Below are 71771 nucleotides of genomic sequence, written 5' to 3'. Positions count from 1 at the left end.
AAGTGTGTGGGTACCCAAGGCTATAACTAACACTGTAGGACCCAATTCAATTTGGGTACCTAAAAGCATAGCCTAAACTTGTTTTGCAGGTCTACTCCTCTGGTGGGTCAAGTTGGGTGCTTGACAGTGGATGTACAAATCACATGACCGGGGAGGAAGACATATTTCATTCATTGCAACTAACTCAAGAAGCACAAGAAATTGTGTTTGGAGATAGTGGCAAGAGTAAGGTGATTGGTATTGGTAAAATTCCTATCTCTGACCAACAATCACTTTCAAATGTTTTATTGGTAGATTCTTTAAGCTACAATTTGTTGTTCATTTCACAACTTTGTGGAATGGGTTATAATTGTTTATTTTCTGATGTGGATGTGAAGATCCTTAGAAGCGAGGACTCCTCAGTTGCCTTTACGGGTCGCTTGAAGGGCAAGCTTTATCTTGTTGATTTCACAACAAGTAAAGTGACGCCTGAGACTTGTTTAGTGGCAAAGTCTGACAAGGGTTGGCTATGGCATCGCCAGCTAGCCCATGTCGGTATGAGGAATTTGGCCAAACTTCAAAAGGATAATCACATCATTGGACTAACAAATGTTGTATTTGAGAAAGATAGGGTTTGTGGCGCTTGCCAAGCAAGAAAGCAACATGGAGTCCCACATCAATCAAAGAATGTGGTCACAACAAAGAGGCCATTGGAGCTTCTTCACATGGACCTCTTCGGACATGTGGCTTACATTAGCATTGGTGGTAGTAAGTATGATTTAGTCATTGTTGATGATTTTTCTCGATTCACCTGGGTTTTCTTTTTGAGTGATAAAGGTGAAACTCAAGAAATATTGAAGAAATTCATGAGAAGAGCTCAAAATGAGTTTGAGCTCAAAATCAAGAAAGTGAGAAGTGATAATGGTACAGAATTCAAGAACACAGGTGCCGAAGAATTTTTAGGCGAAGAAGGAATCAAACATGAGTTCTCGGTTCCTTACACTCCACAACAAAATGGTGTTGTGGAAAGAAAGAACCAAACTTTAATTGAAGCAGCTAGAACCATGTTGGATGAGTACAAGACACCTGACAACTTTTGGGCAGAGGCGGTCAACACCGCCTGTCATGCAATCAACCGTCTCTATCTTCACAAGATCTACAAAAAGACTACTTATGAGCTTCTCACTGGTAACAAACCTAAAGTTGATTATTTTAGAGTTTTTGGTTGTAAGTGTTTTATTCTTAACAAGAAAGTCAAGAGCTCAAAGTTTGCTCCTAGAGTGGACGAGGGTTTCTTGCTTGGTTATGCATCAAATGCGCATGGATATCGCGTTTTCAACAATACCACCGGTCTTGTTGAAATGCGATAGACGTGACATTTGATGAATCTAATGGCTCGCAAGGGCATGTTTCTAATGGCACTGCAGGAAATGAAGAACTACCTTGTGAGGCCATAAAGAAACTTGCAATAGGTGAAGTGAGACCTCAAGAAAAGGATGATGAGGAAGGAACTTTGTGGATGACCAATGAGGTTGTTGATGTGGGTGCAAAGGTGGTGGGTGACAAATCCTCCACCCAAGCAAACCCATCAACCTCAAGTCATCCAAGTCTTGAAGAAAATCATCAATTCCAAAGGATGCCAACTGTGGTAGAAAATGAACACGAAAGTGTTAATGGTGAAGTGCCTTTTGATCAAGTGAATGATGAGGAGGAGCAAATACAAAGACAACCATCAGTGCCTCATCCTAGAGTCCATCATACCATTCAAAGGGACCATCCGGTGGACAACATCCTGGGTAGCATCAGGAGAGGGGTAACAACTCGATCTCGTTTAGCTAATTTTTGTGAATTTTACTCGTTTGTTTCCTCTCTTGAGCCACTTAAGGTTGAAGAAGCATTGGGTGATCCGGATTGGATAATTGCCATGCAAGAGGAGTTGAACAACTTCTCCCGGAATGAAGTTTGGTCCTTAGTCCAAAGACCCAAACAAAATGTGATTGGGACAAAATGGGTCTTTAGGAACAAACAACATGAACATGGCGTGGTTACAAGAAACAAAGCACGGTTGGTTGCCCAAGGCTACACTCAAGTGGAAGGACTTGATTTTGGTGAAACATATGCGCCGGTAGCAAGGTTAGAGTCAATTAGAATATTAATTGCCTATGCTACTAACCATGATTTCAAGCTATATCAAATGGATGTCAAGAGCGCATTTCTAAATGGACCACTACAAGAGAGGGTCTATGTGGAGCAACCACCGGGATTTGAAGATCCAAAGAAGCCAAATCATGTTTACCTATTTCACAAGGCACTCTACGGGCTTAAACAAGCCCCTAGAGCTTGGTATGATTGCCTTAAGGATTTCTTGCTTAACAATGGTTTTGAAATAGGAAAAGTAGACTCTACTTTATTCACTCGCAAAGTTGACAATCAATTATTTGTTTGTCAAATATATGTCGATGACATTATATTTGGCAGTACTGATGAAACTTTTTGTGAGGAATTTAGTAGGGTTATGACAAATAGGTTTGAGATGTCCATGATGGGTGAGCTCAAGTACTTCCTGGGTTTTCAAGTTAAACAACTCAAGGAAGGAACCTTTCTGTGCCAAACCAAGTACACACAAGACAAGCTCAAAAAGTTTAGCATGGAAAAGGCAAAGCACGCCAAGACACCAATGGCTTCAAGTGGTCATCTCGACTTAAATGAAGAAGGTAAAACTGTAGATCAAAAGCTTTATAGATCAATGATAGGATCTCTACTATATTTGTGTGCATCTAGGCCAGATATCATGCTTAGTGTGTGCATGTGTGCCCGTTTTCAAGCTAACCCAAAAGAGTGTCACTTAGTGGCCGTTCAGAGAATTTTGAGATATCTAGTTCACACCCAAAATCTAGGTCTCTGGTATCCTAAGGGCTCCTTTTTCGATTTATTTGGCTACTCTGATTCAGACTATGCCGGTTGTAAAGTAGATCAAAAGAGCACCTCGGGGACTTGCCAATTCCTTGGGCGATCCCTGGTGTCTTGGAGCTCTAAGAAGCAAAACTGTGGTGCACTTTCCACTGCCGAGGCCGAATACATAGCTGCTGGTGCTTGTTGTGCTCAGTTGCTATGGATGAAGCAAACCTTGAGAGATTTTGGCTGTGAATTTAAAAGAATCCCACTACTATGTGACAATGAGAGCGCCATTAAACTAGCCAACAATCCTGTGCAACACTCTAGAACCAAACACATAGATATAAGACACCATTTTCTGAGGGACCACGAAGCAAAAGGAGATATCGAATTATGTCATGTAAACACAGAAAATCAACTAGCCGATATCTTCACAAAACCCCTCGATGAGACTAGATTTTGCTTTCTTAGGAGTGAATTAAATATCTTGGATTCTCGTAACTTAACTTGAAAACGGACACACAGATTGTTTGATTCACTATTTTTGTTTGATAGTTTTAAAGCTTTGTGATGATCTTTCAAAACTTGGTGGAAATGTTAAAACTCAAATGAATTTTAGTGCGAAAACCTTTTAAATTTTTCACTCGAAGCACAACTGGCTTGGCTAGCTGAACTTTCTAGTTCAGCTGGAGGAGGCCAGCTGAACTTCGCAGCTGAATTTTAGCTCAGCTGTTTTTAACCAGAATTAACCAGGACTATCCTGGCCAAAACCGGTTGAACCGGTATTGAGGACCGGTTGAACCGGTCTAGCTCTGACCGGTCAGCTGCAGGTCTGTCCGCGTAGATTCTTTTGCAGCCGTGTCAGCACCTTTTCAGCCGCGCAGCAGTGTCAGGTCGCGCAACAGTTCTTTTTTCAGCCGCGCAGCAGTTTTTTTTGCCGCGCAGCAGCTTTTTCCAGCCGTCCGGTCACATCTAGGCAACACCTTTTGACTTTTGTGGCGCTTGAAATCTCTGCAGCTTTAATTAATGCCATGTCAGGTCGCGTCAGTCACTTTTTGGAATACCTTTTCAGAAACCTGTGCAGTACTTTTTTAGCTTTTACTGTTTGAAGAATCTGCTTTTTACTACGCAGTCGCGTCAGAAATTTAAATTTTTTGGCATTTTCCCTCTGACCGTTTCTGGCCCTCTGACCACGCTGCTCAATAGCGGTTGAACCGGCCCTGTTGGGCGGTTGAACCGGTCCTGAGTGACCAGCTCAACTGCCTATTTATATGTCGCCCCCCCTTCTCTTCCCTCACTCCAACCATTCTCGACTTAGTCTCTCCGCATTGTTTAGAGCCTCCTCACTCACTCACCTCAACCGGTTCATAGTTCCAAAACCTCTCCAATCATGGTGCGTCGTCGCAACCCTTCCGTGATTGAGTTTAGCAGCGACTCGGATGAGATTCAAGAGGAATCTCCCGTCCCCTCTCCTCCGCCTCGTCGCTCCCTCTCTAAGAGAGGACGCGGCTCTGGTAGGATGGAAGGAGAGGGTTCTTCCATGCCCTCGCAGCCGGCTCGCGGGAGGCGCCAAAAGGTTGGCGCCACTCGACCTCGTCGCAACACTTCTTCCTCTGGATATGCTCCATGCCAGGAGGAGGATGGGGCTTTCGACGACTTCATCGACCTTCCAGTGCCAGATGCACTCTACGTCACCGGTTTGCACATGCATCCGGCGAACGTTACCCGCAGACCAAATGAACCTCCCGTCGACTTCTCTCTGAAGGGAGTGGACACCCTTCAGCGCCTGAGGTTCACCAATCCTTCTCTCACTCCTCGTCATCCTGGTGTCCAGGACCCTCGGTTCTGGAATCTTTTCCAGGCTGATTTCTACAACTCTGTCATTTTATCCAAGAAACACCCAGTCGTCAGGCATAGGTTTATAGACTGGGAGGGGTGTGAGAACATGGGAGATGCTGACATGACGTCAGCTCTCCGCAACTTAGAGAGAAAGGGATTAAAGAATATTATGACCATGGAATACCCCTGGAACGACGAGGTGGTAGCTCAGTTTTATGCCACCCTCTGGATCAAGAAAGTAGATAAGGAAGCCGATAGGTATGATTACCCTGTCATGTATTTCTTCATCCAGGGTAACTGGCACAAAGTCAGTTACCGTCGTTTTGCCCATATTCTGGGCTTCTCTGATGTTGATATTCAGGGCAGCAACATGCGAGTGCATGGCATTAGGCTGCCCATGCGGGAAGAGACTGAATTTATTCATGTCCCTATGGATCGGGAGTTCTGGACGACCGCTAACATGCATAGGTACTACAGGTACCTTAACTCTTTGTCCAGGATGACCGTTCTCCCAAAGGGCGGGAATCAAATGAACGTCCTTGGGGAGAGTCAGGTCTTCCTTCTCCTCCTTGCTCCAAACAGTCTCGCCCGCATTAATGTGTTTGACATGATCTGGGAAGAGATCATCCGTGCTTCCTGGTCTCCTCTCAAAGGGTGTCTTCATGCACCCTTTATCATGAAGATGATCGAAGTGGTCACTCAGACTCACTTCGAAAAACCTGTCAAACACTCCCGCTACGTACCCTACTGGGTTGATTCCTCCAACATAGCTGCTCGTACGAAGCGGGCTCCCTCTGGGTCTGGAGGCCCTGCCTCCTCTGATGAGCCACCTCCCCAGCCTCCTCTTCACCCATCCTCCTCTCGCGCCGCCGCTGCCTCGCGTCCCTCTCCTGGTCGCGGATCTCCCATGCCACGTGGTCGTGGTCGTGGTTGAAGTCGTGGCTGAGGGATTGGTGCCCGCTTGGCCCATGGGTTTGCGGCATTCTTCTCTATGTGCCGAAACATTTCTGCTGATGTACATGAGCTGGCAAGGCGTCAGTGGGAGACTGATGACAATCTTCGTCATCAAGCTTCCACTCTGGGTATGCCCTTTGCCCCTCGCTCGCCTGACATGCCTCTCCATCCTCCTCCCCTGGAGATCAATGAGTGGCACTAGCAGGCCTACGGGGTGCCATTTATGTCAGCAGACGACGAAGAAGAAGAAGAAGCCTACGTTGATGATCGCGAGCAGTTTGCCCCGCCTCCCTACCATGGGGATCCGGGTCAATCATCCTCTCACCCTCCGCCTCCCTACCCGGGTCCGGGACCCATTCCTGGTGACCCGCGGCCATCTGGCTCTGGTTACCATCACCACCCCCCTCCTCCACCGCCTCCTCATCATCGTCCATCTTCGGCATCCGCCTTTTCTGCTGGTGATGAGCCCCCTAGGGACTCCTCACTCGAGGAAGACATGATGAGGACTTTCTTCCCTGACTACACATCATACCCTCCATCATATCCTCCATCCTATCCTCCTCCTGGAGGATATTGATTCATGTGTCCTCTTCTCTCTCTCTCTCTTCGTTTTTGGTACTTGTTGCCAAAAAGGGGGAGAAAATCCAAAATTTCTAGTCATTTTGTTTGTGGTTCTTTCGGTTATGTATTTCTTTTGGATTATTTTTTGTTTTGGCCACTGTTGTGGCTTGTATCCTCTTATCATTGTATGAAATAAAACTGCTGGGTTTTTATTCAAAGTGATATGATGGTCTTCTGGCCATCATCTTTTGTCCCATCAGTTTGTAATGATTGCTTTGCTATGAAGTAAAAATGATGTGTATTTAGAGATAGTCATATGCATCACAACTCCTGTTATGACACTCTTGCACCCCTCAGATGGTTGTATTCAGTATGGTTTTTGTCACTATCTCTAAATGTGTTGCTCACATGACATATTATGTCAAATCATTGGATTCACAATCGTGCACACATTTAGGGGGAGCCATCTACATACAATCATTCAAAAGAAATTTTCTATTGCAAATGTTTATCTTTTTTACCTTAATTGTTTTGGCATCAATCACCAAAAAGGGGGAGATTGTAAGTGCAATCAACCCCAAATGAGGGTTTTGGTGATTTAATGACAAAACAAATAAGGGTACTAACAGTTTTTGTTCTCAATGTATGATTAGAAAGAAACAGGAACTTAAGGAAGCACCAAGGACTTCATGCAACAGACGTATAAAATTTTATGTAAAATCTTGTGTTGCATGATGTAATTCTTCCTTATTCCTTTCCGCACAGGTATAGGTGTTTGCTATAAGCTCAAGTCCCCAAATTCAAAAGCTATTTTTGAAAACCAAAAAAATCGCTTTAACATTATTTGGTTGACCATGGTTAGGGTTGAGAAACCTAGAGTGTTCTTGCTGAAAAGCAGCTGAACTTCTTCAACTGCAGCTGAGCTTTCTAGCTGAACTTAACTTCAGCTGTGTTGAGCTTCTTCAGCTGCAGCTGAGCTTTTCAGCAGAGCTGGACTTCAGCTGAGTTGAGCTTTCAACTCCAGCTGAACTTCAACTTCAATTGTGGACCTCTTTGACCATACACCAGCTGAACTTGCCCCCGGGCAGCTAGGCTGGGGTTTTCTCTCCAAAACTCTCTGGTCTAGACTAGCTGAACTAGTCCTGGGGGGCAGCTCAACTGGTCTCTGACCCCTCTGACTTCTGATCTGCAGTCTGCCAGTCAGACTGGCAGTCAGGTCACCAGGGTTGTCAAGGGGCGGTTCAATCGCCCTAGGGGGCGGTTCAACCGGTCCTTACCTGTCTGACCCGCCTGCAGGTCAGTCGGCTAGTCAGTCTGGCAGTCAGACTGGCAGACAGTCTGCTGACCTGTCAGGGGGCGGTTCAACCGCCCTAGGGGGCGGCTCAACCGGTTTTCTGCGAGGTTTCTGGTCAAACGGCTAGTTTTTGAGCCGTGACTATAAATAGAACCCTCTCTCTCCCTTCTTCAATGCTGCTGTACACTTACACATTTATTGCTCACCTAACTTGAGACAAAGCACTCATTTCTCCCATCTCTCTCACACTTAAATCTTCCTCAAGATTCAACCTTGTTGGAGGATCTCTTGGGTGTGAGGTTTGTGCTTGTGCTCACGATTTGGCTTTCCTCTCCCATCTCTTTTTACAAAGACTTGAGCTTGTGCAAACCCCTCTTGTGCTTTCTTGGTGTTCTTGAAACCCTAGGTTTCAAGATCTTTTGAGGTTGCTTGGGAGTCTCCAAATTTGTGGACGACCCCAAGAAGTTTGTATCACCCGCTCTTTGAGCTGAGATAAGAAGAGATTGCCTTGACCTTTGTGGTCGGCTTTTGGAGGATTAGGGTTGAAAAAGACCCGGTCCTTTGTGGGCTCCTCAACGGGGAGTAGGACACCTCTGTGGTGTGGCCGAACCTCGGATTAAATCTTGTGCCTTGTGTTCTTGCTTGTCTTTAACTTAAGATATCTTTTCTTGCAAGATTGACATAAAGATTTTTCTGTAGAGTTTATCTAGAAGTGAAATAGCCTTTACATATTCATCTTTTCATTCTAACTTAGTTATACCTTACTTCTCACAAGAACTCGCAAATACTTTTTCAAGTAGATTTTAGTCTAAAAGTTTATAAAACAGTTGGATTGGTTCAGAGTGGTTCAACTTGCGCACGTAGCTGTTGAACCGGCCTGCACCAGTCGAACTGTGTATTTAACAATCTTTCGAAGTTTGTTGTGAAAATTTTCAGATTAGCCTATTCACCCCCCCCCCCTCTAGGCTACTTTCATCTACACTTATATATTTGCTTTGGTTTGTGTTGGCGTCAATCACCAAAAAGGGGGAGATTGAAAGGGAAATAGGGTCAAACTTTTTCCTAAATGATTTTGGTTGTTGAATTGCCTAACACAAATTATTGAACTAACTAGTTTGCTCTAGATTATGAGTTCTACAGGTGCCAAAGGTTCAACACAAACCAATAAAAAGTCCAAGAAAGGGTTCAAATAAAAAGAGCAAAAGACAACCGAAGGTTGTCCTGGTCTGGCGCACCGGACTGTCTGGTGCACCAGGGAGATCCTCTCTGATCTGCTCAGCTTCGGGAATTTGGGGAGCTACTCCACTATAATTCACTGGACTGTCCGGTGTAACACCAGACTGTCCGGTGTGCCAGCGGAGCAACGGCTAACTGCGCCAACGGTCGTCTGCAAAAGTCTATAGTGAACAGTGCAACTGCGCGCGCAGAAGTCAGAGCAGGCGCCAGAAGGCGCACCGGACAGTGAACAATGACTGTCCGGTGCCACCGGACTGTCCAGTGGCCCCACCTGTCAGAACTCCAACGGTCGAACCCTAACGGTTGGGTGACGTGGCTGGCGCACCGGACAGTGTCCGGTGCACCATACGACAGCAGCCCCTCCCAACGGCCACTTTAGTGGTTGGGGCTATAAATACCCCCCAACCACCACACATCAAGGCATCCAAGTTTTCAGCCATTGCATTCAATACAAGAGCTCTAGACTTCACTCCAAGACACAAACAAGAGATCAAATCCTCTCCCAAGTCCAAAGATCATTCCAATAAAATAGTGACTAGTGAGAGAGAGATATTTGTGTTCTTTTGAGCTCTTGCGCTTGGATCGCTTTTCTTCTTCCTTCTTTCTTGTTCCCAAGTTATTTGTAATCAAGGCAAGAGACACCAATTGTGTGGTGGTCCTTGTGGGGACTTAGTGTCCCAATTGATTGAGAAGAGAAGCTCACTCGGTCTAGGTGACTGTTTGAGAGAAGGAAAGGGTTGAAAGAGACCCGGTCTTTGTGACCACCTCAACAGGGAGTAGGTTTGCAAGAACCGAACCTCGGTAAAACAAATCACCGTGTCACACTCTTCATTTGCTTGTGATTTGTTTTTGCCCTCTCTTTCAGACTCGATTATGTTTCTAACGCTAACCCCGGCTTGTAGTTGTGCTTAAAGTTTATAAATTTCAGATTCCGCCTATTCACCCCCCTCTAGGCGACTTTCAATCCGCCATGCGGATTGCACTCTCATTATCACATAGGAGAGGGACTTTGCTAAATTTGTAGCCATATACCCTGAGGGTTTGTCTCATCCAAAGCAATTACACGCAACAATGGCCTGTGGCAATGTACTCGGCTTCGGCGGTAGAAAGAGCTACTGAGTTTTGTTTCTTTGAAGCCCAAGACACCAGGGATCTCCCTAGAAACTGACAAGTCCCTAATGTGCTCTTACTATCAATTTTACACCCTGCCCAATTAGCATCTGAATATCCTAATAAATCAAAAGGGATCCCTTGGGGTACCAAAGACTAAACTTAGGTGTATAAACTAAATATCTCAAGATTCACTTTACGGCCCTAAGGTGAACTTCCTTAGGATCGGCTTGGAACCTTGCACACATGCATACGGAAAGCATAATATCCGGTCGGGATGCACATAAGTAGAGTAAAGATCCTATCATCGACCGGTATACCTTTTGATCTACGGATTTACCTCCCGTGTCGAGGTCGAGATGCCCATTGGTTCCCATGGGTGTCTTGATGGGCTTGGCATCCTTCATTCCAAACTTGGTGAGTATGTCTTGAATGTACTTCGTTTGGCTGATGAAGGTGCCCTCTTGGAGTTGCTTGACTTGAAATCCTAGAAAATAGTTCAACTCCCCCATCATAGACATCTCGAATTTTTGTACCATGATCCTACTAAACTCTTCACAAGTAGATTTGTTAGTAGACCCAAATATGATATCATCAACATAAATTTGGCATACAAACAAATCATTTGTAATTGTTTTAGTAAAGAGAGTAGGATCGACCTTGCCGACTTTGAAGCCATTAGTGATAAGAAAATCTTGAAGGCATTCATACCATGCTCTTGGGGCTTGCTTGAGCCTATAAAGCGCCTTAGAGAGTTTATATACATGGTTAGAATACTCACTATCTTCAAAGCCAGGAGGTTGCTCAACATAGACCTCTTCCTTGATTGGTCCATTGAGGAAGGCACTCTTCACGTCCATTTGATAAAGCCTAAAGCCATGGTAAGTAGCATAGGCAAGTAATATACGAATTGACTCAAGCCTAGCTACGGGTGCATAGGTTTCACCAAAATCCAAACCTTCGACTTGTGAATAACCCTTGGACACAAGTCGTGCTTTGTTCCTTGTCACCACACCATGCTCATCTTACTTGTTGCGGAATACCCACTTGGTTCCTACAACATTTTGGTTAGGACATGGAACCAAATGTCATACCTCATTCCTCGTGAAGTTGTTGAGCTCCTCTTGCATCGCCAGCACCCAATTCGAATCTTTAAGCGCATCCTCTACCCTGTGTGGCTCAATAGAGGAAACAAAAGAGTAATGTTCACAAAAATGAGCGACTCGAGATCGAGTGGTTACCCCCTTATGAATATCGCCGAGGATGGTGTTCACGGGGTGATCTCTTTGAATCGCCTGGTGGACTCTTGGGTGTGGTGGTCTTTGACCCTGATCATCTTCCTTGTCTTGATCATTGGCATCTCCCCCTTGATCATTGTTCTCCTCTTGAGGTGGCTCATCTTCTTGATCTTCATTTTCATCATCTTGAGCTTGATCCTCATCTTGGGTTGGTGGAGATGCTTGTGTGGAAGATGGTTGATCTTGTGCCTGTGGAGGCTCTTCGGATTCCTTAGGACACACATCCCCAATGGACATGTTCCTTAGCGCGACGCATGGAGCCTCTTCATCATCTAGCTCATCAAGATCAACTTGCTCTACTTGAGAGCCGTTAGTCTCATCAAACACAATGTCACAAGAAACTTCAACTAGTCCAGTGGACTTGTTAAAGACTCTATATTCCCTTGTGTTTGAATCATAACCAAGTAAAAAGCCTTCTACAGCCTTAGGAGAAAATTTAGATTTTCTACCTCTTTTAACAAGAATAAAACATTTTCTACCAAAGACTCTAAAATATGAAACATTGGACTTTTTACCGGTGAGGAGTTCATATGATGTCTTCTTGAGGATTTGGTGTAGATATAATCGGTTGATGGAGTAGCAGGCGGTGTTAATTGCCTCGGCCCAAAACCGATCTGGTGTCTTGTACTCATCAAGCATGGTCCTCGCCATGTCAAGTGGAGTTCTATTCTTCCTCTCCACTACACCATTTTGTTGAGGTGTGTAGGGAGAAGAGAACTCATGCTTGATGCCCTCCTCCTCAAGGAAGCCTTCAATTTGAGAGTTCTTGAACTTCGTCCCATTTTGCTTCTTATCTTTTTGATCCTTAAGCCGAACTCATTTTGAGCCCGTCTCAAGAATCCCTTTAATGTCTCTTGGGTTTGAGATTTTTCCTGCAAAAAGAATACCCAAGTAAAGTGAGAATAGTCATCCATAATTACAAGACAATACTTACTCCCGCTGATGCTTATGTAAGCTATCGGGCCGAATAAATCCATGTGGAGTAGCTCAAGCGGCCTGTCGGTCGTCATGATGTTCTTGTGTGGATGGTGAGTACCAACTTGCTTTTCTGCTTGACATGCGCTACAAAACCTGTCTTTCTCAAAATGAACATTGGTTAGTCCCAAAATGTGCTCTCCCTTTAGAAGCTTGTGAAGATTCTTCAATCCAACATGGGCTAGTCGGCGATGCCAGAGCCAACCCATATTAGTCTTAGCAATTAAGCAAGTGTCGAGTTCAGCTCTATTGAAATCAACTAAGTATAGCTGACCCTCTAACACTCCCTTAAATGCTACTGAATCATCACTTCTAAAGACAGTAACACCTATATCCGTAAAAAGACAGTTGTAACCCATTTTGCATAATTGAGAAACTGAAAGCAAATTGTAATCTAATGAATCTACAAGAAAAACATTGAAAATAGAATGGTCAGGTGATATAGCAATTTTACCAAGTCCTTTGACCAAACCTTGATTTCCATCCCCGAATGTGATAGCTCTTTGGGGATCTTGGTTTTTCTCATAGGAGGAGAACATCCTTTTCTCCCCAGTCATGTGGTTTGTGCACCCGCTATCAATGATCCAACTTGAGCCCCCAGATGCATAAACCTACAAAACAGTTTTAGGCCTTGTTCTTAGGTACCCAAACGGTCTTGGGACCTTTCACATTAGAAACAAGCACCTTAGGTACCCAAACACAAGTCTTGGAGCCCTTGTGTTTGCCCCCAACATATTTGGCAACTAATTTGCCTGATTTGTTAGTAAGCACATAAGAAGCATCAAAAGTCTTAAATGAAATGTTATGATCATTTGATGCAATAGGAGTTTTCTTTTTAGGCATTTTAACATGGATAGAACGCCTAGAGCTAGAAGCCTCATTCTTATAAATAAAAGCATGGTGAGTGATAGAATGAGCCTTCTTAGCATGAATTCTCTTAATCTTATCCTCAGGATAACCAGCAGGATATAAAATATAGCTCTCGTTATCCTGTGGCATGGGAGCCTTGCCCTTAACAAAATTGGACAATCTTTTAGGGGAATTAAGCTTGACATTGCCTCCCTGTTGGAAGCCAATGCCAGGGCGTCTCCCACTATAAAGCATACTACGAGCAAATTTAAATTTCTCATTTTCTAATTCATGCTCGGCAATTTTAGCATCTAATTTTGCTATATGATCATTTTGTTGTTTAATCATAGCAATGTGATCATGGATAGCATCAACATTAATGTCTCTATATCTAGTACAAATAGAAACATGATTAATACTAGAAGTAGAGGGTTTGTAAACATTTAGTTCATCAATCTTAGCATGTAACATGGCATTTTCATTTCTAAGATTGGTGAAAGGGAAATGTGCCCTTGGGCCATTTCTAGGTATTTTGGTGATTTAGTGTCCAACACAAGTGCCTAAGTGTAGGATAAAGGTATGTTTCTCAGACTTAGTACATTGTTTTATGGACTAATGTATTGAGTCTAAGTGCTAGAAACAGGAAAAATCCAATTGGAAATGTCTTGGCTCGAGCAGCCAAGACTCTGCTCAGTCTGGGTGCACCGGACTGTCCGGTGGTGCACCGGACAGTGTCCGGTGCGCCAGGCTGGCTCTGGCGAGCAGGCTGCTCTCGGGATTTCGACGGCGGTGTACGGCTATAATTCACCGGACTGTCCGGTGGGCCGTTCACAGGCGAACTCGTCGCTCTCGGGAAACCATCAACGGCGTACGGCTAAAATTCTCCGGTCTGTCCGGTGGTGCACCGGACTGTCCGGTGAGCCATCGGTCGGCTGGTCCAACGGTCGGCCGCGCAATCTGCGCGGGACACGTGGCCGAGCCAACGGCTAGAAGGGGGCACCGGACATGTCCGGTGCGCCAACGGCTCTCAGGCTACCAACGGTCGACTGTGCCATTTTTGGAAGGAAATCGGGCACCGGACAATGACTGATGTGCACCGGACTGTCCGGTGCTCCAGTCGACAGAAGGCAAGATCAGCCTTCCTAGATTGCTCTCAACGGCTCCTAGCTGCCTTGGGGCTATAAAAGGGACCCCTAGGTGCATGGAGGAGCACACCAAGCATTCCTACAACATTCCTAAGCACCAAGACCTCGATTCCGCGCATTTGTTTCTTTGTGATAGCATATAGAGCTCTAGTGGAGTTGTGAACTCATTGGGTTGTGTTGCGAGCTCTTGTTGCGACTTGTGTGCGTGTTGACACTCTGATTCTTGTGTCTTGTGTGCGTTGCTAATCCTCCCTTACTCTGTGCTTCTTTGTGAACTTCAAGTGTAAGGGCGAGAGGCTCCAAGTTATGGAGATTCCTCGCGAACGGGATTAAGAAAAGTAAGCAAAACACCGTGGTATTCAAGTGGGTCTTTGGACCGCTTGAGAGGGGTTGATTGCAACCCTCGTCCGTTGGGACGCCACAACGTGGAGTAGGCAAGCGTTGGTCTTGGCCGAACCACGGGATAACCACTGTGCCATCTCTGTGATTGATCTCTTGTTGGTTATTGTGTTTTGTTGAAGATTCCTCTCTAGCCACTTGGCGGTTATTGCGCTAACACTTAACCAAGTTTTTGTGGCCTAAGTTTTGAGTGTTACAGGATCACCTATTCACCCCCCCCCCCCTCTAGGTGCTCTCAATTGGTATCAGAGCCGTTCTCTTCACAAAGGGACTAACCGCCCGAAGAGATGGATCCTAAGGGGAAGGGTATCGTGATCAACGATAAAGAGAAGGAATCTTTCGTCAACAAGCCGAAGGATGACAAGCCTACCGACTCGGGCTCGGGCCATAGACGGAAAGATGGGAAGAAGAAGAAGACAAGGCGCATCAAGGAGATTGTCTACTACGACGACAGCGACGAGTCATCTTCTTCCCAAAAGGACGACGACCACAACGACTACGAGAGAAGGAAACCGGTTAATTCGAACTTTTCTTTTGACTACTCTCGTATTTCGCAAAGTACAAATACTCATTTGCTCTCCATTCCACTTGGCAAACCTCCTCACTTTGATGGAGAGGACTACGGATTTTGGAGCCACAAAATGCGTAGTCACCTGTTCTCTCTCCATCCGAGCATATGGGAGATTGTGGAAAGTGGAATAAAGTTCGATAGCTCGGATAGTCCTATTTTCATTAATGAACAAATTCAAAGAAATGCACAAGCCACTACTGTGTTGTTAGCCTCCTTGTGCAGGGACGAGTACCATAAAGTGAGCGGCTTGGACAATGCCAAGCAGATCTGGGACACCCTCAAGATTTCTCATGAGGGGAACGACGTCACCTTGCTCACCAAGATGGAGTTGGTGGAGGGCGAGCTTGGACGATTCGTGATGATAAGGGGCGAGGAGCCAACCCAAACATACAACCGGCTCAAGACCCTTATCAACAAAATAAGGAGCTACGGAAGCACGCGATGGATGGACCACGACGTCGTCCGACTGATGCTAAGGTCCTTTACCATTCTTGATCCTCATTTGGTGAATAATATTCGTGAGAATCCCAGGTACACCAAAATGTCGCCCGAAGAAGTCCTTGGAAAATTCGTAAGCGGGCGAATGATGATCAAGGAGGCGAGGTACGTGGACGACGCGTTGAACGGTCCAATCCATGAGCCTCAACCCATTGCTCTTAAGGCAACAAGGAGCAAGGAGGCGTTACCTAGCAAGATAGCGCAAGTTGAGGCGGCAGGGCTAAATGATAAAGAAATGGCCCTCATCATCAAGCGCTTCAAGATGGCGCTTAAGGATCGCAAGGGACAGCCAAGCAAGACCAAAGCCAAGGGGAAGCGCTCATGCTTCAAATGCGGTAAGATTGGTCATTTTATTGCTAACTGTCCCGACAATGATAGTGATCAGGATCAAGGGAACAAGAGGGAGAAAAAGAAGAACTATAAGAAGGCAAAGGGCGAGGCACATCTTTGCAAGGAGTGGGATTCGGATTGCTCCTCGTCCGACTCCGACAATGAAGGACTTGTCGCCACCGCCTTCAACAAGTCATCCCTCTTCCCCAACGAGCGTCACACATGCCTTATGGCAAGGGAGAAGAAGGTATGTACTCGAAACTCTACTTATGCTTCTTCAAGTGAGGACGAATCTAGTGATGAGGATGAAATAGATTATTCATGTTTATTTAAGGGCCTAGATAGAACCAAGGTAGATAAAATTAATGAATTGATTGATGCCTTGAATGATAAGAATAGGCTTTTAGAAAAACAAGAGGACTTGTTGTATGAAGAACATGACAAATTTGTAGAAGCACAAAAATATCATGCCTTAGAAGTTAAGAGAAATGAAATGCTCTCTTGTGAATTATCTTCTTGCCATGAGACAATTTCTAGCTTAAAGATCATTAATGATGATTTGAATGCTAAGTTAGAAATAGCTAGTAAATCAACAACTTGTGTAGAAAATGTTGTTATTTGCAATAGATGTAAAGATTTTGATATTGATGCTTGTAGTGAACACATAGCTTCTATTGCAAAGTTAAATGATGAAATGGCTAGTCTTAATGCCCAACTTAAGGCTAGCAAAAGTGATTTTGATAAACTAAAATTTGCTAGGGATGCCTACACGGTTGGTAGACACCCCTCAATTAAGGATGGGCTTGGCTTCAAGAGGGAAGCCAAGAACTTAACAAGCCATAAGGCTCCCATCTCCGCCAAGGAGAAAGGGAAGGCCCCTATGGCAAGTAGTACTAAAAAGAACCATGCTTTTATGTACAATGATAGAAGACAGTCTCATAGGAGTTGTAATGCTTTTGATTCACATGCCTATGATTCTTATGCTATGTTTGCTTCCAGTTCTTCCTATATGCATGGTAGAGATATGCCTAGGAAAAATATTCATCATGTGCCTAGAAAGAATATTGTTCATGTTCTTAGAAAAGTTATGAATGGTCCCTCTACAATTTATCATGCTTTAAATGCTTCCTTTGCTATTTGTAGAAAGGATAGGAAGATAGTTGCTAGGAAATTAGGGGCAAAATGCAAGGGTGATAAAACTTGCATTTGGGTCCCTAAGACAATTGTGACTAACCTTGTAGGACCCAACAAGAGTTGGGTACCTAAGACCCAAGCCTAAATTTGCCTTGCAGGTTTATGCATCCGGGGGTTCAAGCTGGATTATCGACAGCGGATGCACAAACCATATGACGGGGGAGAAGAAGATGTTCACCTCCTACGTCAAGAATAAGGATTCCCAAGATTCAATCATATTCGGTGATGGGAACCAAGGCAAGGTGAAAGGCTTAGGCAAGATTGCAATATCAAATGAACACTCTATCTCTAATGTATTTTTAGTTGAGTCTCTTGGATATAATTTACTATATGTTAGTCAATTATGTAATATGGGATATAATTGTCTATTTACAAATATAGATGTGTCTGTCTTTAGAAGAAGTGATGGTTCATTAGCTTTTAAGGGTGTATTAGACGGCAAACTTTATTTAGTTGATTTTGCAAAAGAGGAGGCCGGTCTAGATGCATGCTTAATTGCTAAGACTAGCATGGGCTGGCTGTGGCATCGCCGCTTAGCACATGTGGGGATGAAGAACCTTCACAAGCTTCTAAAGGGAGAACACGTGATAGGTTTGACTAATGTGCAATTCGAAAAAGATAGACCTTGTGCAGCTTGTCAAGCAGGTAAACAAGTGGGAGGAGCACATCATAGCAAGAATGTGATGACCACTTCAAGACCTCTGGAGTTGCTGCATATGGACCTCTTCGGACCCGTCGCCTATCTGAGCATAGGAGGAAGTAAGTATGGTCTAGTTATTGTTGATGACTTTTCCCGCTTCACTTGGGTGTTCTTTTTGCAGGATAAGTCTGAAACCCAAGGGACCCTCAAGCGCTTCCTAAGGAGAGCTCAAAATGAGTTTGAGCTCAAGGTGAAGAAGATAAGGAGCGACAATGGGTCCGAGTTCAAGAACCTTCAAGTGGAGGAGTTCCTTGAGGAGGAGGGGATCAAGCACGAGTTCTCCGCTCCCTACACACCTCAGCAAAATGGTGTGGTAGAGAGGAAGAACAGGACGCTCATTGATATGGCGAGGACTATGCTTGGAGAGTTCAAGACCCCCGAGCGTTTTTGGTCGGAAGCCGTGAACACGGCTTGCCACGCCATCAACAGGGTCTACCTTCACCGCCTCCTCAAAAAGACTTCATATGAGCTGCTAACCGGTAACAAACCCAATGTATCGTACTTTTGTGTATTTGGGAGTAAATGCTACATTCTAGTGAAGAAGGGCAGGAATTCCAAATTTGCTCCCAAAGCTGTAGAAGGGTTTTTATTAGGTTATGACTCAAATACAAAGGCGTATAGGGTCTTCAACAAATCATCGGGTTTGGTTGAAGTCTCTAGCGACGTTGTATTTGATGAGACTAATGGCTCTCCAAGAGAGCAAGTTGTTGATCTTGATGATGTAGATGAAGAAGACGTTCCAACGGCCGCGATACGCACCATGGCGATTGGAGATGTACGGCCTCAGGAACAATTGGAGCAAGATCAACCGTCTTCCTCAACTATGGTGCATCCCCCAACCCAAGATGACGAACAGGAACCTCAAGTGGAGGCGCATGATCAAGGGGGAGCACAGGATGTTCAAATTGAAGAGGAAGAAGCACCTCAGGCACCTCCAACCCAAGTTCGAGCGACGATTCAAAGGGATCATCCCGTCGACCAAATGTTGGGTGATATTAGCAAGGGAGTAACTACTCGCTCGAGATTAGTTAATTTTTGTGAGCATTACTCCTTTGTTTCTTCTATTGAGCCTTTCAGGGTAGAAGATGCTAGATCCGGACTGGGTGTTGGCCATGCAGGAGGAACTCAACAACTTCAAGCGCAATGAAGTTTGGACACTGGTGCCTCGTCCCAAGCAAAATGTTGTGGGAACCAAGTGGGTGTTCCGCAACAAACAGGACGAGCACGGGGTGGTGACAAGGAACAAGGCTCGACTTGTGGCAAAAGGTTATGCCCAAGTCGCAGGTTTGGACTTTGAGGAGACGTTCGCTCCTGTGGCTAGGCTAGAATCAATTCGTATTTTGCTAGCATATGCCGCTCACCATTCTTTCAGGTTGTACCAAATGGATGTGAAGAGCGCTTTCCTCAACGGGCCGATCAAAGAGGAGGTGTACGTGGAGCAACCCCCTGGCTTCGAGGATGAACGGTACCCCGACCACGTGTGTAAGCTCTCTAAGGCGCTCTATGGACTTAAGCAAGCCCCAAGAGCATGGTATGAATGCCTTAGAGACTTTTTAATTGCTAATGCTTTCAAGGTTGGGAAAGCCGATCCAACTCTTTTCACTAAGACTTGCGATGGCGATCTTTTTGTGTGCCAAATTTATGTCGATGACATAATATTTGGTTCTACTAACCAAAAGTCTTGTGAAGAGTTTAGCAGGTGATGACGCAGAAATTCGAGATGTCGATGATGGGCGAGTTGAACTACTTCCTTGGGTTCCAAGTGAAGCAACTCAAGGACGGCACTTTCATCTCCCAAACAAAGTACACGCAAGACTTGCTAAAGCGGTTTGGGATGAAGGACGCCAAGCCCGCAAAGACTCCGATGGGAACCGACGGACACACCGACCTCAACAAAGGAGGTAAGTCCGTTGATCAAAAAGCATACCGGTCTATGATAGGGTCTTTACTTTATTTGTGTGCTAGTAGACCGGATATTATGCTTAGCGTATGCATGTGTGCTAGATTTCAATCCGATCCTAAGGAGTGTCACTTAGTGGCTGTGAAGCGAATTCTTCGATATTTAGTCGCTACGCCTTGCTTCGGGATCTGGTATCCAAAGGGGTCTAACTTTGACTTGATTGGATATTCAGATTCCGACTATGCTGGATGTAAGGTCGATAGGAAGAGTACATCAGGGACGTGCTAATTCTTAGGAAGGTCCCTGGTGTCGTGGAACTCTAAGAAACAAACTTCTGTTGCCCTATCCACCGCTGAGGCCGAGTATGTTGTCGCAGGACAGTGTTGCGCGCAACTACTTTGGATGAGGCAAACCCTCCGGGACTTTGGCTACAATCTGAGCAAAGTCCCACTCCTATGTGACAATGAGAGTGCTATCCGAATAGCGGAAAATCCTGTTGAGCACAGCCGCACAAAGCACATTGACATCCGGCATCATTTTTTGAGAGACCACCAGCAAAAGGGGGATATCGAAGTGTTTCATGTTAGCACCGAGAACCAGCTAGCCGATATCTTCACTAAGCCTTTAGATGAAAAGACCTTTTGCAGGCTGCGTAGTGAGCTAAATGTCCTAGATTCGCGGAACTTGGATTGATTTATAGCATACATGTATTTATGCCTTTGATCATGTTCCTTATGCATTTTGTTACTTACTTGTGGTGCTCAAGTTGTACAAACACTCCCTGGACCTCACAAGTCCTTTTTGCCAGTGATGCACATATTTAGGGGGAGCTGTGCTACAACTTGACCCTTTGAGACTAACCGTTTGCTTGAGTTTGCTTGATTTAGTCTCAAAGGAGGTTTGAAAGGGAAAGGTGGACTTGGACCATGAAAGACTTCCACTGCACTCCGATGAGAGGGTAACTTATTCCAAGTTCATCTCATGTCCTCTTATTGCCTTTGTATTCTCATTTGAAGATTTTGGTGAGGCAATGGGGTTAGAGGGCCAAGATTGATCCCGTTTTGGTGCTTGATGCCAAAGGGGGAGAAAATAAAGGCCAAAGCCAAAGCGATAAACGGATCAGCTACCACTTGAGAGATTTTGAAAATAGTAAAATAGAGCTTTTGGTTTGTCAAAACTCTTTTATTGTCTCTCTTGTCAAAAGTTGGCTTCTTGTGGGGAGAAATGTTGATTATGGGAAAAAGGGGGAGTTTTTTGAAATCTTGAATCAATTTCTCTTGTAATGACTCTCTTTATGTTTTAACAAGTATGTTTGACTTAGAGATAGAAATTTGTGTTTGATTTGCAAAAACAAATCAAGTGGTGGCAAAGGATGATCCATATATGTCAAAATTGAATCAAAACAATTTTGAGTTCTTAGTTGAATTGATTTTGTACTTGTTCTACTCGCTTTATGTTGTGTTGGCATAAATCACCAAAAAGGGGGAGATTGAAAGGGAAATGTGCCCTTGGGCCATTTCTAGGTATTTTGCTGATTTAGTGTCCAACACAAGTGCCTAAGTGTAAAAAGGTGGACAAAAGTACAAATCAAGGATAAAGGTATGTTTCTCAGACTTAGTACATTGTTTTATGGACTAATGTATTGTGTCTAAGTGCTGGAAACAGGAAAATCCAATTGGAAATGTCTTGGCTCGAGCAGCCAAGACTCTGCTTAGTCTGGGTGCACCGGACTGTCCGGTGGTGCACCGGACAGTGTCCGGTGCGCCAGGCTGGCTCTGGCGAGCAGGCTGCTCTCGGGATTTCGACGGCGGTGTACGACTATAATTCACCGGACTGTCCGGTGGGCCGTTCACAGGCGAACTCGTCGCTCTCGGGAAACCATCAACGGCGTACGGCTAAAATTCTCCGGTCTGTCCGGTGGTGCACCAGACTGTCCGGTGAGCCATCGGTCGGCCGGGCCAACGGTCGGCCGCGCAATCTGCGCGGGACACGTGGCCGGGCCAACGGCTAGAAGGGGGCACCGGACTGTCCGGTGTGCACCGGACATGTCCGGTGCGCCAACGGCTCTCAGGCTGCCAACGGTCGACTGCGCCATTTTTGGAAGGAAATCGGGCACCGGACAATGTCTGGTGTGCACCGGACTGTCCGGTGCTCCAGTCGACAGAAGGCAAGATCAGCCTTCCTAGATTGCTCTCAACGGCTCCTAGCTGCCTTGGGGCTATAAAAGGGACCCCTAGGCGCATGGAGGAGCACACCAAGCATTCCTACAACATTCCTAAGCACCAAGACCTCGATTCCGCGCATTTGTTTCTTTGTGATAGCATATAGAGCTCTAGTGGAGTTGTGAACTCATTGGGTTGTGTTGCGAGCTCTCGTTGCGACTTGTGTGCATGTTGACACTCTGATTCTTGTGTCTTGTGTGCGTTGCTAATCCTCCCTTACTCCGTGCTTCTTTGTGAACTTCAAGTGTAAGGGCGAGAGGCTCCAAGTTGTGGAGATTCCTCGCGAACGGGATTAAGAAAAGCAAGCAAAACACCATGGTATTCAAGTGGGTCTTTGGACCGCTTGAGAGGGGTTGATTGCAACCCTCGTCCGTTGGGACGCCACAACGTGGAGTAGGCAAGCGTTGGTCTTGGCCGAACCACGGGATAACCACCGTGCCATCTCTGTGATTGATCTCTTGTTGGTTATTGTGTTTTGTTGAAGATTCCTCTCTAGCCACTTGGCGGTTATTGCGCTAACACTTAACCAAGTTTTTGTGGCCTAAGTTTTGAGTGTTACAGGATCACCTATTCACCCCCCCCCCCCCTCTAGGTGCTCTCAATTGGAAATAGCATCATTGCAAACATTTAAGTCTTTAGCCTTAGCAATTAATTTTTCATTCTCAATCTTAAGGCTAGCAAGAGAGGCATTCAATTTTTCAATCTTAGCAATTAGACTAGCATTATCATTTCTAAGATTGGTAATTGAATCATCACAAATATTTGACTTCTCAACCTTAGCAATCAAATTAGCATTCTCAATTCTAAGGTTGGAGATAGTGTCATGACAAATGCTAAGCTCACTAGTTAATTTTTCATATTTTTCTACTTCCTGAGCATAAGCATTTTTAACCTTAACATGCTTCTTGTTTTCCTTAATAAGGAAGTCCTCTTGGCTATCCAAGAGTTCATCCTTCTCATGAATAGCACTAATTAATTCATTCAATTTTTCTTTTGTTGCATGTTTAGATTGGCAAAAAGAGCAAACAAATTTTCTTCATTATCACTAGAGTTATCCTCATCACTAGATGTTGCATATTTAGTGGAGGCTCTAGATTTTACCTTCTTTTTGCCGTCCCTTGCCATGAGGACACTTGTGGCTGACGTTGGGGAAGAGGAGGCCCTTGTTGATGGCGATGTTGGCGGTGTCCTCGTCGTCGGAGGAGTCGATGGAGCTCTCATCGGAGTCCCACTCCCGACACACGTGGGCATCACCGTCTTTCTTCTTGTAGTACTTATTCTTTTCCTTCCTCCTTCCCTTCTTGTCGTCGCCCCTGTCACTATCACTAGATAATGGACATTTAGCAATGAAATGACCGGGCTTACCACACTTGTAGCAAACTTTCTTGGAACAGGGCTTGTAATCCTTCCCCCTCCTTTGCTTGAGGATTTGGCGAAAGCTTTTGATGATTAAAGCCATCTCCTCATTGTCGAGCTTGGAGGCGTCGATGGGGAGCCTACTTGGTGTAGACTCTTCTTTCTTCTCCTCCGTTGCTTTGAAGGCAACGGGTTGCACCTCGGGTGTGGAGGTGGCGCCTCGCTCGATGATTTGTTTGGAGCCTTTGATCATCAACTCAAAGCTCACAAACTTTCCTATCACTTCCTCGTGAGACATTAGCTTATATCTAGGATCACCACGAATTAATTGAACTTGAGTAGGATTAAGAAAAACGAGTGATCTAAGAATAGCCTTGACCATTTCATGGTCATCCCATTTGGTGCTCCCGAGGTTGCTCACTTCGTTTACCAAGGTCTTGAGCCGGTTGTAAATAGCTTGTGGCTCCTCCCCTTGGTTGAGCATGAATCGACCGAGCTCCCCCTCGATCGTTTCCCGCTTGGTGATCTTGGTCACCTCATCTCCTTCGTGCGCGGTCTTGAGCACGTCCCAAATCTCCTTGGCGCTCTTCAACCCTTGCACCTTATTATACTCCTCTCGACTTAGAGAGGCAAGGAGTATAGTAGTGGCTAGGGAGTTGAAGTGCCGGATTTGGGCAACCTCGTCCGAATCATAATCTTCATCCCTCGGCGATGGTACCTGCACTCCAAACTCAACAATGTCCCAAATACTAGCGTGGAGTGAGGTTAGGTGATGCCTCATTTTATCACTCCACATGTTATAATCTTCACCCTCAAAAACGGGTGGTTTGCCTAGTGGGACGAAAAGTAAAGGAGTGTGTTTTGAAATGCGAGGATAGCGTAGGGGGATCTTACTAAACTTCTTGCGCTCATAGCGCTTAGAAGTGACGGACGGCGCGTCGGAGCCGGAGGTAGATGGCGACGAAGAGTCGGTCTCGTAGTAGACCACCTTCTTCATCTTCTTTTCTTGTCGCCGCTCCGATGCGACTTGGTGTGTGAAGGGGATCCTTTCCCCTTGTTGCCGGACTCTCCCGATGGAGTCTTCCCGTGGCTTGTGGCGGGCTTCTCGCCGGTCATCACCTCCTTCTTGGCGTGATCTCCCGACATCACTTCGAGCAGTTAGGCTGTAATGAAGTATCGGGCTTTGATACCAATTGAAAGTCGCCTAGAGGGGGTGAATAGGCGGAATCTGAAAAGTATAAACTTGAGCACACACTACAAGCCGGGGTTAGCGTCAGAAATAAAATTGAGTCCGAGAGAGAGGGCAAAAACAAATCACAAGCAAATGAAGAGTGTGACACGGTGATTTGTTTTACCGAGGTTCGGTTCTTGCAAACCTACTCCCCGTTGAGGTGGTCACAAAGACTGGGTCTCTTTCAACCCTTTCCCTCTCTCAAACGGTCACCTAGACCGAGTGAGCTTCTCTTCTCAATCAATCGGGACACTTAGTCCCCACAAGGACCACCACACAATTGGTGTCTCTTGCCTTGATTACAAATGACTTGGGAACAAGAAATGGGGAAGAAGAAAAGCGATCCAAGCGATAAGAACTCAAATGAACACAAATGTCTCTCTCACACTAGTCACTAAATGTTTAGAGTGATTCCGGACTTGGGAGGGGATTTGATCTCTTGTTTGTGTCTTGGAGTGAAGTCTAGAGCTCTTGTATTGAATGCAATGGCTGAAAACTTGGATTCATTGAATGTGTGGTGGTTGGGGGTATTTATAGCCCCACCCACCAAAATGATCGTTGGGGAACTCTACTGTCGACGGGCGTACCGGACAGTCCGGTGCGCCACCAGACACTGTCCGGTGCGCCAGCCACGTCACCCAACCGTTAGGGTTCGACCGTTGGAGCTTCTGACAGCTGGGCCACCGGACAGTCCGGTGGTGCACCGGACAGGTCCTGTTCACTGTCCGGTGCGCCTTCTGGCGCCTGCTCTGACTCTGCGCGCGCAGCCCGCACTGTTCACTATTCACTGTTCACTTTTGCAGTCGACCGTTGGCGCAGTAGCCATTGCTACCGCTAGCACACCGGACAGTCTGGTGCTACACAGGACAGTCCGATGAATTATAGCGGGGAGCAATTTCCAGAAACCCGAAGGTGGCAAGTTCGGAGTTGATCTCCTTGGTGCACCGGACACTGTCCGGTGGCACACCGGACAGTCTGGTGCGCCAGACCAGGGCAGCCTTCGGTTTTCTTTGCTCCTTTGTTTTGAACCCTTTCTTTTAACTTTGTATTGGTTTGTTGTGAACCTTTGGCACCTGTAGATAATATAATCTAGAGCAAACTAGTTAGTCCAATTGTTTGTGTTGGACAATTCAACCACCAAAAATATTTTAGGAAAATGTTTGACCCTATTTTCCTTTCAGGGACGGCTGTCAGCTTCCGACGACGAGGCCGCCTTCGCCTTGAGGCCCGCCACATCGACGGACAAGGTCTGCAACATCCTGACAACTTCAGCGAGGCTTGGCTCTTCGTCAGCCATGGCCGGTTGCACAGAGGGGGACGCGGCCAAGGTTGGTGGTGACGGTGGAGGGGCTCTTGGTGGCGCTGTGGGTGGGGATGCAGCGACGGTGGATCAGAAGGATCAACGCGATATTGATACCAGGTTGTCAAGAGCAGTGTTCGGCAGGGATGCCGAACCTCTACTCCGGAGCTCGTACTCTCGCTCCGTGGTAACTCCGACAGGGTTATGCCCCCGTGCCGCTAACAAGCTCACCGGGTTATGCCCCCTGGCTCACGGTTAGAGAAGAGAGAGATATGAGATTGATTTAACTTGTGCTTGTCTTGACTGAATACGGTGACAAGATATAGATAGCCTGAGGTCCAACCGACCAAAGCAGCAGGCTCCTCTAATTTAGGACTAAAATAGCAAGCTAATCTTTGTTTCATTATTCTTTATTTCCTTCTTGCGCTGATACTCTTTCCTTCCCTTTCTTTCCTTCTCAGCCATACGCTGATCCTCTTTCCTTATCAGCGTTCTCTTTCCTTCTCAACGTCGGCCAGTTGTTTGGCGCGCTCCTACGCATGGCGCACGTCCCTGGCTTGGCGGAGCCTGGACGCACGGCGCACGTCCCTGGCTTGGCGGAGCCTGGTGTACGTGCGCCCAAACAAAACATGACAGGCTACGATATATTATTATAAACATGATAGCTGGTTCGACGAAGTTGACTATATCCAAGTCTAACTTCTGTACAATCAACTCCAACTCCAACAGAGAAGATCCAAGGTTTCGACTTTCCAAGACATTCAACACTTTCCAGGGAAAAAACAACTAAGGTCAGATTGGTACATACAGTACTACTAGTTTCAAAACAATCGACTTTAAGAAAACATTGAAATAATCCGCACAGAACATTTTTAAAACATCAACAGGGGGGCAGCCGTGACATTTTTAAACATGCTGATAAAGCAAACTTTTGTTTTCGTTGAATTGCGATTGCTAAGGATATACTGTAATGACCTCCACATCTTGCATGCTGGAATTCCGTACGGAGTATTGGAATGTCCATCCGTGGCATGCCCCGGCATGCACCCCTTCCTTGTTGACTGCAAATACGGCACCGATGAAATCTGGGTATTTGCGGGCAATTCTCGATATAGCATCTGTGGCAGCATCTCGAGGATCCATCCCTTGTCGCATGCTCTCTACCACTTGGTAGCTACAACAGAATTTATAATAAGATTGGCACGAAGTGCACAAGAGTCGATAGAGTTACGATAGAGTAAACAACTAGCATATGCTGTTACCAGCATTAGTGTTTGCAGTTGGATCAGGGACTGTTTAAAATTGATTGCCCAAAGATGATTGAAATTGCATACCATCATGTACTAGGATGCTACACTTGAAAAAATAAACATGAGGGAAAAAGAAGTTCATAATAATCAGAGCACAACTCTGTCATCTTTCTTTCAAATTAAATCATAGATTGGAGCAACTAATCCGGTTCCAATTGACAAGCTAGACATCACACTCAGCCATCCTTTTTCAAATGTCATTTTCAACAGAAATTATGTTTTCATTACCATGGAAGGAAGCGCATCATAATATCACCATCACCAGTTGCTCCACAAGCCCCAACTTCATCATCACCATATGAAGAAGATCCTGGTATTGGTCCATCGCCCACCCTGGAATCAAATGATTGGTTGGTACACAGTACTAGCTATAAAGAGAGAAATTGGTAATTCTTCACCAAGTTCATTCAGTTGTCCTTGATGCTGTAAGTAACGGTTTAAAGTAAACCGTCTTTTGGCTATTAGTTGAAAGACTGAGGCATGGCCCTAAAACTCTAAAAAATCATTCAGTTGCCAAAATATTGAGGATTTAGAACTAGATTGGCCTCCCGCAGAAATATGAATTCATATATTCCCTTTGTTCTAAATTATAAGTCGCTTTGACTTTTTTGGTACATAGATTTTGCTATGTATCTAGACATACATTATATCTAGCAAAATTGGTGTACTAAAAATGTCAAAGCGACATACAATTTGGAACCGAGGGAGTAGATTGAATATTTCTATGAGTTAGATGGTTGCAAAATTGAATACATGCCAAGCAAAGAGTCCCAATTCAATGGGCAACATTTAGATTTCCAAGGAAATAATGGATGACACTGACACTGGCTTACGGAAAGGAGCACTAGGCTGACATGTTTCACCATATAGCAAAAATGGCTTAAGCACATGTAACAAAAATGCAACATGCATAGTACAGTTGGTGCATAGAAAAAATACAACTGGCGGATTTACATCATCCAATACAGGATACCACTCCAGTATAACAAGACCAGAGGATCTGACTGATTCTTACAGTGACTAGATACCACAGTCAAAAAAACATATGAAAGGTCCATGAAATGGTAAGATCTAATGGCACAAAGGAATTGGATACACAAGACGGTGGTGAATGAAATTCCAGAGTTACAGGAAAGAAACAAACTTAGTTAAGACATGTACTAGCTAAACAGTTTGAGTGAAACCAGGCCCAAACAGCTGGCCATAGTTTTAACTAGCCATCAACAGAAACTAGTAGATTTAGTGTCCATGATTAGTTAAAATTATGATAAGCCTGTTGCGCTGTGATGTGAAGTCACCCGACATTCCAACAGTAGTCAAAGTGCTCACCTTCCTGGAATTTTAAATGTAGCACCATTGGTTGATGTCCCAACTGCTATGTGGCCCATCTAATAGAAAACAACACAGATATTAGTTTCACAGCAATAGAAAGAGTCAGCTAACTTCGAATGTGATAGCTACCTTGTCAATCACAGCCATAGAAATTGTGTCATGGTTGTGGCGATTAACAACCTTCAAATTGGACTTTATTGGCTCCAGTAAATTATCACTTTCAAAATACCCCTGGCAGAGACCACCTTGACTCCCCACTACCTCATTCTTTACAGAACCCTCAACTTCAACTGAGGCTAAATTGATAGGATGGTATGGACCACACTTACCGACAGGATCAACATTTTTCCAGAAGTTTGGTTGGCAGTGGTTCTGTTTCCACTTTTCCCATTTCTCAATTGACTCTGGTGAACTGAGGTTAGTTGGTCCTGGAAGACCCATTGAAATTGCAAATGCTGTTGCTTTCTCTCCAACGAGCAGAGTATGCTCGCTGTGCTCCATGACTAACTTTGCTGCCTTGATTCCATCCTTCACATATCTCATGGCCGCCACAGCTCCAATTTCCATTGTTGCCTGACAGTTTCCTTAAGCGAAAATAATGCAATGTGCATCCACTCTGAATGATGGAACAAAATAAAATATCAACCTGAACTGCTGCACGAGAAAGTAATGCAGATGTTACCCCATTCATGACAAGAGCATCTAAAGTGGTTTCCCCATTCTCATCTGGACTTCCACCTGGACCAACTGCATGACATGAATACCTAAATTATAACCAGGTTGATAGATTCCAGAAGCATGCTAATAACAGGGAAGCTATTCAAATTATAAGTAAAAACAAGAAGCAGGACTGCTTGAGCATTACTGTCCATAAATGGATTACATTTTAGATACACAATAAAAGCAACGTATACAGAAAAGTCAAAACATCTTATAATTTGGAACGGAGTCGGTAAAACACTATGAACAACATGTAAAAGCAGTTGTGATTCATGTTATCCTCACACTGCACTGCTAACCATTTAAGTATTTTTTGTGCATCGATAGTTACCTTTATACCAGCATATAAGAGAGATAATTTGAGCAATGTAACATCACCAAATGTTTTTTTGGTATTAAGATTAACACCTCAGGCATGCCATCATTTTTGTTTCACAACTCAAAGTAAAGGAAAACACTAAAAATTATGCAGGCAGGCAAATCATTATATGGTGTGTTTGGTTGGACGTACAAGGAGGGATGGAAGGGGACGACCATATTTTCTATAATGTTTGGATGAGAGTCATGTGGAGTGAGGTGAACAGTGGAACAATTTTTGGTGGCGGTATGGTCCTAAAAAATCGAGCGGGCGGTGTTGTCCCCGCCTCATCCTACTTTGACCTCATACCAAACACATCCATAATCTTTTAGTATTGACAACATAATAAGGTCACATGACTGAGAAAGATTGAAGTTAAGCTCTGCAACCATTGTTTATCCATTTACTGCATCAAATTAATGGAGAAAATTCGGTTCAATGTACCACTAGGGGAACTCAAATGTGACCAATGGTCTATGAGAAATATCTCTGTTTTTAAGGCGTCGCCTAGGCGACGCCTAGGCGTCGCCTAGGCGTCCGGGCGGTGGTCTAACGCCTAGGCGCCTTGCCCGCCTACCTCGCCTAGGCGTCGCCTAGGCGCCGCCTAGGCGTCCAGGCGGTCCTCCAACGCCTTGGACCGCCTTACCGCTTTAAAAACCATGAGAAATATTTTGGCAGTGTGTTTGAATGTTAAATTCTGACAGCGTGGAAGTTGTTATGACCGGCCGCCACTATAGGTGCCGGGCAACAGCATAAGCATGCAAATAAGGATTAGAAGATAAGATTTGTTAGAGAGAAGATAGGGATTAGAAGATAAGATTTGTTAGAGAGAAGATAGGGATTAGAAGATAAGATTTGTTAGAGAGAAAAGAGGAGATCTATCTCATTAGATAAGGACTAGAAGGGAGTATAAATAATTGTAAGCACCACTCTATAGATCAAGCAGAAACACATTGTTTCCGGCTTCCTGTAGGGAGACGGGAGTCCAACCCTAGCCGCCACCTTGTTTTCCTCCTCTCACGATCGCTGACTCCTCGCCGCCGTTCAGCCTTCAAACCGTGTCCACCGATCCTCCACACGTACAACCTCCGATCGATGCGTGGCAGAGAACAGCAGCATACCAACCTGGTATCAGAGCCTTCGATCCGATGTCGCTGCCGCTGCCCGCTGCAACCACATCGCCGCCGGACTCCAACGTGTCTGTGCCGATCCCATCCGCACCGATTCCGCAAACATATCTGCCCGCGGGATCGCTGTCGTTGGCCGCCGGGGCTTCCTCCGCCGCCGCGGGCGTGATGACCAACGAGCAACTCACCACAGCCGTCCTCGACCTCGGCAGGATGATGGCCGGCGTCCACGCCTTCCTCTTGGGACCGCAGCCGCAGCTACCGTCGGCGCCCAACCCGCGGCAGCAGCTGCCTTCACCCGCCTCGGGCGCTGTCTACCCCTACGGGATGCCGCAGGACAGCACGGCGCACACCACCGCGCCCACACCGGCGGTGTCCCTCGGCGGCGTCCCCATCCAGGAGATCCAGTTCCCCCACTCGCCGTCCCCGCTTCCGCCGTGGCTCACCGACGTCGTGCAGCCAGTCTACTCCTCTGCGCCGGCGTGCCCGTCGGTCCATTCGACCCCTCACATCACAGCAGGCTTCGGCCATGGGGGCGTTCCGGCGTCAGGAACGCTCTATGGCGGCGTTGACGGCACAATTCTCCACGACTCCACTTTCTGCTCCGCGCCGGCTGCAGCTCCAGTGATCGGCGGGGCGCCCTCGGCTACGGCTCCCGCGACGTTCGGCGCGGCGCCTTTCCAGCCTCGGACCTACAAGATCGACTTCGCGACATACGACGGCTCGGTCGACCCGCTGAATTGGCTCACACACTGTGAACAATTTCTTCTGGGGCCAGCGCACTCCGGTGGAGCAGCGGACGTGGATGGCCTCCTACCACCTCACCGGCGCCGCTCAGACATGGTACTACGCACTCCTGTTGGACGAGGGCATGCCGTCCTGGGAGCGCTTCAAGGAGCTTTGTCGCCTTCGCTTCGGACCGCCTATCTACGGCTCGCGGCTGGCCAAGTTGGGGCGCCTTCCTTTCCACTCCACGGTCCAGGAGTTTGCGGACCGCTTCCAGACGGTGCTGGTGCACTCAAGGGACCTCTCCACGCGCCAAAAGGCGGAGCTCTTCGTCGGTGGCCTCTCGGAACACATTCGGGTCGACGTCGCGATGCGCGCCCCGCCCGACCTCCAGACGACCATGTTTCTCGCCCGCGCCTTCGAGACACGGGCTCTGGCCGCGGCAGCGCCTCCTCAGCAGCGCGGCGCCCGCCCTCCCCCGCGGCCAGCCTTTCCCCCATGCCAACAGGGGGCGACCGCGGCCCCGGCTGGCGCACCAGCGCTGCCTGCGCCGCCCGCAGCCGGCGCTGCAGCACATGGCGCAGCAGCCCCGGCGGCACCCGCACGACCGCACCGTCGCCTCTCGCCGGCCGAGATGCAGGAACGCCGTCGTCAAGGCCTCTGCTACAACTGCGACGAGCAGTACGTGCGTGGGCACGTGTGCCCCCGCTTGTTCTTCCTGGAGGTGGACGATTTCCTCGACGCCGACGAGGAGGCGGCAGCCGACGATGCGGCCGCGGCCTCGCCCGAAGAAGCCGCCGCCGCAGCGGACGCTCACGCTCACGCTCTTGTGGTCTCTGTACACGCTCTGGCAGGCATCAGGACGTACCAATCTATGCTCCTGCCCGTGACGATCAAGGGCGAGCGCCTCCTCGCCCTCCTGGACACCGGCTCCACCCACACGTTCCTCCAGGGCGCGGCCATGCGGCGCCTTGGACTCGCTCCTCAGGGGGGCGACTAGCTTCGTGTTACGGTGGCCAACGGCGAGCGCGTGCCGTGTGAAGGCCTTGCACGCAACGTGCCCATCGACATCTTCGGGGCGCCCTTCTCCATCACCTGCGTCGGCCTCGCGCTCGGCTGCTTCGACTTCATCCTCGGCGTCGACTTCCTGGGCACGCTGGGCCCCCTCACCTGGGACTTCGAGGGGCTCACCGTATCCTTCCTGCACGAGGGCCGCCGCGTCACGTGGCAGTGTGTGGGCGCCCCGGGCGCACCCTCCCAGCAGCGGTCGCTGCTAGCAGTAGTTCCGGACCCACACCACCCGCTGCTGGACGAGCTCCTATGTCAGCACGAAGCCGTCTTCGACACACCACGCGGTCTTCCACCAGCCCGCCCCTACGACCACCGCATACACCTGCTGCCCGAGACCGCGCCGGTGGCAGTGCGGCCGTACCGGTACCCTCAGTTGCAGAAGGACGAGCTCGAGCGGCAGTGCGCCGCCATGCTGGAGCAGGGCATCATCCGCCCCAGTACTTCTCCGTTCTCGGCACCTGTGCTCCTCGTCAAGAAGGCAGATGGGTCGTGGCGCTTCTGCATCGGCTACCGCCCGCTCAACGACCGTACGTCCAAGGACAAGTTCCCGATCCCGGTGGTTGACGAGCTCCTCGACGAGCTCCACGGGGCCAAGTACTTCACCAAGCTCGACCTCCGCTCGGGGTACCATCAGGTGCGCATGCACCCGGCCGACATTGAGAAGACGGTGTTCCGCACCCACCATGGCCATTTCGAGTTCCTGGTGATGCCGTTTGGGCTCTCCAACGCCCCTGCGACATTTCAGGCGTTGATGAATGACGTGCTCCACCCCTTCCTCCGTAGGTTTGTGCTGGTTTTCTTTGATGACATTCTGATCTACAGCACGTCGTGATCTGAGCACCTGCAGCATGTCGGCCTCGACTTCACCGCCCTACGAGCCCACGGCCTCTTTCTGAAGAGATCGAAGTGCTCCTTCGGGACCCCCTCCGTCGCCTACCTCGGCCACGTCATCTCCGCCGACGGCGTCGCCATGGACAGCGACAAAGTGGCCGCGGTCGCCTCGTGGCCGCTACCATGCTCTACACACGGGGTGCGTGGCTTCCTGGGCCTCGCCGGCTACTACAGGAAGTTCATCCGCGACTTCGGCTCCATCGCGGCGCCACTCACACGTCTCCTGCGGAAGGAGGCATTCGTCTAGACGGCGGAGGCGGACGAGGCTTTCGTTGCCCTGAAGCGGGCGCTCTCGTCGGCGCCGGTTCCATAGATGCCCGACTTCGCGCGCCAGTTCGTGGTCGACTGCGACGCGTCCGGCACCGGCTTTGGCGTCGTTCTACACCAGGGGGGCGGACCCCTGGCCTTCTTCAGTCGACCCTTCGCCGCTCGCCATGTCAAGCTGGCGGCCTACGAGCGCGAGCTCATCGGGCTGGTGCAAGCCGTCCGGCACTGGCGCCCGTACTTGTGGGGGCGCCGGTTCCTCGTCCGCACCGACCACTACAGCCTGAAGTTCCTCCTGGACCAACAGCTGTCCACCGTGCCTCAACACCAGTGGCTCAGCAAGCTGTTCGGGTTCGACTTCACCGTCGAGTACCGCCCCGGGCGGCTCAACTCGGCGGCCGACGCGCTGTCTCGCCGCGACGAGGAGACTGCGGCGCTCTGTGCCCTCTCTGGGCCCTCCTTCGACCTCTACGCCGACATTCGTCGTGCCACCGCGGCCGACCCGGTCACGCGCGACCTGCTGCAGCAGCTGCAGGCTGCATCTCTGGGCGCGCCGTGGGCAGCCGACGACGGCTTCCTCCTCCACGGCAAGCGCATCTACGTGCCTGCCACCGACGACTTGCGCCACCAGGTGGTGACCCTGGCTCACTCGGCAGGACACGAGGGGGTCCAGAAAACCCTTGTGCGCCTCCGCGCGGACTTCTACATCCCCGGCGACCGCCAGCTGGTGCTCGACTTCGTCCGCTCCTGTGACGTGTGCCAGCGGAACAAGACACCGACCACACAGCCGGCCGGCCTACTTCAGCCCTTGGACGTTCCGTCACAGGTGTGGGCAGATATCTCCATGGACTTCATCGAGGGGCTGCCGAAAGTGCACGGCAAGTCCGTCGTCCTGACGGTGGTGGACCGCTTCTCGAAGTACACCCACTTCATCGCGCTCAGCCACCCCTACACCGCCGCCTCCGTCGCCCGTGCCTTCTTCGACGGGATCGTGCACCTACACGGTTTCCCCAGCTCCATCGTCAGCGATCGCGACCCAGTCTTCACCAGCAATCTCTGGCGCGATCTCTTTAAATGTGCAGGTGTCAAGCAGCGGCTCGGTACGACCTTTCATCCCCAGATGGACGGCCAGTCCGAGGTCGTCAACAAGGTCATTGCGATGTATTTGCGCTGTGCGACAGGTGATCGGCCTCGCTCGTGGGTCGACTGGCTCTCCTGGGCGGAGTACTGCTACAATACCTCGTACCACACGGCACTCCGAGCGTCGCCATTCGAGGTTGTGTACGGCCGACCCCCACCACCCCTCATGCCACACCACGCCGGGGCGGCCCAGACAGAAGCGGTGGACGCCATGCTGCGGGACCGCGACGCGTTCCTGGAGGAGGTTCGCGAGCGTCTTCTTCAGGCCCAGCAGTACGCCAAGCGCCACTACGATGAGCACCATCGCGAGGTGGAGTTCGACAAGGGCGCATGGGTGCTGCTCCGACTTCTCCACCGACCCACCCATGCGCTCGTCTCGCCGTCCAAGGGCAAGCTGCGCCCACGCTACGCGGGGCCGTTCCAGATCGTCGAGCGCATCGGGCAGGTGGCTTATCGTCTCCGACTCCCCGCGGACGCGTGCCTGCATGACGTCTTCCATGTGGGGTTGTTAAAGTCGTACAACTCTGCCGGCTCGCCACCATCAACACCAGCCGTGCTGCCACCGGTTCAGGACGGGCGACTGCTGCCAGCCCCTGCGCAGGTCCTGCGCGCACAGCTCCGTCGCGGCGCGTGGCACATCCTCGTCAAGTGGCAAGGCCTTCCGGAGGACGACGCCACCTGGGAGCCCCTGGACGACTTCAAGACTCTCTACCCGGATGTGCAGCTCGAGGACGAGCTGTTTGCGCAGGCAGGGAGAGATGTTATGACCGGCCGCCACTATAGGCGCCGGGCAACAGCATAAGCATGCAAATAAGGATTAGAAGATAAGCATGCAGATAAGGATTAGAAGATAAGATTTGTTAGAGAGAAGATAGGGATTAGAAGATAAGATTTGTTAGAGAGAAGATAGGGATTAGAAGATAAGATTTGTTAGAGAGAAAAGAGGAGATCTATCTCATTAGATAAGGACTAGAAGGGAGTATAAATAATTGTAAGCACCACTCTATAGATCAAGCAGAAACACATTGTTTCCGGCTTCCTGTAGAGAGCCGGGAGTCCAACCCTAGCCGCCACCTTGTTTTCCTTCTCTCACGATCGCTGGCTCCTCGCCGCCGTTCAGCCTTCAAACCGCGCCCACCGATCCTCCACACGTACAACCTCCGATCGGTGCGTGGCAGAGAACAGCAGCATACCAGAAGCACACGTAATCTGTAGAGAAATCCAAATCCAATCTGTTATACACCTATACAAATTTTGAATATTGATCAGCTCTTATGATGGCACACTGGGGAAAAAGAGCTCTAAGCCTCTAACGTGGCACGTCTGGCACAAGGCATTGAACAACATTTGCAATTGATACTGACACTGTACTTTACTGGTGCAGGACTACAGATGAAAGCAACAATATTGGCATACAACAGTCAACAGGTAATCCAGATCCAAACCATAAAACTTAACAACCCATTTCTATTGTAGTCCCTGATGTTGCATCATGTTTCCAATCAATGTGATAATGCTGCTGCATCAACAATGTGCTTCAGAGGGCAGCATGGCAATTGCCACCCAAGTTCGGCCTTGCTCTTGACATATGAAGGACGACACGTGCAAGGGAACAGGCCAGCAGGTACTGACCTGTACCATCGCAGCGGAGGTCCTCGCAGGCGGAGCAGCCAGCGACGACAGCATCGACGGCCGAACCCCATCCTTCACCGGTCGAAACCACCTTCCACGCCGCTCTGACCGCCTCACGGAACGGCCAGGTGCTCACCACCACCGGGAAAGCCACGCCTACTTTCTCCGCGCCCTTGTCGCCCACCGCCTGATTACACCCAAAAAACCCAACAATCCAAATCCATCATCAATGATGTAACAAACTAATACAAACTCCAGAGACCAAATCAAATCTGACGCTTACCGAGCACCAATTGAGCCGAATTAGCAGGAACCCTATGAGAAGCCGCACGGAACTCCGCCTCATGGAACCCATGGAAGCGGCCAAGCGGGCGTCCGCGATTGACTGGATCACTGGATGCAGGGGCGGACTGGCGGGTCCGCCGGTGCCTAGGTGGTAAGCTTACCGCGATCTGCTCCTACAACTACAAGCTCTTCGATAGTGACGTGTCCCATATGTCATTATTGGGCTGGCTGTTGTATACTTCAGGTATCTCTATCTTCAATCTTTTATCTCACTAGAAAAAGTTGCGCGCTTCGCGGCGCCCTGCCAAGCCTAAGGACGGATACTTTTAAAATAATCTAAAATAATTTTGTTCAAAGTCCATTTTTTATAGCCACATGTGACTGCTAAATGTTTTTTGTCTGTTAAAAGTTTCATCGCCGCCACTTATGTCACGACTGCAACACTGACACGATTTCTATTTCAATGATGAAATCAATAACAGCAAAAAAATAAAATGATGTTAATCTTTTGCGGTTCCAAGATTGTCCAAATAAACGTGTGCATAAAATTTACATTGTTCTCCATAAATTCAGAACTTGAATCTGGGTTCCACTTTAATTGGCTTGTTTTTATTTTCATCGGAACTTTTAAATCTTTTTTAGAATGGTTAAGACCAGATGAATCATGAGAAAATGCTAGTTCAGCAAAAAGCTCCTTTAGTTGTGGCAAAACATATATAGAAGTGTTTTCTGGTCCAATTGGTTGACAAAGGTCAATGAGTGTTGTAGCAGCCACCTAATCAACAATGCAGTTTTGGTACCGAAAAAGTTTCGGTTGTACAAGTAAAAGTAATATAAAATAGTAAAAAAGGATAATTTGCACACGAAGATCCAAAGAAATCTGCATAAGAACTTTTATATAAAGACAGGCTTGGTCCTGCAGATGCAGTAGAAAACAATGAGATGATTAATACATAAATATTATGCAAAAAACACACATATTTAGAAGAGAGGCATTGGCACCAAAGCATTTCAGTTGACTAATATCCAAATTTTGACATTAAGTTTTTAAGGTCAACATCAAAATTCACAAGTCAAGGAACACTTGAGCATTTAAATCAACGTGTTTGGTGAAAGTTCTTATGCATTGATTTAAATGCTCCAGAGATTCTGGCTTTGTGCGTGACTGACTGCTGAATGGGCATATACCAAATCTCTTGATAACCTTTGAGGCCACAATACGCTGCTCCAAATCAAGATAAGCACTTGGTTCATCAATCAGATAGATATCTGCAGGCTGAACATATACCACAATGTAAGTGTGCAGAAGCTGACAATCAATCCAAATGATATAAGGTTAGTGGTATCTAGAGGCTGAGTGTCATTAAAGTATTAGGGATATATGGTTCCAGACATCATCAATAACTGGAGCAATTGATACACAGAATCAGGAAACAAAAACCAGTCAACCCAACACTAAGTAGATATGAATTAGGAACTAATAAAGGTACTTACGATCTACTTTGGTACATTACTCTATATTTTCACATTACCTGCATCAACGTTGTCAATCCTGGTCTTGAAAATGTTGCTACCTTGAGATGCAGAGCTAGGAACTGAGACTGACACAGGAGCAGGAGGGGTAAACCTAGACTGACACAGGGACGGCGTGGTGGATAGTAGAGCCGAATCGACGAGCAGGGGCAGGGAAGCGGTGGATCTGGAGGGAGGCGGCATCGGAGGGAAGCACAGGGAAGCATTCTTTTAACATTCCAGGTGCTAAGTATGAACTGCCCAAGTATGTTTTGAGTGAACCAACCAACCTGATCCGAGACAGCTGAACGGCAGCCGGCCGTAGGAAGACCCACCGATGTAAAAACTGTAAATGACTGCAGATGCCGCCAAATTGATCCCTTGCTTGTGGTAACTGGAGTGCCTCGAGTAACCTTCACATTTGCTTTGGCAACTTTCGGCAATAGGGTTTTCCAGTTCTAGTGTTCAGATAAAAACTTTTGCGTACCCTCGTCTATTGTTCTTGGTTCTACTGTAAACATGAGTCTGCTTAGAATTCTTTGGAGCGAGAATGCTGGTGAGATTGTTCTCGTCCACTATCATGATACAAGCTGGAGCATACGTTTTAGAAACTTGTCACATCTCGTGCAACTAATTATATTATTATGTGGTCTGGTCTGACATTTGAAATGAAATGCATGATAAGGATACGATCTAATTCATCAGATGCTCACGTCCGCCTCTCCTCGTCTCTGTCTGCCTGTCCTCTCCTCTGTTGTTCCTCCACCGTCAGCTCTTGTCTACGTCCATTCTATTCATTTATAGTGTGTGATCCGATTTAGAGTTAACAGGTGTGTTACAGTTTGATTTTAAACATTCAGGTTTGGTCTCAAATATCGAACTGTTCCATTGACATATTCATTTCTAGCAATATCGTATTTGATTATTTATTTAAAAAAAGATGCTTAAAATAGAAACAATTTAAGCATTTTTTCTAATTACTTCAAATGTTTTCATTCATAGACCTATATAAAGCAACGTTGTTTTGAAGATTTGTATTGCTAATTGCACTCGAGGCCGTAAGTAATTGACCAACTCAAGTACTGGCTAATTTGAACTGGGTTTGGTTAGGTCAAGTGCTTGGTCCCATCGCGTGTATCTGTCGCTCATCTCATTGCGGCCATTGCGCAGTTGATGTACATTTCGGTTTCATAAAGGTATAAAAAAAATTTCTACTAAGAGAGAAGATGTTATGGTCGGAGACCAAACTAAAGCAGTTCAAATCTCTCATTCTCTCATATAAATGCAATACATCTTCGTCATATTTGGTACCATGACATGTTTTAAACAACAGGTGCTAAACATTATTGTAAACACTTGAATTAGCCCATAATCAAATGCCTAGGAGACGCTACTTGATACCTAAGTAATGGGGGGGGGCAAAACAAGTCAAACCCCTGACAATGTGCTTGCGCTGTCTTCTGAAGACTACATCATCCGCATAACACTGGGATTCAGTGATACCGTGAGGGTAGGTAATATACAACTAACTCCTGGTTACATGCACCTAGCCAGGCTTTGCAAGGAAGTTAACTATAGCGTTCATCTGTTCCCACGGAAGGACAAAAACAACTTGATTTAAGCCTAGAAACAGCCAATCGGATCATGAACCACATTTCATGCTTGCAACTTCATCAGCCCTTAGCTTATTCTGAAACAAAAGGCAAGAAACATCAGTGATCTGTGTGCCTCGTCGTCACACAACCATAAGCTAAAACCTTTCGGTCATATAGATGGGCATACTTGTTTGCTTGGTTGATCCATTTTGACTATTTTCTGGAACTTCCTTGACGGTAGAAGATTCTAGAATCTCAGAAGGTGACCTCAATTCATCTGCAGCGGTTGAAGCATCCTGCGCCTTTTCTGCCCCGGGTATGCATTGCTGCTCTAGCATCATCTGAAGACACTTCCCTCGTTCCTCGATTCTTAGCTGCAAACTTCTTTGTATCTAAATTCCATGGAACAGCAATAGCGATGAACTTTGTAAGATACAGTATGCTGCAGACAAGGTTACAAGATAATTTTCGGGGACAAACATTAAGTTCAGATTTTTGGCTAGCTCAAATTTGAATCTGAAGTGGTTAGCAGCAGGGATGTATAAACCAGTTATGGTAGACCTAGCATATTTAAAAAAACAAAAATATGAAGCCTATTGGCATGTAATGCTTACGGTTCATCAACCAATGAAGTAACCCGGACCCGACGCAGCGTGCCCTGCCGCCGTCCGTCCCCCTTCGTATATAATGGACGCCGACGAGGCACCGGAGCCCGTTGTATCCGCACGCCTCTGCCGCTGATTCCGAAGGTAGGATTTCGCCCTCCCGCGCGGCAATGGGGTGCACGACCTCCCACGACGTCGTCGCCGCCGTTGTCACCTCCTCCAATTCCCGGCCCCGTGCGCGCCGCTGGTCCGCGTCCGAGCCCTCACCGCGGCGCGGAGACCCCGCCGCGCTGTGCCGCGAGCGCGTGGCGCTCATCCGCGCCGCGGCCGACCGCCGGTACGCGCTCGCCGCCGCGCACGCTGCCTACTTCCGCTCGCTCGCCGTCGTCGGTGACGCGCTGCGGCGCTTCGTGGCGTCCGCGCTCACGCCCGCCACGCCCGGGTCCTCGCCGGTGCTCACGCTTCCGCCTTCCCCCGCCAAGCTGGTCGCTGCCGCGTCCGCCAGCCTCCCGTCGTGGCCGTCGTCCACCGTCTCGCCGCTCTCGCACTCCCTCGCAGAGAAGTGGTGGATCTTTAGGGAGGCGGCGAGAGAGAGGACACGGTCACGGACTCAGGCCACCGCTGCTCACAGCTGCATTAGAATCCGATTTCGGGTCCGCGCTCACACGTGTCAACGCCGGATACGGGACGCTCCCGTGAAGTGCGGACGGGGCTTCAAAAGGGGTGAGGTTTTAATAACTTAGATTTCTTATCTCATCCACTGTTTCAAACTTTATTCTATAAACATTATCAAACAGTTGTTGGAGATATCGCAATAGGTGATCTAAGATAGGGATTTTGAGAGTGAAGTTTAAAATAGAAAACATAATATCGTAGCTGCTCGAGACAGATCAACATCTCGTTAAAATGATGAACCGTTGAATCAAGCACGAGCCTTTTCTGAAATAGTATTTTAGCTTTATTTTATTTATTTTATTTTTTTTCTTATTTTCTACCTCTTAAAAGGGTATATTTCTTTAGGACTTCAGGTAGTGGTACCGCTTTCAGGACATATACTTCGTTTCTGTATCGTCACGGAAAAACAAGCGTAAAGATGTCCCTAAAAACAAGCGTAAAGATGTCCCTAAGTGGTAGGGATAAAGAAAGAAAATAAAAATTAATAATTATTGACATTGTAAGTACTTTCTAGAGAATATAAACAATGGTGGATCTAGAATTTCACTATAGGCTATGCCATCTAAAATTTTTATATATTCAATCAAACCATTTAACAATCCAGAAACGATTTTTACGTCAAATTCTTCCACAGTAAAATTTAAGTTTGAAGGTTAAGTTAAAAACATAAATAATAAGTCTTAATTTGAAATGTAAGTTAAAAATCGTAAATTATAATATAAATAGATATAAAAATTATATTGATAGTTTATATGACTTTTTAGTTGATACCTTCTAAGAGACATAATCAATATTTTAATTATGTTATCCTTGTCCACTTTAAAATATAATATCAAACGATTAAATAAATTATATTTGTACAAATTAAATTCCTAGCTCTCACATATGATTATACGAACAGTCGCGTAATATACACCGAGCTATTGATCAACCTCGATCGTTTTCGCTAGCCTACACCTAGCAATCTAGTTTTCAGCAACATCTCACGAGTCACATCCGTTAAAAAATCCGAGTGACTGAACATTGGACTATCGATTTTATAATCATATTTTTCGTATAGCAGATTATCTTAAGACTTTATTAGATAAATCTTGAAGCCATAAATCTAAACAAAAGGACGCACAATCTACAAAATTATTAATGTAACATCCTTTTCATGTTAAATGTTTTAAAAATATTTATTATATATATAATATAATATGTACACGCTGGATTCATTGCCGTTGAGCATAAAATATAAATACTATTATGGATAAGCCACGTGATATAAGTATTATAATAGAAAAAAAATCTTCCATACAGGCTTTAATATTTAGTGAGCTTTCGAGCGTGTACAGGGTGCCACTCCAACTAGATATGGCAGCGGCAAAAAAATGTGTGGGGAATGTCTTTCAATACCCGCATCGTTTTGGAGAAATTCTTCTCATCCATATTCCACATCAGATATTGTTTAGATATTCTAGTATTCACCTAAATACATATAGATTGACATGAATACTAGAGTATCAAACAAAGCCTTATAAGGAAGAAATTTTCTCCATATCTGTCTCCTACAAGCATCGAGGATCTAATACAGGATCCTTGTACCTAACTTGCCCAATACAACAATAGACCAACTCAAATTTATATGATCACTCCATACAAGTATAAGAAAACAATGATATGGACATTCGTAACATCAAACAAAACAACACGAACATTGTTGAATGTATGGCTTAAATTTGAACAAATAGAACAAAAATAATGGTGTTGAACATATATTTTCATAAGTAGGGTTTTAATGGACTTCCCTCATAAAATAGGGACGGGAAGACATATCCCGTATCTAATGAGGACACTATTTTCCCTATACTCATCCACATGAAGAAAATCCACCCGTACTCGTCTTCTAACGAAGGAATTCTCTGATGGGGAACAGGGATCAAGGCACATTAACATCTCTCACCCCAGCAACTGAGCCTTGAATACCCTAGTGATGACAGCGGGAGTGGACAACCGAGGCGACAGCGGGAAGGCCGAGAGGTAGCCATGGTGAGCTGCAACAAGCATGGTCTAGGGCACGTCTAAGGTCGTGTGGTTCCAAAGAGGTAGGGGCAGAGGGACAAAGGTGATGTCATTTAAGGCATCCACCTTCGTCTCCTTCATTGGAACCAACGCCACCCGCGGCGTTGAGTGCTTGGAGGCTTCTCCTCGCCTAGCGGGAGTAGGGGTAAAAACGGAAACAAAAAATTTTGAATATTGGGAGTCATTTTCTAAGTTTTACCGAAATTTAGGTCTAAACGGAAACGGTTACCGGAAATATGGAAACATAATCGGTATAAAAATCAGAATCGAGAATGTAAACAATTTGGGTCTCTTCCGACAGTTTCCGGAAATTACTATTTTTATTCGGTATTTTACCATCGGTAATAAATTCGGTACTTTCCAGGGAAAAATTAAATTTGAACCGATTTTTATAAATTCATCTTAACTTAGAAAGATATGAAACTAATTTTATTATTTTCCTAAAATCAAGATCTATCTACTGGTATATAGTTTAGAATAGTTTGAAACTTTTATAAATTTTATTTATGTTTTCTTACCTATTATTACTTTTGATACTTATATTCATATTTGCACGAGAAATTGAGAAGGGCTAAGAGGACACTAATTATATTGACTATGCCAAGTAGTAGGAGTATAATTAGAATGTAAGTGTCATATCATTATACACATCTTGATTCTATTTTATTTAAATACAAATTAATAATTTTATTATTGTATGACTTCTTACCTTATATATTTACTAGATGAGTGCCCCGTGCGTTGCAACGGAAACATATAATACCATGATAACTTATATATAAAATATGTCTTATATTGTTATAAGAAAATGTTTCATAATTCATTTGTGATCTTAGCCATACATAAATTTTGTTATTTTAATTTAACTGTTCTACTACTATATTGCAACCATCAGTATCATACAGACTTCGATACATACCATGATTTGCATGATCTCATCATTGGAGAGCACGTGCCACACCTACCGGTAGAAGTTCCCTCGTACATCGTCAGTCATCAGGCATGCACCACCATACATGTTTGCTTAAACAAAAAGGCAAGTGTGTGCATTTGTGAAGAGAATTAAAGGCAGGCCAGCACAAAAGCTACCTCGACGATGCCAAGTGGTCATTGTTGTCGGTCCTCCTCTGTGTCACCTCTATCGCCAAGATGACGCCACAGTCTGATATAGTAGTCGTCGAACGCGCACGACATGGCGAGTACTGATGACTTTTGGCTGGGCTGCTAAACGAAGTGCACCCTGGGCTCATCAGCGAGGTAGTACACCTAGCCGTTGCACCTCCGGATATGCTACTCCTCTACATACATCTTGTTCGAGGATACTCACACAACATCAGCAACAGTCGTCGTCCCAGCGCACAAGAATTCATGGCCGGTCAGTAGCGACTCCTGCCAGTGGTGTTTGTTTGGGGTTTCCAAGTAAGAAACATGGATTCATCTTTGGCGTTGGTTTATGAAAATGACTCACAAGTCAGATCCATGGAAAAAATATTACAGAGAATAAATGTCACACATATAAAAAAGGAATTTAAGTTGAAAACTTATTCAAACAAAAGAAGTTGCATGCAAGGCTCTTCTTTAATTACTACTCTCTCTATCCAATAATATAATTCGGGAATCTCGTTGATAATTATCTACTACTACACATTGTGCAAGGGTAGCAGGTGGGCTTTGGGAGAGATGTAGTAGATATTTTTACTGTAACAGATATTAACATAAATACGCATGTGGTGTAGTGGTAGCTACGAGCACATTTGCGTGAGAGGTTGTGGGTTTGAATCCCATTAGTGCCACATTTGTGTTTTTTAATTTAATTTTAGCTAGGCGTGGGATGCACGTGGGAATGGGATGAGCTTTGTCGGGAGGGGAAATGAGAAAGAAGGGCAGCCGGGAATAGGTAGTAGAGATTGTGACCTTGTCACACCCGGCTTTAAAAAAACAAAGCCGAGTGCATCTCATACATGCGCCAATAAGACAACATATATAATCACAGAGTGTATAGAGATAAATGTCACAATAATCAGAGTACTTATTACATAGCGGAAGACTTACAAAATAAAAGATAAATATAACAGGATCTAAAATCCATCCTTAGCGCCAGAAAGTCAACTGGGAGACGACGACCTAGACCTCTCACGAACACAGCGCAACATCCACCATGCGCCTCATCTAGTGGTACCTGATCTTGACCTGTGGGGGGTGTGAGACAGCAAGGGTGAGCTCACACATGTTCATCGCTCAACAAGTTGTGGGGAATAATGTGACATGAACTCACCAAAGGTGGGAGTTCATGTGATGTGTAAGGCTGATCAAGAATAGGGGTTAAAGCTGAGCATTGCTTTTACAAGTTGGTCAAAATTTTATTAGCAGTTACTAAGTGTAAGTGAATACCACACCATAATAAAAATAATAGAACAAAATTAATAATAAACCCATGCAAATGCAAATGATAAATTGAGTTTAGGTTCCATAAATTAATCATCGGAGAGTCCTGAGCCGCTCATGACCGTGAGCTCGGCTAGTATACCAGTTTTACACTCTACAGAGGTTGTACCCTTTACCCACAAGTTGTGTATCCCATGTTGCCAGGGTTAGCTAGGCCCTTAGACACTACCAAGGTGAATGGCTAGGGATCCACTACGAGGCCTTTACAAAGTTCCACTAGCTTCCGAAAACCCGCTACAGTTTATGGGAAGAGCACTTGCAAGAATCCCCCATTTGACCGTCATCGCAGTAAAATCAACCCGAGAACCTCCTTACATGCAACTCCCCTACTGCCCTTGCCCCTTTCGGGTAAGGTAGTCTTTCACTAGCTTCCCTAATTAGTTAGCCAAGGGGTCCCATTCCTCCCTTGTGGTGGCACGTGTTTCTCAAGTTAAGCTCCATGTTCCAATTAACAATAATATAATGATCTTGTCATGAACATAAATAAATAACATAATAACTGAAACATGGATATAATAAATGATTATCCCAAAACCATATAAAGCAATAGCAAACTACCCAAGTGATTCAGGGGTAAACAAGGTAATGAGATAAACAATCTAGGGTGACCTATTGGGTCCCATCAAAATTAAACCTATACATAGTAAATGGTTATAAAGAACATTACTGGGTAACAAAAGTGAATTAAGGGCACAACTTGCCTGACACTTGAGATTCCAGGTACCACTTGCTCTTCAAGTGACTCGCGACCTCGCTGCTAGTCGTAGCAATACAAACAGACATGGTATGGACAAAATTAACATCACACCCAACATAAGAACAAACTGAATAATAATAATCTACGCGTTGCTATGAGACTAACTCAACTTGAACGGATCAAATCGGAGTTAAAACGGAGGATCGAGTTATGATTTTCTGAAGATTCTATGTGCTTGCTACAAAATTAATTGAGTCATTAATTATATCATGGGTTCCATGTTAAAATAGTGTTACCAAGTAATAGACAACATTAATACCAAATTATAGGAACTGGAATAGATTAAAAAGGAGTTAAAATGAATTTTCTAGGAATTAAACAAGATCTAGGATTATTTTTATACTAGAAAAGCATTTTCTATATTAATTTATCCAATTTCCTATGTCTCTGGACTGTGCGAATAATAACCAGCGAGCACAGGGGCTAACTCAAAAGATTCACACAGGCACAGAGAAACCGAAAGTCGGACGACGGGGTTGATTTCTGTTAATCAGAGGGACTCTTTAGCAAATCTTCCAGATCGAATGGGTATCGGCCCACAAGAGCCGTCCGATCCACGACAGACAGCCCGGATTATATCACCACTCCAGCGAACTGGTACGGAGCAGGAGTCGCACGATCCAAGATCAACGTTCGCAATCTGTTGGAGCACCTTTTAAATCTAGTCCGTCAGATCAGAAAACAAGCGTCAGGATCTGCCTCCACTTAAAACGAATCGGTATCTGATGGTGGCCCTTGGATCGCCCATCAACGGCCCGAAGCATTCCCACACCCAGCACTGATCCTAACCGTTCACACCGAAATCTACGGACGGGGAGCCGTCTTCCTCGCCACAGCGCTGGGCGAGTCCGATGGCGTGAAGCGCCGACGTGCTCCCGCTGGCAACCCCTAAATCCCCCCTTCTCTGAGCTAATTCCTAACGCGACGAGTGCTACACGACGTGGGAAGCACGGTGGCTACGAAGGAGGAGCTCTTACTGAAAGTTGCCTAGAGGGGGGGTGAATAGGCAAGTTAAAACTTTTTCAACAAAAACTAGAAGCAAACTGGGTAAAACTGAATTGATCTCGAGATTCACCCAGTTAACTTTGGAAATGAGATGTTCTAAATGATCCACAGGGTTCAAAGTAGTAGATCTGAGAAGGGCACTTCTCAAAATCCACACACCAAAAAGATATAAACAAATCTTCCACGCAATGGTGAGAGAACGAAGAACACAAACAAACACAATGAGCAAGAACACAAGAGACACAAGATTTATCCCGAGGTTCGGTCACACCACCAAGGTGCCCTACTTCCTCGTTGAGGCGCCCACAAAGAGCCGGGTCTCTTTCAACCCTAATCCTCCCTTTGCCGACCACAAAGGTCAAGCCCACACAATAATCTTTGCTCAAACGAGCGGGTAATACAAACTTTCTTGTGGTCTTCCACAAGATTTGGAGACTCACAAGAGACACCTAGTCGTCTAGGAGCTAGAAGCTCCAAGAGTAATGAATCCACAAAGAACTCGATGTAGTACCAAAGCTCGAATCAAGAAGAGCAAGAGGGATTAAGAGATGAAGCACCAAAATCGTAGCTCTTCAATCTCACTCAAAGATTTCTCTCCAAAGATTTGAAATGGGAGAGGCAAGAGGTGTGTGAGAGAGAGAGAGTGGGAGGTGTTTCTCAGGTTAGAAATGGAGTCCAAGTCGTGCTCTTGTGTGGGGAGAGAGGTAGGAGTGAGTATATATAGGTGGGGCTTCAAAACTAGCCGTTGGGTTGATTTTGGCTGTGGAGGACCGGTTGAACTGCCCCTAGGACCGGTTCAACTGCCTAGGGCAGGCTGACAGTCAGTCTGCCAGTCAGACTGGCAGACTGTAGGTCAGACTGCAAAAACAGGTCCTGACACCGGTTGAACCGCCCCTAGGGCCGGTTCAACCGCCTGGGGGTCAGACTGGCAGTCAGTCTGCCAGTCAGGAGGTCAGACCGGTCAGTTGACCCTAACACCGGTTGAACCTCTCCTAGGACCGGTTCAACCGGTTTTGACCAGTGAGGTTCGGGAAAAAAAACCCCGACTGAACTTTCCCTGGAAACCGGTTGAACCTCTCTGGACCCCGGTTGAACTTGCCCTGGACCCCGGTTGAACCTGTCTGGACCCCGGTTAAACTTGAAGTTCAGCTAGAGTTGAGAAAGCTCAACTCAGCTGAAGTTCAGCTCAGCTGCAGCTCAAGAAGCTCAACTCAGCTGAAGTTCAGCTCAGCTGAAAAGCTCAGCTGCAGTTGAAGAAGTTCAGCTGCTTTTCAACAAGAACACTCTAGGTTTCTCAAACCTAACCGCGGTCAACCATAGAACGTTCAAGAGATTTTTGGTTTTTCAAAAATAGCTTTTGAATATAGAGGCTTGAGCTTTGGCAAACACCGACCTTCTTTTTGGATCCCTCTTTATAGTACGATGATTCCTATACTCAAGTTAAATAAAATATAATTAAGTAAACTCCTTGAGTAATTGGCGTCTCATGTGTGATTTCTCCATGGCGTTGCTTCATAAGGATCACAAACATCTTTGTCTCACCTTTTGAAGCAAACACAAATCGAGCTTGTGACTTGTGCCATTTCACCATATATGAGTTCAAATCATGGCTTCAAGTCACCTTACTGATGCATCAACATGTTGTAACTCTTCATAGCTGATTAGTTCATCGACTTAGTGCAACTACTCTCTTCTTCACCTTAGCCATGGTACCTCGGTCTACAAGCCGTCGCTTGGCCTTCACCTTCGCTTAGTTCCTCGAAGCCCTTTCCTTGCTATCTTCACCCTATCAAGTCATTCTTGAGTCACATCATTTTGAGCATCCATTGAGAGAATCATTTCTTCAATATTGTGAACCTTGCTTGAATGTCTTCTAGATATAGCTGTTAAGATTAATCAAGCTCTAGTTTGATTCTCATAGAAGCATATATGGACTGATAGTAATATGGTCAAGCCAATTCACGATTCCTCATATCTTATTCACTTTGGCTTGACCTATCCTCTTAATCACTTCATCCTCTATTCTGATAATATGTATGTAGTGATTTCTCAGGTCTTGTCCATATATTCAAACCAATATAGAGATCATATTATATCCATTTGCATTGTCTCACTGGTTATTTAACCTTGTGTTGAACCTTTGTTCATTGTCTTTATACACTATTCAAGTATGTTCATCATACTGAATTTCCTGTTCAACACTTAGCAAACTTGTTAGTCTTTTAAATGTGTTGTCATCCAAATCACCAAAACTCACAAAAGGGATGAATGCACTTTCAATCTCCCCCTTTTTGGTGATTGATGACAACACATTTAAAGCTTACATAAGATTTGATAAATAAGATTTTGAATCCTATGATATAGTTTCCTCCCCCTAAATATGTGCATTTCAGAAAACAACACTTTTGTACTCAAATGTCAAAAGCACATATTTGGGTCAAAGTATGGAGACAACTTATATCATACTATTCATGGGGTGCAGTGTGTCATAAAATAAACGTGATGCTCATGACATATTATGCACTCATCAATTTCCTTCATCTTATGTTTTACTTATGATTCAACCCCCTTTTGTCAATTATTTCTCCCCCTTTTCAAAAGTCTTCTTACACTTAGTTACATAAGACTAAAGGTAAGCTTTAATGCACAATTTCTCCCCCTTTGTCATAAATCTCCAAAAACGATATAAAGAATATAAAGGGTAGAAATTATGATTAATCAAGATTTGAACACACTATCATGAAAAGGGTCCTTATATGGCACAAAGTAATGGAGAAGTGTCATAAGTGATGTACCTTTGCGTTTTACCTTTTCAAAGGGGTGTTCCACACTTGTGTTGTATTTAGAGTTCATTTTGCAATCTCTTGTTGGCATAATTGTGACATAGGTCCAAGATATCAAATGAATATTGTCATACTAATTGAAAGATAAATCTTGATACCTGGAGTCTAGATGTCACCTAGCATTTTCTTATCATAACAAGAGGCGGCATGAAAATTGCACAAGTATGAATTTGTCGGCGTTTCGAGACCGGGGGGTCCCTCAGGCCGACGAGTGAGTGCCGCGTGCCCCAGCCCAGATGGGTCGAGCGCGTGGGCGAGCGCGAAGGGGGGAAAGGAGCGAGGCGGCCGGAGACCGGCGCGAGAGAGGTGGGAATCCCGCGGCCTTCGTGTTCGTCCCGCGCCCAGGTCGGGTGCGCTTGCAGTAGGGGGTTACAAGCGTCCACGCGGGTGAGGGAAGCGAGCGGCCCCAAGAGAGCGCCTGTCCCGTCCTCGTCCTGCGCGGCCAACCTTCTCTAAGAGGGCCCTGGTCCTTCCTTTTATAGACACAAGGAGAGGATCCAGGTGTACAATGGGGGTGTAGCAGAGTGCTACGTGTCTAGCGAGGGAGAGCTAGTGCCCTGAGTACATGCCAATGTGGCAGCCGGAGAGATCTTGGAACCCAACTAGTGTGATGTCGTGGCCGTCGGAGGAGCGGCGGAGCCTGGCGGAGGGACAGCTGTCGGAGCGGTTGTGTCCTTGCTGACGCCCTCCTGCTTCCGTAAGAGAGCTGAGAGCCGCCGTCGTCACAGGGCATGCGGGGCGCCATTATTGCCTATCTGGTAGAGACAGCCAGATGGGACACCGGTCTTGTTCTCTGCGACCCGAGTCAGCTCGGGGTAGGGTGATGATGGCGCTTCCTGTTGACGTGGCTGGCCTGCGCCCTAGGTTGGGCGACGTGGAGGCTCCTCCGAAGCCGAGGTCGAGTCTGTCTTCCATGGCCGAGGCCGAGTCCGAGCCCCTGGGTCGGGCGAGGCGGAGGTCGTCGGCAGAGGCCAGGGCGGTGTCCGAGCCCTGGGGTCGGGCGAAGCGGAGTTCGTCGTCTTCTGGGGCTGAGCCCGAGCCCGAGCCCTGGGGTCGGGCGAAGCGGAGTTCGTCGTCTTTCGGGTCTTAGCCCGTGTCCGAGCCCTGGGTTGGGCGGAGCGGAGTTCGCCGTCTTCCGGGTCTTAGCCCGAGTCCGAGCCCTGGGTCGGGCGGAGCGGAGTTCGCCGTCTTCCGAGGCTGAGCCCGAGTCTGAGCCCTGGGGTCGGGCGAAGCGGAGTTCGTCGTCTTCCGGGTCTTAGCCCGAGTCCGAGCCCTGGGTCGGGCGGAGCGGAGTTCGCCGTCTTCCGGGGCTGAGCCCGAGTTCGAGCCCTGGGTCGGGCGGAGCGGAGTTCGCCGTCTTCCGGGGCTGAGCCCGAGTCCGAGCCCTGGGTCGGGCGGAGCTTCCTATGGTGCCTTTGGCAGGGCCTGGCTTCCTGTCAGCATCACTCTGTCAAGTGGCGCTGCAGTCGGAGTGGCGCAGGCGGCGCTGTCCTTCTGTCAGACCGGTCAGTGGAGCGGCGAAGTGACGGCGGTCACTTCGGCTCTGCCGGAGGGCGCGCGTCAGGATAAAGGTGTCAGGCCACCTTTGCGTTAAATGCTCCTGCGATTTGGTCGGTCGGTGCGGCGATTTAGTCAGGGTTGCTTCTTAGCGAAGGCAGGGCCTCGGGCGAGCCGAAGATGTGTCCGCCGTTGGAGGGGGGCCTCGGGCGAGACGGAAATCCTCCGGGGTTGGCTGCCCTTGTCCGAGGCTAGGCTCGGGCGAGGCGTGATCGAGTCGCTCGAATGGACTGATCCCTGACTTAATCGCACCCATCAGGCCTTTGCAGCTTTATGCTGATGGGGGTTACCAGCTGAGAATTAGGAGTCTTGAGGGTACCCCTAATTATGGTCCCCGACAGTAGCCCCCGAGCCTCGAAGGGAGTGTTTGCACTCGCTTGGAGGCTTTCGTCGCACTTTTTTGCAAGGGGACCAGCCTTTCTCGGTTGCATTTTGTTCCGGTGGGTGCGCGCGAGCGCACCCGCCGGGTGTAGCCCCCGAGGCCTCGGAGGAGTGGTTTCACTCCTTCGAGGTCTTAATGCCTTGCGTAATGCTTCGGCTGGTCTGGTTGTTCCCTCATGCAAGCTGGCCGTAGCCCGGGTGTACGGTCGGGGCCCAAGTTCTCGGGTTGGTATGTTGACGCTGTCAATGGTTTGGCTGGAGCCGGGTTTGCGAGAGCAGCCCCCGAGCCTCTGCACAGGGCAAGAGGGCGATCAGGGACAGACTCGGCTTTTTTACATACGCCCCTGCGTCGCCTTTCCGCAAGGAGGAGGGGGGAGAGCGCCATGTTACCCTCGATGGGCGCCGAACATGGTGTCTCCGGTGAGCTGCAAGCGGGTAATCCGAGTGGACGTCCGTGCCCCGTTCGTTTGGGGTCGGCTAGGGGCCCAGAGGCACGCCCAAAAGTACCTGCGGGTGATCTGCCGGACCCGGTCCCCTGGCGACGGGGTCCGAGGGCTCGATGCCTCCCTCCGATGGGATTCCGTTGCAAGATTGCTCCCGCTGGTCTCGGAAATGTCCTAGGGTACCTCGGGAGCGCAGCCCGAGCCTTGGTTATGTATCGAACGTACCCCTGGTCATCCCTCGCTCGGCGTCTGAGGCGGCTAGAACCCTTCGGGGGCCAGCCTTCGAACCCTTGATCAGTAATGGGCGCGGAGCCCGAGTAGCCTGAGGCGGCCGTGGAACCCTTCGGGGGGCCGGCCTTCGAACCTCTGACCAGTAGTGGGTGTAGGGCCCACGCGATCTGAGGCGGCTGTTGAACCCTTCGTGGGGCCAGCCTTCGAACCCCTGATCAGTAAGGAGGCTCGGAGCCTGGTTCCTTCACGGGGAAGGATCCCTTTCGGAGTATCCCCCTTCCCCGGTCCCTGTCGCAAGAGATAGAGAAAGAGGAAAAAGGGAAAAGGATACGAAACCGAACGACGCGGCGTACCTTTTTTGGCGCGGTTGTTTCGGTGAAGGCGAAGCGTCGCCCGCTGCTCCTGCCAGAAGCGCCGCCTGTCCAGCCGCGGAGTTAATGCGACGGGGCGAGTAGTTGGCGGGACCGACGTCGGAGTTGATCAGCCGAGGCCTCAGGTCGGGCTGGCGCCCTTGGGAGATGGTCGGCCGAGGCCCCAGGGGCAACCGGCCGAGCCGCCTGCTCGGGCCGGATTCCCGGAGAAGTCCCTGGCAGCGATTGCCCGGGCGTGGTGATGACGTCGTCCTTCGGAGCGGAGATCCTCGGACCGCGTCACCGTCCGAGGCTAGGTCGGGCCTCGCCGAAGGTGTCGTCGATGCCGAGGGTGTTGCTGCCCCCTTCCAGCGTCAAGACCCGAGCCTGCAGGGTCAGAGTGTCTTGTAGCTTGTGCCTTCTGCAGCCGCCGAGGCCAGAATACACGCCCTCGCTGTGTTGTAAAGCTGCGTCTCCTTTCCTCTTGTTTCGAGTATCTGGACTTTTTTGTTGGTAACAGGGATGTTTGTGTGAGTGGGAGTTGCTTCTCGCGGAAGGTGATGAGTGAGGTATCCGTATCCCGGAGGCGTGGGAGTCCCTCGGCTCAGTCGGCCTTGCCGCTTACGCGTACTTTCACCCGTCCATGAGGCCCTGCCACCGACTCAGTCGAGAAGGTTCGAAGGATTGCTTCGGCAGAAGAACTTCCGAACATGAAGACTTGTTCGGTCCGCGGAATCACTTTATCCGAACGCGAGTTACTTATCGCAGAAGGTTATGAGTGAGGTATCCGTATCCCGGAGGCGTAGGAGTCCCTCGGCTCGGTCAGCCTTGGCTGCTTACGTGTACTCCGTCGTTTTCAGGATCCACTTTTCGAAGTAGTCAAAAAGCACGAAAGATATTCTGGCAGAAGAGACCCTTTTTCGAGGAAAATTTCGACGCAGAGGGGGTTCCCCCCCTTTTAGCCCCCGAGGGAGGGTCGGGCTTTGTCGAGGCGAGGCCGACCCTTCCTTGATGACCAAACTTTGCGTGGGTGCGAGGTATATGAACGACTTGAAAACATCTTAAGGGTAGAAGCGACGTAGCTGTTGGATGTTCCAAGCGTTGCCGTAGACCTCGCCTTGACTGTTGGCCAGCTTGTACGTTCCGGGCTTCAGAACTTTGGCAATGACGAATGGCCCCTCCTAGGGGGGCGTGAGCTTGTGCCTCCCTCGGGCGTCTTGCCGCAGCCGAAGCACCAGGTCGCCCACCTGGAGGTCTCGGGGTCGGACCCCTCGGGCGTGGTAGCGCCGCAGGGACTACTGATACCGCGCCGAGTGTAGTAAGGCCTTGTCCCGAGCCTCTTCCAGCTGGTCCAGCGAGTCTTCTCGGCTAGCTTGGTTGCTTTGATCGTCGTAGGCCCTCGTTCTCGGGGAGCCGTATTCCAGGTCAGTGGGCAAGACGGCCTCGGCCCCGTAGACCAGGAAGAACGGCGTGAAACCTGTGGCTCGGCTTGGCGTCGTCCTCAGGCTCCAGACCACCGAGGGGAGTTCCTTCATCCATCGCTTGCCGAACTTGTTGAGGTCGTTGTAAATCCGAGGCTTGAGCCCTTGTAGAATCATGCCGTTGGCACGCTCTACTTGCCCATTCGACATGGGATGAGCTACGGCGGCCCAGTCCACCCGGATGTGGTGATCCTCGCAGAAGTCCAAGAATTTTCTGCCGGTGAACTGGGTGCCGTTGTCGGTGATGATGGAGTTTGGGACCCCGAAGCGATGGATGATGTTGGTGAAGAACGTCACCGCCTGCTCGGACCTGATGCTGTTCAGAGGTCGGACCTCGACCCACTTGGAGAATTTGTCGATGGCGACCAGCAGGTGCGTGTAGCCCCCGGGCGCCTTCTGCAAAGGGCCGACGAGGTCCAGACCCCACACAGCGAAGGGCCAGGTGATGGGTATCGTCTGTAGAGCCTGAGCGGGCAGGTGGGTCTGCTTCGCATAGAATTGACACCCTTCGCAGGTGCGGACAATTCTAGTGGCGTCAGCCACCGCCGTTGGCCAGTAGAAGCCTTGCCGGAAAGCATTCCCGACGAGGGCTCGAGGCGCTACGTGATGGCCGCAAGCCCCCGAGTGTATCTCTTGCAGGAGTTCCTGACCTTCGGCGATGGAGATGCATCGCTGGAGGATGCCCGAGGGACTGCGGTGGTAGAGCTCCTTCTCATCGCCCAGCAGGACGAACGACTTGGCGCGTCGCGCTATCCGCCGAGCCTCGGCTCGGTCGAGGGGTAGCTCTCCTTGGCGGAGATATTGCAGGTACGGGGTCTGCCAATTTCGATCAGGCGTGGCCCCGCTTCGCTCCTCCTCGATGCGCAATGCCTCGCCCTCGGGGACCGAGGGTACCTCGGGTTGAGCTGAGGGTACCTCGGGCCGTGCCGAGGGTACCTCGGGCTGGACCGAGGGCGCCTCGGGCTCGGAAGGGTCGTCGATCTTGACGGAGGGCTGATGCAGATCCTGGGAGAAGACGTCTGGGGGAACCGTTGTTCGCCCCGAGGCTATTTTTGCCAGCTCGTCCGCAGTCTCGTTGTAGCGCCGAGCGATGTGGTTAAACTCGAGCCCGTAGAACTTGTCTTCCAGGCGCCGAACCTCATCGCAGTAGGCCTCCATCTTCGAGTCGCGGCAGTGGGAGTTCTTCATGACTTGGTCGATGACGAGCTGCGAGTCGCCGCAAGCATCGAGGCGTCGGACCCCTAGCTCGATGGCGATTCGCAATCCGTTGATCAGAGCTTCGTACTCAGCCACATTGTTGGACGCCGGGAAATGGAGGCGTAGCACATAGCGTAGGTCTTTCCCGAGGGGTGAGACGAAGAGTAGGCCCGCGCCGGCTCCCGTCTTCATCAACGACCCGTCGAAAAACATGGTCCAGAGCTCCGGTTGGATCGGAGCCGTCGGTAGCTGGGTGTCGACCCATTCGGCTACGAAGTCCGCCAAGACCTGGGACTTGATGGCCTTCCGAGGCGCGAACGAGATGGTCTCGCCCATGATTTCCACCGCCCACTTCGCTATCCTGCCCGAGGCCTCTCGGCACTGGATGATCTCCCCCAGGGGGAAGGATGACACCACAGTTACCGGGTGAGACTCGAAGTAGTGTCACAACTTCCGCCTCGTCAGGATCACTGCATACAGCAGCTTCTGAACTTGTGGGTAGCGGATCTTGGTTTCGGACAGTACCTCGCTGACGAAGTAAACCGACCTCTGAACGGGCAATGCATGCCCCTCTTCTTGCCTCTCGACCACAATCGCGGCGCTAACCACCTGAGTGGTCGCGGCGACGTAGACCAAGAGGGCTTCTCCATCGGCTGGGGGCACCAAGATAGACGCCTTGGTGAGGAGCGCCTTCAGGTCCCCGAGAGCTTCCTCGGCCTCAGGGGTCCAAGTGAAGCACTCGGCCTTCCTTAAGAGGCGGTACAGAGGCAGGCCTCTTTCGCCGAGGCGCGAGATGAAGCGGCTCAGGGCCGCGAGACATCCCATGACCCTCTGTACACCTTTTAAGTCCTTGATGGGCCCCATGCTGGTGATGGCTGCGATCTTCTCCGGGTTGGCTTCGATGCCCCGCTCGGAGACAATGAACCCCAAGAGCATGCCCCGGGGCACCCCGAAGACACACTTCTCGGGATTGAGCTTGACGCCTTTTGCCTTGAGACACCAGAATGTCACTTCAAGGTCGGAGAGGAGGTCGGAAGCTTTCCTTGTCTTGACTACGATGTCATCGACGTAGGCCTCGACCGTGCGACCGATGTGTTCGCTGAACACATGGTTCATGCACCGCTGGTACGTCGCACCCGCATTCCTCAAACCAAATGGCATGGTGACATAGCAGTACATGCCGAAGGGCGTGATGAAAGAAGTCGCGAGCTGGTCGGACTCTTTCATCCTGATTTGATGATACCCTGAGTAGGCATCGAGGAAAGACAGGGTTTCGCACCCAGCAGTGGAATCCACGATTTGATCGATGCGAGGCAGAGGGTAGGGAACCTTCAGACATGCTTTGTTGAGACCAGTGTAGTCTACACACATCCGCCATTTCCCCCCTTTCTTTCTCACAAGCACAGGGTTGGCGAGCCATTCGGGATGGAATACCTCTTTGATGAACCCGGCTGCCATTAGCTTGTAGATCTCCTCGCCTATCGCTCTGCGCTTCTCCTCGTCGAATCGGCGCAGAGGCTGCTTGACCGGTCGGGCTCCGGCCCGAATATCCAGCGAGTGCTCGGCGACATCCCTCGGTATACCGGGCATGTCCGAGGGACTCCACGCGAAGACGTCGGTGTTCGCGCGGAGAAAGTTGACGAGCACTGCTTCCTATTTGGGCTCGAGCCCGGAACCGATCCGGATCTGCTTGGAGGCGTCGCCACTGGGGTCGAGGGGGACGGTCTTAGCCATCTCCACTGGCTCGAAGTTGCCGGCATGACGCTTCACGTCTGGCACCTCTTTGGAGAGGCTCTCCAGGTCGGCGATGAGGGCCTCGGACTCGGCGAGGGCCTCGGCATACTCCACGCACTCCACATCGCATTCGAACGCGTGTTTGTACGTGGGGCCGACGGTGATGACCCCGTTGGGGCCCGGCATCTTGAGCTTTAGGTAGGTGTAGTTGGGGACGGCCATGAACTTCGCATAGCATGGCCTCCCCAGCACCGCGTGGTAGGTTCCTCGGAACCCGACCACCTCGAACGTCAGAGTCTCCCTTCGGAAGTTGGAGGGTGTTCCGAAATAGACAGGGAGGTCGAGTCGTCCGAGGGGCTGGACGCGCTTCCCGGGAATGATCCCGTGGAAGGGCGCAGCGCCTGCTCGGACGGAGGACAGATCGACGCGCAGGAGCCCGAGGGTCTCGGCGTAGATGATGTTGAGGCTGCTGCCCCCGTCCATAAGGACCTTGGTGAGCCTGACGTCACCGATGACAGGGTCGACGACAAGCGGGTATTTCCCCAGGCTCGGCACGTGGTCGGGGTGATCAGCTTGGTCGAAGGTGATGGGCTTGTCGGACCAGTCTAGGTAGGCTGGCGCCGCCACCTTCAGCGAGCAGACCTCCCGGCGCTCTCGCTTGCGATGCCGAGCCGAGGCATTCGCCTCGTGCCCGCCGTAGATCATGAAGCAGTCGCGGACCTCGGGGAACTCTCCTGCTTGGTGATCTTCCTTCTTGTCGTCGTCGTGGGCCCTGCCACCCTCCGCGGGTGGCCCGGCCCTGTGGAAGTGGCGCCGAAGCATGACGCACTCCTCAAGGGTGTGCTTGACGGGCCCCTGATGATAGGGGAACGGCTCCTTGAGCATCTTGTCAAAGAGGTTGGCACCTCCGGGGGGCTTCCGAGGGTTCTTGTACTCGGCGGCGGCGACAAGGTCCGCGTCGGCGGCGTCGCGTTTCGCTTGCGACTTCTTCTTGCCTTTCTTCTTGGCGCCGCACGGAGTAGACGCCTCGGGAGCATCTTCCGACGGGCGGCCCTGGGGCTGCTTGTCCTTTCGTAAGATAGCCTCGACCGTCTCCTGGCCAGAGGCGAACTTGGTGGCGATGTCCATCAGCTCGCTCGCCCTGGTGGGGGTCTTGCGACCCAACTTGCTCACCAGGTCGCGGCAGGTGGTGCCGGCAAGGAACACGCCGATGACATCTGAGTCGGTGATGTTGGGCAGCTCGGTGCACTGCTTCGAGAATCGCCGGATGTAGTCCCGAAGAGACTCTCCCGGCTGCTGTCGGCAGCTTCGGAGGTCCCAGGAATTCCCAGGGCGCACATACGTGCCCTGGAAATTTCCGGCGAAGGCTTGGACCAGGTCATCCCGGTTGGAGATCTGCCCCGGAGGCAGGTGCTCCAACCAGGCGCGAGCGGTGTCGGAGAGGAATAGGGGGAGGTTGCGGATGATGAGGTTGTCGTCGTCTGTTCCACCCAGTTGGCAGGCCAGGCGGTAGTCCGCGAGCCACAATTCCGGCCTCGTTTCCCCCGAGTACTTTGTGATAGTAGTCGGGGGTCGGAACCGGGTCGGGAACGGTGCCCGCCGGATGGCCTGGCTGAAGGCCTGCGGACCGGGTGGTTCGGGCGAGGGACTCCGATCCTCCCCGCTGTCGTAGCGTCCCCCATGCCTGGGGTGATAGCCTCGGCGCACCCTCTCATCGAGGTGGGCTCGACGGTCGCGGAGATGGCGCTCGTTGCCGAGGTGGCCCGGGGCCGCAGGCGCGGTGTTGCGCGTGCGCCCGGTGTAGACCGAGGCTTCCCGCATGAATCGGGAGGTCGCGGCATGAGGTTCCGAGGGGTATCCTTGCCTTCGAGAGGCAGTGCTCTCGGCCCGTCGGACCGCGGCGCCTTCCAGGAGATTTTTGAGTTCTCCCTGGATTCGCCGACCCTCGGTGGTGGATGGCTCCGGCATCGCGCGGAGGAGCATCGCTGCTGTGGCTAGATTCTGACCGACCCCACTGGATGCAGGTGGTGGCCTGACCCTGACGACATCGGCGACGCGGTGCTGGAGACCCTGGGCAGGTGACGTATTTCTCCGGCCGGGGGTTGGCCCGCCCATGCCTGCCCGACGTCCCGGCGGATCGGCTCAAGCGCTCCTGCTCCCTCGTCGATCCTGGCCTGCGCCCCGCGGACTTGCTCAAGCTGTGGGTCGTAACCCCCCGCCGGAACGGGGACCACAGCTAGCTCCCGCGGGATGTCAGCGCGAGGCACCGGCCCAGGGGGAGCACCGTCCTCCGGCATGCCGAGATGGTTGCCTTCGGAAGGACCCCCTAGATCGACGTGGAAACATTCGCGGCTTGGGCCGCAGTCCTCGTCGTCGAGGCTGCGGCTACCGTCGGAACAGTCAGAGAGGCAGTAGTCACATGCGGTCATGAAGTTCCGCATGGCACTGGGGTTGCCAAATCCAGAGAAATCCCAACAGATGTTGGGGTCGTCATCTTCCTCGGACCCAGAGGGCCCGTAGGTCGAGACGTCCGTCAGCCGGTCCCAAGGCGACCGCAAGCGAAACCCCAGAGGGTTTGTACTCGCCTCTACAAGGGCGCCCGCCAAAGCGAGATTGCTAGGCGGGTTGAGGCTGAGTACAAATGACGTAGGATGGGAATCGGTTGGTACCTTTTGGTCGTCGAGCGACGATGAAGTCACGTCGAGGACTTACTGCATCGTCGCCTTCGGTACGAGGGCGACGTCCTGCAAGCTTTTTGCAAGCGCGCTGGCGTCGTCCACTTGCTCAGGATTGGCGTGTCACGGGGAGACGGCGCTCGCCTTCGTCTCAAACGCGAGGTCGACGCCCAACGCGCCCCCCGTTGGGGTGCTAGGGACGTCGACTCGCTCGACAGCCGACGAGGCGCGGCCTCCTGCTTGGCCTTGGTTGCCCCGCCTCCTCCCCCGTTGGCGGGGGAGAGGACGGGGCGAGCTCGAATGTTGTTCTTCCGCCACACGGGGAAGACGTCGTCGATTCCGCCGCCGGCGGGCGGGCTGTCGGCCGCCATTGTCGTTGTCGCGCGGCGGTGGAAGGAGTATCATGTCGTAGCTGCTGTCGAGGGACATGAACTCAAGACTCCCGAAACGGAGCACCGTCCCGGGTTGGAGAGGTTGTTGGAGACTGCCCATCTGGAGCTTGACGGGAAGCTGTTCGTCAACACGTAGCAGGCCCCTACCTGGCGCGCCAACTGTCGGCGTTTTGAGACCGGGGGGTCCCTCAGGCCGACGAGTGAGTGCCGCGTGCCCCAGCCCAGATGGGTCGAGCGCGTGGGCGAGCGCGAAGGGGGGAAAGGAGCGAGGCGGCCGGAGACCGGCGCGAGAGAGGTGGGAATCCCGCGGCCTTCGTGTTCGTCCCGCGCCCAGGTCGGGTGCGCTTGCAGTAGGGGGTTACAAGCGTCCACGCGGGTGAGGGAAGCGAGCGGCCCCAAGAGAGCGCCTGTCCCGTCCTCGTCCCGCGCGGCCAACCTTCTCTAAGAGGGCCCTGGTCCTTCCTTTTATAGACACAAGGAGAGGATCCAGGTGTACAATGGGGGTGTAGCAGAGTGCTACGTGTCTAGCGAGGGAGAGCTAGTGCCCTGAGTACATGCCAATGTGGCAGCCGGAGAGATCTTGGAACCCAACTAGTGTGATGTCGTGGCCGTCGGAGGAGCGGCGAAGCCTGGCGGAGGGACAGCTGTCGGAGCGGTTGTGTCCTTGCTGACGCCCTCCTGCTTCCGTAAGAGAGATGAGAGCCGCCGTCGTCACAGGGCATGCGGGGCGCCATTATTGCCTATCTGGTGGAGACAGCCAGATGGGACACCGGTCTTGTTCTCTGCGACCCGAGTCAGCTCGGGGTAGGGTGATGATGGCGCTTCCTGTTGACGTGGCTGGCCTGCGCCCTAGGTTGGGCGACGTGGAGGCTCCTCCGAAGCCGAGGTCGAGTCTGTCTTCCATGGCCGAGGCCGAGTCCGAGCCCCTGGGTCGGGCGAGGCGGAGGTCGTCGGCAGAGGCCAGGGCGGTGTCCGAGCCCTAGGGTCGGGCGAAGCGGAGTTCGTCGTCTTCTGGGGCTGAGCCCGAGCCCGAGCCCTGGGGTCGGGCGAAGCGGAGTTCGTCGTCTTCCGGGTCTTAGCCCGAGTCCGAGCCCTGGGTCGGGCGGAGCGGAGTTCGCCGTCTTCCGGGTCTTAGCCCGAGTCCGAGCCCTGGGTCGGGCGGAGCGGAGTTCGCCGTCTTGCGGGGCTGAGCCCGAGTCCGAGCCCTGGGGTCGGGCGAAGCGGAGTTCGTCGTCTTCCGGGTCTTAGCCCGAGTCCGAGCCCTGGGTCGGGTGGAGCGGAGTTCGCCGTCTTCCGGGGCTGAGCCCGAGTCCGAGCCCTGGGTCGGGCGGAGCGGAGTTCGCCGTCTTCCGGGGCTGAGCCCGAGTCCGAGCCCTGGGTCGGGCGGAGCTTCCTATGGTGCCTTTGGCAGGGCCTGGCTTCCTGTCAGCATCACTCTGTCAAGTGGCGCTGCAGTCGGAGTGGCGCAGGCGGCGCTGTCCTTCTGTCAGACCGGTCAGTGGAGCGGCGAAGTGACGGCGGTCACTTCGGCTCTGCCGGAGGGCGCGTGTCAGGATAAAGGTGTCAGGCCACCTTTGCGTTAAATGCTCCTGCGATTTGGTCGGTCGGTGCGGCGATTTAGTCAGGGTTGCTTCTTAGCGAAGGCAGGGCCTCGGGCGAGCCGAAGATGTGTCCGCCGTTGGAGGGGGGCCTCGGGCGAGACGAAAATCCTCCGGGGTCGGCTGCCCTTGTCCGAGGCTAGGCTCGGGCGAGGCGTGATCGAGTCGCTCGAATGGACTGATCCCTGACTTAATCGCACCCATCAGGCCTTTGCAGCTTTATGCTGATGGGGGTTACCAGCTGAGAATTAGGAGTCTTGAGGGTACCCCTAATTATGGTCCCCGACAGAATTATACACCTAGTGATCATGTATGAAAAATATCAATTGAAAACCACCAATTGATACAATTTGATAGATAATCAGATCACTAATTGCATATTACACTAAGTTCTCCTCAAGTTTTAGTGCACACATATATATGAATTCAATTGATACCTGTTGAGAGTACTTATTTGCAACTTAAAGTACCATTGGCATACAAGGAGTATCAATTGAACATACTCATGCAACATAAGGAACATGTGCTCTATTTAATCAATTAAGTTCTAGACAAGAGAATTTATAAGCTATGCTACTTCAGACATTTGCAATCCAAAAGGATGTGATACATATTTACCAATTTTAGATGACGTTGGAGTAGCATATACAAGAGAAACTCATTCTCTTATGAAATGTATAGAAGATACATTTATTGGCGCAAAGAATCTTTGATACCCATCAAATTTGCAGTGGAAGCGATTGTCTTTGCCCGAAAATTCTTTTCTAATTTGAGACTACACACATAATAGACTTGAAAAGAAGTTAGTCTCAAAGATTCAAATTATAGACCATTCTCCCCCTAAATGTGTGCATACAAGTGATGAATACTTGTTTAGCTTATGCACTTGGACTTGTGAGGCTAGGGGATTAAGTTATACAATTTGAACCTTGGTACAAATAAAGTATGAAAATGTGAAATTGTACTAATTGAAGGAATTACTCATAATCAAATGGTATACTAATAGACATGATATGCAATATTTTAAGCCAAGATTCAAGTGCAACCTTATGATGTGACTTAAGATATTGCATATACATGCATACACTAACTTGTAAGAGTCTAGATACACAAATGTAATACAATAGTTCATGGAGTGACACACCTTTGTTCCATGCCATATGGTCTTCATTATAATCATGAATTTCTATCTTAGCTTTTGATAGGCTTGATATTTCAAAGAGAAACTTATCCTCTTTAAATGATCAAGAGAAACTCATTCTCTTCAAAGAATTACACAAATTCACTAAAAGAAAATGTTAGTCTTTAAGGACACAAGATATAGAATGAGCTCCCCCTAAATGTATGCATCAAGTACTTGAATTACTTGTAACATGCACTTGATTCAATTAAGATTCTTAGAGGAGTTTATCATATATCTTGGTCAAGGCATAATATATTTGAAACAATTGAATTTATGCTAGAGAACACATATCGTTCCCCAATAGAACTAATCCATGAGGTGACATGTGGTAAATATTTGATCATTTCCTTGGAACCACTCATCCTCATTTGATGTTCTCCAAGGTGTGAGACTACAAAACATGAACTTGAAGAAACCATTAGCCTCACAAGATATAGGCTAAACTCTTCCTCAATTTGTGCATACAAGAGTACACAAAGTACACTTATGCACATTAACAATACGAGGTTAAAGAAGATGTTTGCACTATATCTTGGTTTAACATAACATGCTTTACATAGATGATGAAAATTAAACCAATTAAAAGTTTAAGAACTAAAAGTATATCAATTGAAATCTTGGAGGGTAAAGCATGCTAATATGAACCTCAAAACCTCATAATGAAGGATATCATATAAATATGTCACTACATCTTCATTATTTGGTTGACAAAAAAAGTATAACTCCCTTCTTGAATCACTGTGATCTCTTTTCTCTTTACGATTTCATCCAACCAAGTGATCTTGAACTTCTTTCATCTTTTCTTGATTCGATCAATTAAAACTCAATGATTGAAACAACCAAGACTCTTATATCCATAGATTTTGAATCCATCTTGAAAGCGCTTGGAAGGACCTTATTGGAACACTTAGAAAAGAGAGCATTAGAAACACAAAGGAGGGTTTCGCAAATGATGATCCTTATATGAGGATGGCAAATGAATCATCATTCTTAGAACCCAAAAGGGTGATGATCCTTATATGTGGATGAAAATGAACCATCATTCTTGAAACAAAAAAGGATAGACTAAATTCCTTTAAATTAGTGCACACATATAGTTGATGTCAAAGTTATATGCACTATTGAACATTTTATAATGCAATGAATTTAACCTATACTATGGTACATCCCACTAAGGATAGAATACTAAAACAACTGAAGGATAGGAAGTTTTCATACCTTGGCCTCTTATCAACTTCATCTTACTTTAGTTGAATAATATCCTTTAAGCTTGTGATTTATCCCATTTAAAACAAGCACCATCTCTTAACATAGATTTTCTATGGATAAACCCAACACAAGAGATGACATTAGTAGCACAAGCACTAGTTTCTTATTTAGCAACCCTTTATATGTGAAAGGTAAACGAGTTGCTAAAATAGAGAAACCTCATAATATGGACTAAATTTCCCTTGAGCCCTCATGCACAATATATTTTGAATGACATGGATAATATGCATGGTTTTTCAATGAAGTTTAAAGGGCTGACTTAATCCATATTATGGTGAGTGTCTAATATAGAAGAATCAAATCCAAATTAACTAGATAGAGAATACAACACATAATTTTGGATTGTTGACCATATGATAAGATTCATTTTTCTTCCAATTGGACTTTTACTTCATAATCAACAATTGATGTATACCCTCAAGTGCTCCATCTTCCTTAGTGGCTACACAAGTCATAAAGGAGGTAAGAATTGAAAATAATATGCACTTGAGATTCAATTGTTACCACCCTTGCTACTATCTCCAAATATGATTTATACATCCATTATCGAGCACCCAACTTGATTCATGTACGGAGTGATCCTGCAAAACAAGTTTAAGCTTCGTATTTTGGTACCCAATTTGAATTGGGTCCTTTGCACTACAGGAAACGCCTAAATTTTCGTGGGCCGAGATATTTTCGTCGGCCGGCCCACGAAAATACTGACATTATTTTCGTCGGTCCCTAGGCCGACGAAAATAATGCGTATTTTCGTGGGCCCATCGACCTGCCGACGAAAATACAAAAACGTATTTTCGTCGGTCACTAGGCCGACGAAAATAACGCTTATTTTCGTGGGCCATGGCCAAACCGACGAAAATACATCATTAACCGTACTCTATTTTCGTCGGCCTAGTGAGGCCGACGAAAATAGAGGCCCAACATCGTCGTCCTCGGCCCCGCTCGTTTCAATCGCGCGTCACTCGTTTCACCCAACGCCGCCGCCCCACGCTCGCCCTCCCCTCGCCGCGCCACCGCCCGCCGCCCGCCGGTGCCCGCGCCGACGCGCCACGCCGCCGCCCCGCGCGCTAAGGGAGCCCGCCGGTGCCCGCGCCGCCGGTGCCACCCCGCCCGCCGGTGCCCGCGCCCGCCCGCCGGTGCCCGCGCCGCCGGTCCCCGCGCCGCCGGTGCCACGCCGCCGCCCCGCGCGCTAAGGGAGCCCGCGCCACCGAGCCCACGCTCACCGCGCCCCTGCACGCCGCCGAGGCCCACGCCCGCCCCTGCACGCCGTGCCCCTACCCCTACACGCTGCGCCCCTCGCCCGTGCACGCCTGCCGAGCCCCACGCCCGCCCCGCCGAGCCCCACGCCGCTGCCCGCACGCCCGTCGTCCGAGGCACCCCGCCCGTCCCTCGCCGCGCCGTCGTCCCGCCCGAGGCGCGCTGCACCGCATCGCGACGGCCTCCCTGCGCCGTGCCGCCGCCCACACGCCCGCCCGCTCCGTCGCGAAGGTCTCCCAGCTGCGTCGTCGCCCGCCTCGACTCGCCCGCATTTGCGCCATCAGGCAAGTATAATTGCCGAGGCTCCGAGGTCATTAATTTATATTAGTCATCTTGTCGTGTTGTGATTAGTTTAACTGTTTATTGCTTTAATTCAAATTCATATTTTGTCTCCGAGTTATGTTTTAATGTTTAGAGTTTAGTTTTAATCGTTAACCGTAGCGAACCGTATGCGTCACCCGTTCGGGAACGGCGAACGTCACATTGGCTTGTGAGGTTTGCCGCTCCGGAATTGTCCACGTATTTTGGACAGCCTGAGAGTGTAGGCCGATGCTTGTGATTTGTGATATGTGTCTTACGATTTACGCGGAATTTCGGTTGTGTAACTCAGTTGTTCTCCAACACACCATGTTCAGGCGTGTGCTTGGAGAGCAGCGGGGTTATGCTGCCGAAATTTAGCGACAATCGTAGGCTACACGTCATAAATCACAAGCATCAGCCTACACTCTTGGGTGGGTTTAGGGCCTTTACCTAATAGGGAGTTCACCTAATTAAGCCACGGACGATCGTTGATGTTCTTTGACTTTTGTTTAGCCTTTAAAATGGACGGTGATCGAAGGGTGATGTATGACGGGTGGAGAAAGGATGGGGCACATTCAAATGAATGGATGGGTGTAACAAAGGCTTTTCTTGAGCACGCTTTCAAAGATGCAACTGGTCGTCTAGTGAAGTGTCCTTGCAATCGCTGCGAGAACAAGTGGCCTCAGAAGAAGGAAGAAATGGAGAAACACCTTTGCAAAAGTGGGTTTATGCCGAACTACCTTGTATGGTACCGGCATGGAGAGTCTATTAGACACGTTGACGCGGAGGTGGAGCTTGATGACGATCATGATAGGATGGACGATATGTTGCATGATCTTGGTAGGGAGGTTGAAATGAACGCTGAGGAGCCGGGGCAGCTTCCACGCGATGCTCAAGAATTCTTCCGGCTACTCGCCGCGGGAGAAGAGAGACTGCACGAGCACACTCAGATGTCAGTTCTTGGGACTCTCACAAGACTAATGGCGATAAAGTCGAAGCACAACATTTCAAACAGTGCTTACAACGACATCGTCCAACTTATGGGCGAGGTTCTCCCGGAGAATCATAAGTTGCCAAAGAATATGTACTTCGCAAAGAAGATGTTGGCTGGTCTTGGGATGACATATGAGAAGATCGACGTGTGTCCCAATAGTTGCATGCTATTCTTTGAGGATGATGACAAGCTTGACCGTTGTAAGCATTGTGAAGCTTCTAGATATGTCGAGGTGACAAATGATGAGGGTGAATTGGTAGTTACGAAGGTCGCAGCTAAGCAACTTCGTCGGTTGCCTATCATTCCTCGGCTTTCAAGGCTGTTCCTCAACAAGGAAATAGCTCTGCATATGACGTGGCCAAAGAATGGTGTACGTCTCGTCACTGATCCAGACATAATGGTCCATCCGTCGGACGGTGATGCGTGGAAGGCATTTGACGAGTTTGATCCCGAATTTGCAAACGACCCTAGGAGTGTACGGCTTGGTCTATCGACGGACGGATTCACACCTTTCAATACCAGTGCAAGCCCTTACTCGTGTTGGCCTGTCTTCATTGTGCCATATAATCTTCCTCCTGAGTTGGTCAATAAAGAAGAGTTCATGTTCCTTGCACTAGTCATCCCAGGCCCCGAGCATCCAGGGCCAAAGCTGAATATGTTTGTTCGCCCTTTAATCGAAGAGCTGAAACAGTTGTGGAGAGGTGTGAAGGCTTATGACAGCCATACTGAAAAGGAGTTTACCATGCGCGCTGCTTATTTGTGGTCAGTGCATGATCTGCTGGCGTATGGAGATTGGTCTGGATGGTGCGTCCATGGTCGGTTGTGCTGTCCCATATGTATGAATGATACGGATGCATTCAGATTGAAGCATGGTGGGAAAGTGTCATTCTTTGATGCTCATCGACGTTGGACTCCATTCAAGCATGATTTTAGGAATTCGCTTACTGCATTCAGAGGTGGAGCCAAAATCAGAAATGGGCCACCAAAGAGGCAAACTGCACCGCAGATAATGGCATGGCATGCTTGTCTGAAGCAAGGAGAAAATGATAGGTTCCAAGGCTACGGGGAGGACCATAACTGGACCCATATTTCATCAATATGGGAGCTTCCGTATGCAAAAGCCTTGATCATGCCGCACAACATAGACTTGATGCACCAAGAGCGTAACGTTGCTGAAAGCATCATAAGCACATGTTTCGATGTGACTGATAAAACGAAAGATAATATGAAGGCAAGAAAAGACATGGCTGAAATTTGTAAGAGGCCGATGCTCGAGTTGAAAGTAAGCGATAAAGGGCATGAAAGTAGGCCGCGAGCTGATTACTGCCTCAAGCCGGATGAAAGGAAAGAAATATTTAAGTGGTTGAAGAATCTGAAATTTCCAGATCGGTATGCGGCAAATCTGAAACGGGCAGTCAATCTGAAGACCGGTAAATTGATCGGTTTGAAAAGCCATGACTACCATATTATTATGGAGAGGCTGATGCCCGTGATGTTTCGAGGCTATTTTAAGGATGAGCTTTGGAGCATATTTGCAGAGTTGAGTTACTTCTATAGGGAAGTATGCGCAAAGACGGTATCGAAGAGGTTGATGCAGAAATTTGAGAAAGAAATTCCAATTCTTATTTGTAAATTTGAAAAGGTTTTCCCGCCAGGATTCTTCAATGTGATGCAACATCTAATTGTGCATTTGCCTTGGGAAGCTTTGGTAGGCGGACCAGTGCAATTCAGGTGGATGTATCCTATAGAAAGGGCGTTGAAAAAGCTCAGGGCGTCTGTTCGGAACAAGGCTAGAGTCGAAGGGTGTATTGCGGAGGCTTTTGCCCTTAAGGAGATATCTCAATTCTCAACCAGGTATTTCGCTCGAGCCAACAATGTGTTTGCGCCTTCAGTGCGACTTCATGTCGATAATGAATCACCCCAAAGCACCCTTCAAATTTTTGCGAATCCGGGTAAAGCAGTTGGAAAAGGGAGTGTACGTCACATTGAAGCATCAGATTTGAACACGCTAATGCTATATATGTATAGCAATATTGACAGCACACAGGAGGCGTTCGAGTAAGTTTTCCTCATAATTACGTCCATTTTCTCATCTCATAATTTCTATAGTGTGTAATCTCCATGTTTGTAATATGTCCAGCATGTTTGATGAAGAATGTTGGAAATCTACTAGTAAACCTACGGCCATCCAATTAGAAAATCTTCGACGTGATGGGTTGAAAGGTGGACCAAACTTCGTGCAGTGGTTTCGTAATTATGTTAGTAATTGTCATTCTCTCATTGTCCATACTTAATCTTTGAATTTTGGACTTGGAAGATATAATGCATATACTAATTACTTGTATAGGTTTCCAAAAACTCTGTGCACCCGGACTTGCAGCAAATGGCACATACCTCTGTGTCCGTCCGAAACTATACTCGCTATGATGTAAATGGATATCGCTTCCGAACCGCGAAATTGGAGAAGAGTCGACCATTGGCAGCCACCACCAATAGTGGTGTGTTGGCAAGTTCATATGTTGACGATGACAAAGTAGTGGACTATTACGGTGTTCTTCAAAACATTGTAGAGTTGATTTTCGATGGCCCCAAAGAACTTAAAGTCGTGTTTTTCGAGTGCGACTGGTTTGATGCTCATAGTGGGACTCGTGTCGACAAGTATGGTAATGTCGAGGTGAAGCATAGCTCTAGGATTCCGAGCAGTATGAGCGATGTTGTCCTTGCAAATCAGGCAAAACAGGTGTACTACCTGCCATATCCTCACCCAAGCCTTAGGGCTTGGTGGGTTGCAATCAAAGTCAACCCACAAGTCGTCGCTCCAGAGAGTGCTGACTACGTGAGTATAATCAGGGACAACGATGATGCTGTTTTTCAACCAGAAGCGGCGTCGAATCAAGACATAGCTCACCGATTCCATGTGACCAATGGAGAAGGACTTGAAAATCTCTGTTGCAATTCAAGCGACTTAATTGAAGAACCTAGGTCAAAGCGCAAACGACCTGTCGTCGTTAGAAGATCAGTAAGGATCCAACGAAATCAAGAGCGTATGAATAAACAACGAGCCGAAGAAGCATCATCGGATGCGGATGACTTTTGATTAGTATGTTTCTTTTAGCTATGTATTCCAATTTCCACATTATTAATTTTCATATTATTTGTTTCATATACTGTGGTTTGACATTAATTTATCTACAGTTGAACATGTTCAAGCATAGGAGATCGAGGAGGAGTGGGGGCAGCGCGGCCAGCGAGGACAGCTCGGGCAGTGGGCTTTTTCAGGGCACCTCACAGAGCCGACAGAGGCAGCAACAACTTCTCGACTGTCTAGACGAAGTGCAGGGTGAGGAGGGTGAGCAGGAGACTCCTCAGCAGGATGCTCATGTGCAGGGTGAGGAGGGTGAGCAGGATGACGAGGGTGAGCAGGATGAGGAGGTTGACCCAATGGGGGCAGGCAGCGCGGGCGACGCGTCAGATGGTTCTACGTCCTTCAGGTATTATTATGCATATTACTTTAATTGATATTAGTTTCTAATCATTTCATCATATTGAATTTACTTGTATACTTAGGTATAAGAAGAGCAATGCGCTTGGTCCGAGACCTGCCGAGAGGAGGCTCATCCGGCCGCATGGAGAATGGTGGGGCTTATTTCTGTTTTGTTAATTTTTTAATGTGAACGTGATTGCACTAGTTTACTTGTTTTATTAATTTTTGTAGGTCATGGGAAGACTTGACTTGGGACGGTACAGGCAGACGTCCTAAGGTGAACGCGGTGTTGGGTAGCCTCTGTCGCTTCTACTACCCTGGCATGGTGGAGCTCAATGGCGAGAGGTTCGCGGCTATGCAGTGGGCTGACTGGGGTCTAAAGGACTATGTCGAGCCAGGGGAGTCAGGGGAAAGCAGTAGCGGAGGGGGAAGTTCGGAAAAAAAACGAAGGACTTGTCAGGTGGCTGTGTGGGACGAGTTCTGGGTGAGTTTACTTTCGTATATAAGCAATTCATTGAATTATTGCTTCACCTAATCTTACTTTAACTTAACTTCTCCATTGATATGTAGGGGAGGTTCCAATTGCCGGATGACATCGAGGAGGATCAGGCTCAGTGGACACGTGTGAAGAGGCACTTTCGGAAGTGCGCTGATAAGATAATCAAGGATGCCATGTACAATGCTCGCATCGCGGCCGTCAACTACTACTACAAGAAGATAAAGGGTCAGAAAATGAGCAAAGCATTAGGGGCCAATGAGATCTACCTCACAGAGGAGCAGTACCTGGAGAGCGTTGTGGATTGGCTGTCCAAGGACATGGAAGCATGGAGGTGGTTGGCTAAGAGATGGGCGTCGCCTGAGTGGATTGCAGAGTCCAACAAGCACCGTGTCAACCGTGGCACTGAAGGACCGGGGCATAGGTACGGCGCCGATGGACACCTTGGTACCGCACGCCGCATGGTCAGTATATAAATCAAACTTGTATGTTACATCTATGAAAATTATATGGTTTAACTCTTCTTTTTCATGCAGGAAGCTGAAAGTGGAGTTGC

General features: G+C 48.7%; 1 protein-coding gene and 1 long non-coding RNA gene across 3 annotated transcripts; one reads left to right on the top strand and one right to left on the bottom strand.

Annotated features, from left to right (window-relative positions):
- Positions 1 to 26481: 26481 nt before the first annotated feature.
- LOC100280081 (uncharacterized) lies at positions 26482 to 37018 on the bottom strand. 2 transcript variants are annotated; one of them, XM_020547674.2, is made up of 7 exons: positions 36691 to 37018; positions 36408 to 36594; positions 29125 to 29225; positions 28608 to 29051; positions 28476 to 28534; positions 27375 to 27479; positions 26482 to 27010 (listed from the first exon to the last, which is right to left on the bottom strand). In XM_020547674.2, exons 1-7 carry the CDS (start codon positions 36760 to 36762, stop codon positions 26791 to 26793), a joined length of 1188 nt encoding a protein of 395 aa, XP_020403263.1. In that variant the 5' UTR covers positions 36763 to 37018; the 3' UTR covers positions 26482 to 26790. The 2 variants fall into 2 exon arrangements, with proteins under 2 accessions (XP_020403263.1, NP_001146491.2); NM_001153019.2 differs by having other exon boundaries at positions 26508 to 27010; positions 29161 to 29225; positions 36691 to 36913.
- On the top strand, positions 36803 to 38891 carry LOC111590821 (uncharacterized). The gene is made up of 2 exons (XR_002749933.2): positions 36803 to 36936; positions 38279 to 38891. It is a non-coding gene; the product is annotated as an uncharacterized lncRNA (long non-coding RNA).
- Positions 38892 to 71771: the final 32880 nt, after the last annotated feature.

Source organism: Zea mays, chromosome 2, assembly GCF_902167145.1.
Source record: "Zea mays cultivar B73 chromosome 2, Zm-B73-REFERENCE-NAM-5.0, whole genome shotgun sequence".
Classification (NCBI taxonomy): domain Eukaryota; kingdom Viridiplantae; phylum Streptophyta; class Magnoliopsida; order Poales; family Poaceae; genus Zea; species Zea mays.
This window is presented reverse-complemented; position numbering and strand designations above follow the sequence as displayed.

What these genes read in the sequence shown, in the direction of transcription:
- LOC100280081 (XM_020547674.2), bottom strand. Translation starts at nt 36,762, where the DNA reads ATGGGTTCCATGAGGCGGAGTTCCGTGCGGCTTCTCATAGGGTTCCTG. An exon ending in TTCGGCTCAATTGGTGCTCG is followed by an intron (nt 36,595 to 36,690) that starts GTAAGCGTCAGA and finishes GGGTGTAATCAG; the next exon opens with GCGGTGGGCGACAAGGGCGC. An exon ending in ATGATGCGCTTCCTTCCATG is followed by an intron (nt 27,011 to 27,374) that starts GTAATGAAAACA and finishes ATTCTGTTGTAG; the next exon opens with CTACCAAGTGGTAGAGAGCA.